Source organism: Lycorma delicatula, chromosome 6, assembly GCF_047948215.1.
Source record: "Lycorma delicatula isolate Av1 chromosome 6, ASM4794821v1, whole genome shotgun sequence".
Taxonomy (NCBI): domain Eukaryota; kingdom Metazoa; phylum Arthropoda; class Insecta; order Hemiptera; family Fulgoridae; genus Lycorma; species Lycorma delicatula.
Window position 1 is genome coordinate 37,911,854 of NC_134460.1, and position 72,089 is coordinate 37,983,942.

The following is a 72,089-nucleotide window of genomic DNA, read 5'->3' on the forward strand; positions in this document are numbered from 1 at the left end:
GAACAACGAATTATTTCAAGTTCCCTGTTATGTTAAATAAAGATCTTTTAAGGTTACAAAAAAAAAAAATACCTTAAGTATTTCACGAACACTCCATAATTAATTGTTCAATATTCTAGATCAATAAAGTGTTGTATTTTACGGGATCATTTTTTATGTACCAATATTTAAAGTTTTTATTTTGTTAAATACACAGCAGCTATTCGGTTCTTCAAGTAAAATTTTCATATAGTTTAATATTTATTAAAACTGGGCAATTCATGTTGTAAATATAAGAAAAAAAGATTTCTAATCCTACAGTATATGAACGATAGTTGAAAGCAATTTTAACGAAACTTGCTGAAATACTTTATTTTAACGAGAAGTTTTAGTTTATATTATTGAAATTTTAACCGCATCTTCTATTTCATCATTTGAAATATTTACCGCTGGACTACTTGGGAAAATATTTTTTTAATATTTATTTTTTATTTATTTTTTTATATTTTTTGGCCCTTTTCTGTTAAACGTTTTTAGTTTTCATTCTTCAAATGCATTTTAGTAAAATATAACAATTACTCGACAAAAGTAAAATTAAAAATGTGATATGGACACGTGACTTCATTGTACCCCTAATACATGTACATTGTTTTTTGCTCAGTAACAATTATAATTACAATCGGCTCTCCTGCGGAGCCATAGTAAGTTTCCTGACAAAATCACGTGATAAGAGAGTCCTTAAGGAACCCCCAAAATAAGTAATACACAATAAACAGTTGCAAGCATACATAAAGTCCAATACGAAATTTCAAGCTCAATTGTAACTCACAAAACATTAATTTCAGCACCATATAGTCCACGAGAACAAACATTAGATACGACACCACTAAACTTGACGGTGTTAGATTCTAAACTGTTACGCAACCCAAAGTCGAGTATATAGACACGTCTCAGCCGCCGGACGTCCCTGTTGTTATCGAGTAGATTAATTGCAACGTGGTTTACATGATTCTCAAGCCTTTGCAGATATCAGACGCTGCGCTGTTGTGCAATCTCACGAACCGACGGGAGCTCCAGATAATCGTGAATCTCATCATTCCGCGTGAACCATGGCACTTCAACAATTTCCACATTACTAGCACTAGTCGTTCCTCACAATACTACACCGTACGTCCAGATTGGGCTTAGGATAGCTTTATAAATTAAGATCTTGTTGAATAACTTGAGGCCTGAGTTCCTCCATACCAGGCCAGGATCTTCGTTAACGACCAGGATAGCAGTGTCATTAACGAACGTGGCGACGATGCAATATTCAGGGCCGGAATGTACTCAGCGAATATGAAAAAAACACAGGGCCTAGCACAGAGCTCTGAGGAACACCCGACTCAGTCTCAAAGAATATTGAAACTCGTCATTATATTTCACCTGAGCAAAACGGCCCTCAAGATAATTCCACAAGACTAGGAAGTAGGGTTGAAGAAGTTGTAGCTTTAACTTGTAGAGCAAGCCAGGTATCCATACCTTATCAAAGGCCTGTTGAATGTCTAAGAATGCCGCGGTAGAATTTCCGCTTCTACAGACATCCACTGACGACTCTGATGACTCTACGGGATTGTTCGATTGTGGAATGGTCATACCTGAACCCAAACTGGTGGTCCGGAATTATCCCCTTACTCTCCAACAGTGGCCGAAGCCTGTGCAGTAGTAGATTCTCAAACAATCTAGATAAGACCGGTAATAGGTTAATTGATCTGTAAGAAGAAACTTCCTGTACAGGCTTCCCTGGTTTCAAAATCATCACCACCTTCCATTCCACTGGGAAGCTAAGACGTCTGTAGAACAGGGTTAAACAGATTCCTAATGTACTCAATGCCTTTAAGGGGTAGCATGACAAGCATTTTGTGCGTCACTAAGTCAAAGCCCGGGGCCTTCCTTAGTCTTCTTCCTTGGTTGACTAATTCCAGTATTTCTCTTGCAGAGATCGGTTTAATCGGGAAGTCGGGCTCTCTAACATCCACATCACCGGACCCTTTTCATCGTGATGTCGGAACGTTACCTCTAGGTGAGGCAAACAGATCGGCTTTCTCTTTGTCAGTCCTCGCCCACGATCCAGTACGCCTCTGTAGGGCGGATATTACATATACATATTTTTTTTTAAATGAAATATTATTTCATTTCTAACTTCTGTTATTTTTTTCCTTTTTTATGGTTATTATTATTTTTTTTTTATTATCAGCATCGTAATTTTTTTTACAATCGGAGGTTAATAAACATTAACAAATAATAATATATTTATATTAAAAAAAAAGGAGATGAAGCCCGATTCGAACCAATGTGCCTTCCCCTGTAAGATCCAAATATTTCATTAATTAAAATTTTATTTGGTTATAACTCTGGAACCAATGAAAATAAGTACCACTTATGATATATGTTGAAAAGTTCTCAATGAGATCTTATTGCATTTAAGAAAAAGTTCAAAATCCAAACTTTTTTTACTTTTGGATACTTTTGGTTTCGTCAAAAGGGGAGGTGCACAACTAGATGTTGCAATAATCGTTTTTGTTATACGAGATACATATGTACGTACGTACACGTCACGCTGAAACTAGTCACAATGGATTCATGGATAATCAGAATGGATATTTCCTTTGAAATCTGCAAACCTAATTTTTCACAATCACAATACTTCCTTTACTTTGTACAAGGAAGTAAAAATGTATAAAATAAAATTCAGGAAAGGTATATTCCATCCTCCTTTCAATAGATGTTTTGTTTTTAGGATTTATAAACCGACAATGCATTTAGTTAAAACTTTTAAGCCATTGTAATTAAATAAGGGAGAATTCTTACTTTTTGTATAAACTTTAAACCGGTATTCCGCTCCTTCCTTCGGAAATAGTTTTTGTTTATTTTCTGAAGATATGGTTCAACAAAATATTTCAGGTACAAAAATTGTAATAAATACATAATCATTTTTATGTAAAATGTATTTTAATCAAGATTTCAATACCATCTGGGTACATGTTGTGAATTCTAGACTTGATTGAAAAGTTGATGAATAGCATATACCTTAAGATATTAAACAAACCAGTCTCAACATGTTTTCTTAAAGGTTACATTGAATTGTTTTTTTTTAATCTACCCGATATTTGAGGATATAAAACGACCGTAAATTTCCAAAGATGTTAAGGACTCCGGATTTTCTCACCTCGCTTCTCAAAATATTTCAAAATTTCACCCGTATAGAAAAAAGCATAATCAGTTTGCTGTACCCGTTCCACAAGGTCCCTCTCCCGTTTTAGCATCCCCTTACCATATCATTTAACAGATTTTATACCTCTTCTGCATATGAGATGACGCTGTAATCTCATATGAACGGTTTCATGACGACCGCCGATTATATCAAAAACTTGCATTTTTTTCCATGCGATGTATGCAGACTATCGATACGAAAAATGGACCGAGTATTTACGTCCTATCATTAACCTTGAATGATAGTTAAATGATACTATCGGTGGACCGATGAAGGATCATTTTCGACTGGTACCTGAAATTCGTGTTAGCTTGACATAAAAATTAACTTTTTTCAGATGTAATATAGAAATCTATCTTCAATCGATCGTATTTCGTTAATTTTAAGCTTACTTCTAATCAGAAAACTATAATACTATCGGTTTCATACTTTACAGCCATCCTTTAAACAGAGCTGGGCCCCGGTGGAACGCGGGATATGTGTACTTGGTGTTATAATAAAAATATGAAACAAGAAGCTAATTTGGTTTGTCCTATTTAGAAACATTTTAATTCCGAGGAGTATAATCATGTAGAAAGAAAATTTCAATTCTTTCATTTTTTCCTTTGAATAAATTTTTTTTTTCTTTGGGTTCCAGCCTTGCCGTATTAAATCTAGTAAAGCAATCATATCATATAACCTGAATAGAGTAAATTTTCTGTTATTTTAGTAAAGTTTACTAAATTATAGTAAAACGTTTATATTAACAATTTTGCTTGGTATTTCAAACTTTCATTACAATTAATTATTTGATAGCTTAACCTGAATTAATACACATCGAATCGAAAACTACAAAGGATCACAGCGTACATTTATTTTAAATGTAACAGATATAACTAACTTCCGGTTAAAAGAAAGAAAACTATTATGTTTAATGTAAACGTTAAATTAAATTAATTACATTCATCAATTAGTTTTTTCCCCTTTTATTTAATTTAATAAGAAAAGGTATTAAGGAACTTCCAGTGTTTGTTACTATATTACTTTTATTGCTCTTTTCATTTAAAGCTAAGGTTTTCTCTTTTTATTTGAAGAGTGCTGATACAGAAGTAATAATGATATTGCGTCTATGTATACCGTACCGTTGTAGATTTAAACTACAGAGTAACGTTGCTGTTTTTCTTTCTTAACATTACTTCCTTACATCTTCTTACTTTCTTATTTTAACTACTTTTCTTTTTAAAACTAAAGTAAGCTACTGTGCTACTATCTACTGGTATAATGGTAGCTCTAGTCGGCTGGTTAATGGAACGGCAGCTTTAGTAATTGTGGCTCCGGAAGAAAAAGTGAATAATTTACGAGAATGAAAAGAGTAGAATTCTTACCATAAAGAAACAGATAAAGAAGCACAGTTCGGTGTTGGTTTATTCGAATATCTTTTGCATACATGTTTACTTTAAAAAAAACTGTTCAATTTATTTCAAGCATAAAGATTTTTATCTTTTTTTTTTTTATATGTCCGAGTATATATATATATATATATATATATATATATATATATAATAGATTCTTCCTCAAAATTGTTATAATAGTGTTATTTTACTTTTTTTTGTTCTTTTATCTTTTATAATATAACAAAAAAAAGCCAAAAGGCGATATGTTTTATAAAAATCTTGACATAAAATATCCATCATAATTACAAAATAATTCTGTTATTTAAATAATTCAAAACTACCATCTCATAATATTCTATATGAAGCTAAGGAAGCGTTGTGGAGTTATCCTCAGCTAATATTTAATTTTTATTTTTAATTTTCCATTTAAAATAATTCTTGCAGAATTAACATAACACTACCAAAATGTGATTATTAAATCAGATTTTTTGATATGAAAAATTCATTATTTATTAAAATAGTACAACATAATCTTGGTTCGTAGATGTAATGCTTAATGAAGATTTATTTATCTTCTCTTTTTATCGTCGGCAATTTTACTTTTTATCTGTGCTATTTTTCGGTGTTGTTATCAAGTCTTACAATTTTAAAACTTCTGTGAAGAAGAGGAAAGATTATTTGTACTTTTTTATTTATATACTTATATTGTATACTAGCTCTATATTAGTGCATACAGTGTACTATAGGATGTTTTAATAAATGGTTATAGATTGCTAATCATCAAGGCAAATTGTGTGAATCTCGATGTATTTTGTAAATATTGAGGATTCATGACTTCCCTTTAACTGGAAAACATAATTTTGGCGTTGAAAAATTCGGTAAGAACGTATGTATGTCGGCCTGTTTTTTCCTTGCTATCTTCAGATAAACTAGATGAACCGATTTGGATCAAATTCATCCCGATGATTTCTGTGTATGGGACGTTGATGAGTTTAATTTTGGCATTATTTAATATTTCTGGGCACAGGATCATGGATATACGGATCTTATTAGTTCCGTTTCACAAACTTTTACCCAAAAGATAGGTAAATTTTTCAACATAATTTAAATACCCTTAGCTAAAATTTCATATGAATCAGTAGGGTAGTTTCCGATGATCACTTACATTCAAAAACTCAATAAAATGGTTATAAAATAATTTTTTTTTGACGTTTCTGGACTAAGAGACATCTTGTACTAATAAGATAATTCCATTACACTATTAATACTTAATTTTAGTTGTGTATTCGGATTATCTTTTCAGGGATGGAGAAAGTTAAAGTTTTTGTTAATTTTTTTTGGTCAGTTATGGCTTTTCTTAATATCTTCACATGAGATTTACCGATTTTTATGAAATTTTGTACAGTTACTTTTAATACGGCTAATTGATGTCGCTTACTATTTGGTTTGACCAATTATAACCAGTTACTGGTAATGGCCGTTGAATTACCACGGGTAACATCTCAGAACTTTGTAACAAAATTAAAATAAGTTTTTTAAATAAATCTAAATTGCATACGTACACATATTAATGTTTTACTTACTTTTATTCTTAAGCCTAGAACGTTATGGAACTCTTTGCCGGCTTTTTCAAATAATCTACGGTTTTACGTGGTATAATGAAAGTAAAATTTTGTAAGCATAAAAAAGTATCTAACAGAGACAGTTGTTACAAACAATAAAAGTTTTTGATATAGAAATATTTTTATTTAAAAAAAAACACTATCACCTTTTTAAGAGTTTGACTTCTTCACTAACAAGGTTAGTCTGTGTTGTCGCGTTGTTAAATATAACAAAGAATAATACTGAAATAATGATTTTGGGAGTTTGAATTTATTATACAATTTTATAAAACGTTCATTTAAAAGATGTCTGCCTAATGAATCTGTTTTTTCTTTCTTTTTTTTCAAACCAAGCTCTACATTCATCAATGTTTCTTTTTTATATATCAGAATGTGTTGTAATAAAAAAATCTGATGTGGGAATCATATGACTTCCTTGTACGCCATTAAATTACACATACATCTTTTTTTTAAGTGAAAGGTACATAAAATGTTATACAATTAATAACTACAGATATTTTTCATATTTTTTTTTTTTTTTATTGTTATATATCCTATTTTTTTTATAATCAGAAGGTAATTAAATAATTATTAATAAATCAACATATTTAAATTTATAAAAAGGAATTCTGATTTAAACCGATGTGTCTTCCCCTTGTAAGATCCAAATATTTCATTAATTAAAAATTGATTTAGCTATAATTCTGGAACCAATGAAAATAAGTACCACTTACGATATGTAGTTGAAAAGCTTTCAATGAGAGCTTATTGCTGCAGTTAAGAAAAAATCCAAATTTTGGGGATTTTGGGCTTTTGGTGACTTTTGCTTCACTCGATTGCAGTCAAAAGAGGAAATGCACAATTAGATATTACAACAGTTGTAAATCCAAAATTTCAACATCCTAAGGCTAATCGTTTTTGAGTTGTGCGAGATACATACGCACACACGTACAGACGTCACGCCGAACTAGTCAAAATGGATTTAGGGATTATCAAAATATATATTTTCGTTGAAATCTGAATAGCGAAATTTTTCGCGATTACAATACTTCCTTGTACGCCGTACAAGGAAGTAAAAATGTAAAAATAAGAATAGGTATCAAATTTGAAATGATACAAGAAAAATTTTAATACAGAAAATACAAATTTTCTGTTTAAGAATTTTCTTTTGTGAAAAAATAACGTATTATAACTTCACAATAAAAACAAAATAATTATTTTATGTTAGTGAATGCCTATCACGTAATTATAAGTTACATAAATTAATAATTGTTTAAAAAAAAGAAAAATTATGAGAAAAATATTGGGTTCACTAAAAATCTATGAACGCTGGAAAATAAGAAGTAATGAATTATATAAAAACGTGAAAAAAAAATTCCGAAAAATTGCGAAAAATAACATATTTTTCTTTGGGTACATATTTAGAATGAATTACAACAGGTTAACGACATAGATTTTCAAGTACCTTTGAGTAAATACTGGTATACCTTGATGGTTGGTATTCAATTAACCATGCTTCTCAGGAAAGAATATCTGAGTCTGTACAAGCTATAACCTCACTTACTTATCATAAACATCATCCTTATCTCATCGGGCCATGGGGTTGCTTATTGTCTAAAAGTTGAACAGATTGTAACGTACACATTATGAATAGAAAAAAATAATTATTTATGCGAGGGAAATATTCATGTTTTAATTTTTAAAAATGTGAATATAGGGTTAATATTTAAACGTATAAAAAAGGTATTAACTCTGACAGGAATTTCTACTTGAAAAAACCACCCATCCTCTTTCATTTGCCTTACAATTATGAGCTGCGGGTCATAATTGTATCGCAGCTCCCTCCGGGAAGTGGAGTGCGTTGCATCCTCCAATCACTAGGGTCCCTGAAAGGCGCATTCGTGCTAGGCCGTAAGGCTTTAGTACCGAAAGAACTTCAGGAGACCGACTGAAAGGGACCGGGAGAACGAAGGTCATAGGCAGCTCGTCTCATCAAGATCAGCTCGGCCAATAAATTTCTTCCCGGCCTAAAGTATCAGAACGCAGAAAAAAAATTTCGTATATAAATAAAAAAAATAAAAATATAACTGCCATTATATAAGTATTTACTCGCCCGATAAAAGAATGATTCGGCAGCAAGGGACTTTTTCCAGGTACTGCGATTAGAAGGGAGATACGTAAATCTTCCGCTATCCTTGAGTTATGTTTCGTTCCTTACTTGTAAAAGACGGTACCATTTCGCCACACAAGTCGAAGGTATTTGATTTAAAGTTTTTGTTCAAATTAGTAAATATTATAAACGTTTTTTACAGCTGCGCATCATTTTAAGGGAAAACTATGGTTTAGGCATCCTAATTGGGTAGATATAAACTTCAACTCTTTAGCCTAAATTACTACTGACTAAATTCTAAATAATATTTTATAAAATTATCTAACTTTAATACGGTAACCTTTCCGATAATTTATTAAATAAAATTATTATTAGTTAATTTTGCAAAATTAAATCTAACGTGAAATAAGAATATAGTGTACTTGGTTTGGTAAGAACGCAACGAATGAGAAACAAATTCAGTTTTCATTTTATTTATTTAAAGACGCGTATAGATTTATGAGCCGGCCGGCCTCTATGGCGCGACTGGTAGCGTCATGGCCTTTCGACAGGAGTTTCCGGGTTCAAATCCCGGTCAGGGATAGTATTTTCAAACGCTAAAAAAATGTTCATTTCATCTCATCCTCTGAAGTAATACTAACGGTAGTTCCAGAGAAAAAAAAAAGTTGCGAGCTGAACCCGTAATGAACAAATAGTTAACAGTTTGCATTACGCTCTTGAGTTTCTTTTTCACTACGAATCAACGGGGATCCGAGACAACGGCGAACAAGCGGGAGTTGGTATTTAGTTCTTTAATCATGATTTCATCACATGAGGAAAACTTGGCTGTGCTTGTGATGAGTGGTGCGGTCTTAGTCATACAAGTTTAAATGAGGAAAAAGACAATCTCGACGTTCGTGGTGGATGGAGTAGTTAAAAAAAAAAAAAATACTATAACTAGGATATTTATAATTATAACCTTGTATATTTTAATAAATAATAATTAAAACAATTAATCTATTATAAAACTAAATGAGAAAAACTATTAAAGGGTAATGACAAAGTTATAAGAAATGTGTAATTTTTGTTTATTTAAACAAAAGAATCGTCTTTATTTAGATCCTGGAATCACCATATAAACTGTAATAAATGTAGTGGGGACCTACAGATGTTATAAGATTTTGAAAAGATTAAATGGAAAATGTAACTCTGACAAAATGACAAAGAAATTGAAGATAAAAATGTAAGATAAAATTAATGTTTTCAATGAAATTTCTTATTAAAAAAGGTTCATTCTTTTTATCGATATAACAGGTTACTTTCTGTGCCCCATAAAGTTTTAAAACTTGTAAAAAGAATAAAGTCTTACAATTTTTTTTTTAGGGAATGGTTTTATCGATTTGAGAAAATGTTCACTATACTCGTATGTCTAGGAAACGAAATTAATATCACTAGCAACAAAAGATTTAATTTTATTGAAGTGCAAATAACCACGCGTAATCGAATGTCCCGCAATAAGTATTTTCAGTGAATTCAAGGAATAGCCTTGCAATAACTGAATACAGTTTTTTTTTTATATCGGTTTAAAACATAGGCGAAATAAATGTTTTATTTTAATCTTTAAATTAATAAATATAATAATAAAATCTGTAATTTTTTTCCATTTCTGTTTTATGATAGTATTTTAATCTCGACGTATTTCCCGTACCCCATATCTTTAACAAGTATATCCTTTGTGTATTGTGAAATATGTTCCGTTGTGGTTGTTTTAACCCTTTGTATCTTCCACTAAAAACATATTAACTGATTCGGGATCTCTTAATGCACTGTAATTCCCAGTGATCTTGAACTTCAATTACAAGTTTTGCCAGTAACTCTATCTTCTGCAGTTAATCTTTAAATATAAATATTTAGCTAACTTATTTATTGTAATAAAGTCTTAAATTTTTCTTAATTAAAAAGGTTTCTGATAATTTTTTTTATCGGTTCGATTCTTAAATAAGAGAAAAATTATAAAATTACAAATATTGAAGTGTGAAAATGCCTAATCTGTTGATTTTTGTTCACACGATTCATTGCACCAGTATAAAACAAGGAAATACGCCTATCACCCCTGATTTGACTTCCACGAATGCTGCACTTTATACCTCCCGAAAATTTAAGAGTTTGTAACACGGACTGATTTAACTGATAAATAACTTGAAAGTATGCAACAAAATTTACATTACAAGTTCTAAAAATAATTATTAAAACTTAAAAAACAAATAATAGTTTCTAAGAAAATTTCACTTATATAATAATCATATCATAAAAATACATATACATATATGTTTATGGAATGGAATGGAATGCAAAGTTGGCAGGAGTCTATTACTCCCTACTTTATCGCAGAACCTGGACAGAGTCCCTTGCTGCTGGATCTTTCTAATCGGGCTTGTTTTTAAAAGGGTTATTTTTTTTAATCTCGGATCTAATTTTTCAAGTTTTGTCTATTATTATTTTAGTGAATTTAAGACGGATTTAATTGCATTCCAATCCGTTGTTAAACCAGCGTTATCGAACCCATTTCATGGGCCGACCGCGGAAGGCTAGGCTTATAAAGCCTGTCCTCCCGACGTAATTCCCCTTCAGACCGTCCACTGAAGTCCTTTCGGTGCTAACTCTTTAATAGGCTAGCAGGAATACGCCACAACGGGGCACTAGCTATAAGGAGGGAGCAATGTGTCCCCTTTTCCGGAGGAGTCGCAATTGCTGGGTTATTTTATCTTACTGTAAGTGTAACTTACAGATGATGATACCTATTCGCGATCGCGGTTTTGGGGCGGCGATTTTCTGGAAAGAAGTAAACAGTAATTATTCTTTCCACGTAATTTATTAACCTTCAGACACGCGTGTGTCTGAGAAGGGGTTGGGGGGACCGCGTGGCTGCAGTGAAGAAACCATTTGTTTTTGTGGTGGCTGTTGGCATCTGCAACAAAAGAAGCAGAACACCTACACGAGAAAAAAAAAAAAAAAAAAAAAAAAAAAAAAATTAATTTTTACTTTCCTTTCGACTGGCAGGATGAGACGGCACGACGCGTCGTTCCACATCCACGTTTCTCCCGTTTCTGAAACTAGAGAAACAGAACAAAACACACGCGAGAAAAAGAAAAAAAAAAAAAAACCGCGTTTTTTCCCCTTTTTTTTCCTTTTTAGACCGCGTTTTTGTTTTGTGCGCGACTTACCGTATTTGAAGTCTTCAAACTATATAACTCGCGAAAAAAAAAAAAAACTATTCACTCGCGACCCCGGAAACGCGTCTGACGCACTATTCCGTTTATGGCTCATGCGATATGGAGGCCCCTAAGCCTGGTTTGTCGATTTTCGGCTACCGCACCGCACCATCACGGTGGTTCGTCCAGTACGGCGTGAGGCCGCTTCCTTACAACTGTCGGAGTTGGGTCCTCTCTGCAGATGTCCCGAAGATGACTGTGTTCGGACACAGCCGCTCTCCCGAACAGTCTGCGCGCCTGCGCCACCCCCACCTCGGACACGGATTGAAATCTCGCATCAGATCGGTGAGTGGCGTTCCTGACGAACCACGGAGCTCCAAAGATCGTCCGCAACGCGATGTTTTGGACGGCCTCGATCTTCTTTTGAAGCGAGGAGCTCAACATTGCCCCCCATGCCGGGTAAGCATATGTTAGAATCGGCAGTACGTACAGCCGAAAAATGAGAAGCTTAGTTGCCAGTGGGTATGGGCTGGCACTGTTCAGCACTGGGTATAGTGAGGCTCTGGCGGCCTTAGCCCTCCGGGTCGCATAATTTACATGTTCGCCGAAGGTAAGCCGCCTGTCCAACACCACCCCCAGGTACTTAACTGTTTTCTCAAAAGGGATTTTCTCCCCTGAGATTTCCAGCTCTCTGGTCGGTTTTCGTGTCTTGCATGTGAACATCACGGCCACCGATTTTTCACCGTTGACCCTGATTCTCCACATGTCGAGCCACGGTTCCACTAAGTCCAGCTGCCTTTGGAGCCTCCGGACCGCGTAATCCACATTTGCGGATTCGTAGAAATATGCCGTGTCGTCTGCGTAAAGGGCCGTTTTGACCCCTTCCGACAGCGGCATATCGTTCACGTACAAAGTGTACAAGAACGGGGAAAGTACTGCTCCTTGGGGAACCCCAGCGGCTATTTCTCTGGTGGAGGAAATCGTTTCCCCTACGCGCACGACAAAATGTCGGTCTAGCAGATATGACCGCATCAGTCTGACATAGCGGTAGGGGATCGCCGATCGCGCTAGCTTATAAAGCAGCCCGCTATGCCAAACTTTGTCAAAGGCCTTGGCCACATCCAGAAAAACGGCTGCAGTCACCCGTTTCCTGTTCAGGCCTCCGACAAGGTCGTCTATTATTTTTACCAGTTGGAGGGTGGTTGAGTGACCCTCCCTGAACCCAAATTGCTCGGGCCGCACTTCTCCCTCCATGTATCGCCTCAGTTTTTCAAGAAAAATCCTCTCGAACAACTTAGACAATACCGGTAACAGGGAGATTGGCCTATAATTCCGTGGGAAAAGTAAACTTTTCCCCGGTTTGGGTAAACATACGACTTTGGCCGTTTTCCAACAATTCGGGAAATATCCAACGTACAAAATGGACGTGAATATCACCGAAATTGCTGTAATCACGGAGGCCGGTATGTTCCGGAATGCACGGGCGCTGATCCCGTCGACACCCGGGGCCTTGTCGGGGCTTGTGGCCTTAATGGCTGCGGAAACTTCCGCTTCAGTGACTTGGTCAATCTCTAGAGGGGCATCCTCCACCTGTGAGAAATAATCTACAAGAAAGGATTCCACCTCGGTTGTGTGCTCGTCGTTCGGGGAGGGAGGGGGGTTTGGAGTGAACTGCTCCTCCAAGGTATCGGCGAATACCTCGGCCCTCTCCGCCTCCGAGTATGCAAGAAAACCTCGCTGCCCCACAACCGGATGGCGAGGCTTCTTCCCTTCTCGCAGTCTCCTGTTCAACCTGAACACCGAGGAGATGTCGTCAGAGACCGAGGCGAGGTATTCGTTCCACGAATCCTCTCGATGGCTTGTCAGCAGTTGTTTTACCCTGTCCGTTTGATTATAAAAGGCCCGCTTATCAGCGGGGGACAGGGTGATTCGATATCTCCTCCTCAGTCGTCGTTTCTCCGTTATGGCTTCGGAGATATGAGGAGGGAGGTCGTTTCGAACAACTGCTCGAGTTTTGGCCGATGAGCTGCCTGCCAGGGCCTCAGTCATTGACGACGTGACGCGCCCGACAGTGTCGTCGATTTCCTCCGGGGTGTTCAGGAGCTCAGGATTTACCGGCCTGTACTCCCGCTGGAGGGTCTCGTAGAACCTTTTCCAGTTGACTGACCTTCGGGGTATAGGCGGGGGATCTCGGCCACCCCCTGCCTGACCTAGTTCCAACAGGACAGGGGAATGGTCCGAGCTGAGGTCTTCTATCGTTTCAATCATGAATGGGAGGGTACCCCCCTTCATGACTGCGATATCCAGCACGTCAGGCCTAGATCTGCCTGAGCGATGCACGAACGTGGGCACCTCAGGGCCTACGACGACCAAGCGGCGGGCTCTCGCCCTTTCGTACAGCAATCTGCCATTCGGATTTGTCAGAATGCTGTTCCATGACACGTGTTTGGCATTGAGGTCGCCCATGAGTATCATGGGCCCATCCCAATTTTCCAGCACGGCATCCAGATCTGCGCCGGTTACCGCGTCGTTCGGCTTGCTATAAGCCGAAACCAGCCGATACACCGTGCCCAGATGCTCCACATGCACACACGTTTGCTCCATCACGTTTGTATGAAGAACAACGCGCGTATGCATGTGGCGTCTGTGGACTAAAACCGCAGTTCCACCAGAGGTGCGAGATCCGGGTCGAACTGGCCTATCCGTCCTATATGTAAAATAGTTCCGAAGGGTCAGTTGCTTGGTTGGGTTCAACCACGTCTCAGACAACAGTATCACGTCTATCAGTAGATCCTCGGCCAGACGGCATAGTTCCTCCGTCCGGCCTACTACTGAATTGGCGTTCCACTGCAAGAGTCTGAGGGTGGGCCTAACCATACCTGGACAGTACAGCCATGAGGCACTCTATTAAGGACTGAATACAGTCCTTGAGAGATTTTGCCTGGAGCAGGCGTGGCAAAACCATCATGATATGTGGCAGGATATCCTTCACTGTCATCTGCGACAGGAAGTCCATGCCAGTGGTCTCCAACGGGGTAGCCGGTTTCGGATTGCCGCTGGAGGTGCCTTTTGGCGCGGCCGCCCTTTTGGTGGGGCGCGGGGTCACAGGGGCCGCGGTGTTTTTAACAGCCTGCTTGGCCTTCCCAGCCGGAGCAGGCTTTGCCTTTCCCGTCGAGGAAGGCTTGGCCTTTCCCGTCGAGGAAGGCTTGGCCTTCTTCGCCGGGGCCGGCTTTGACGCCGCCTTTTGTTTCACCACCTTCTTGGTGGTCGCCGCCGGTTTTGGCTTGGCGGGTGTTGGGGAGGGTACCTCCCCTTTTTTCACTACCGCCTTGGCCACAGGTGCCGGCACCTCCGGTTTGGGGGCTGATTTTCCCCCACCGGCAACACGGGCCCAGCTGCGGCCGTCAACAGTCGCGGGCTTTTTAATGCCCTTGACCTTATTGACTTGCTCCTTATAATAGGGGCAACCCCGGTAATTAGCCGGATGAGGCCCCTTGCAGTTAACGCATGAGGCTGGTTCCTCACGCGGCTTAACGCATGTGGCAGTGTCGTGGTCCCCACCACACTTGACACATTGCTGGGCCCTCTGGCAGTAATTGGACGAGTGTCCAAATTTCTGGCATCTGTGGCACTGGGGTGGCCCCCCTCGTGACACAAACGCAGTCACTGCGACCTTGCAGTAAAAAATACTGCCAAGGTCATAAATGGTCCGGGCCGAAGGGGTCCTCTTAAGGGCCACTAGGCAGGTCGGGGTTTCCCGACCGTCCCTTGTGAGGAGCTTCTTAACCGAAACCACCTCATAGCCAAGGGAGGTCAGTTCCTCCCTTACTTCCTCCGGGGCAGCCCCATAGGGGATTCCCCGTATAACCACCTTTAGCTCCCTGTCCTTCGGGAGCTGAAAGGAGTGAAAGGCGATTCCCTTCGAGTGCAGAAAACTCTGCACCGCCCGGTAATCCGCCTCGCTGCCCAGCTGCAGCCTTATCGAGAGCCCGGTGCTTTTAGCCACCAGGCGCCCCCCGATCCGCGACTTAATGTCGCGCGCTAATGCTGGCCACTCCTTCGGGCAGTCCAGCATTATTGGCGGGATTTTCTCCCGCCTGACGGTAGCAGGCTGTGATGGGGCCCCATCATCAGCCTGCGGGTTGGCGGCTGCTGCAGCCTTGCTGCAGCCCGCTACGGGCTCCGTCTCCATAGGAGGCGCGGAGTCCCGGCGTTTCTGGCGCTTCCTAGCGCCAGACCCGCTTTCCTCTCCACCGACGGACAGTTCCGGGGTGGGAGAACGGGGCGGGGCAGGCCTTACTTTTCCTTCCATTGAGGAAAAATAAAGAATAAGATTTAAAAATTAAAATTAAACTTAATTAAACACTTCTTAATGTACACTTGCTGCAAAATAAAACCACTATATATGTTTATGAACGTTAGTGAATAGATTTCTGAAATTATTTTATTGCGATTAAAACTTTTTCTTTGACTTGAAGCGATCCGTGGGACAAACAAATTTATCGCTTTACATTTCATTTTTGGATGCCTAGTGACGGAAGCATAACAGTATGAATGGAACACTAGGACTAAGGGAAGGTTTTTGTATAATTTTATACAAGACTTGGAGGGATGGTACGTCTTGGAGTTTTTTCTAAGGGTAACGGGAGCCCAGTTGCTTAGCAACTATATTAATTTTAATCAATATCTGTTCAGATTCTTTTGGCAAATTATGAGCTTTGTGTTTGCGGAGAGGTACAGTCAAATGTGCATATATTGTACGACTATCCCACTCTTGGAGGGGACAGAACTCGGGCCACCTTGGAACTTAGAGGTCAAGGGGAAAATTGGCCACTCATAACCGGCGACTAAGTGCGGCGTGAGCCGTATTGTATGTATTGTATGTATGGGCGTACCTTGATGCAGTTGCGTTGTTCAACCGGCATCAGTAGTTAACTTATAACTCTAACCGCATTATGGGAGGAAAGCTACCTTCGAGAACCGATCGACCACCGATCTTTTCCTCCAAGCGGCTATAGAAAGTGGACAGGTACTTGCTGGCATAAAGCAACCTCGGTGTGACAGTGAATTGCTGACCTTAATTGATTAATCGACGAAATGAATTTTATATTTATGACTGATCGTATATTTTAGTTTAGGCGGGGTACACCTACCCATTTAGAAAATATATTGACATGTGAACAGCTGGACACAAAAGCACAGTCGGTGGAATAAGCCGTGCATTATACCGTTCACGTAATTAAGTTAGCTTCAGGAGCTATTAGGAACTAAGTCGCATAAACTATTTGAGATACAGTAGCCCCTAGTGCCACGGACATCCGGTCTCATGCTTTAGGGCGACCGAATGAGGTAGTGGTGGGAGAAATACCAGTAAACCCAAATTCACTTTTTGATATAGAAATAGCGGTCGATCACTTACTCGTATAAAAATGATATTTATTATAATCTAGTACCTATAGTGAAGAGATTAAAGGTGTTATATGAGGATTGAATACAATTTGAACCTCTTGATGGATCTGGCATATTTATAAGAAGCAGCTCAGTGATAAAGGCGACAAGAAACCACTTCATTTCTTATTTTCTTTAATGCCCATAGCAAAAGTATTCTTATTAATCTTAACAATGACTACGTTTCTCAGTAAATTATAATTTATTTTTTGTTATTAGCTCGCCTAAAATCAATTTGTTTAATACATCACCTAACATTAGTAACAAGAAAAAAATTAAATGGATAAAACGCAAAAAAATATTTAGAAAAAATTAGAATGTATACATGGAACTTCAACATTTAAACAAACATAATCAACAATCAGATGGAAGTTGGAAGAAACGTAAACAACATTTAAAGAAATAAATGAATATAAAATAAGTAATAATAATAATACTCGTAGTTAATTAAAAAATAAACAGGTATTACTATATTTGTTTATAAATAATATAAAAAACAATTATAAAAAGAGTTGTATAAATTTCCCGCATTCACCGGGAACTCTGGCTAAAGAGGGCTTCACTTTGACAGACTATTACTTAGGAGGAAAATTATTTGACGTGTTAACGTATGCAAGTAAAGAGAATATGTACAAAAGAAATTATTCTAATATTTCAATAAAATTTTGAGGTATTGATCCACTGTGACCGTTAACTGATTGTAACCAACATTAAATGACAGTTACCCAGTGATCATAAAAAATGTCATAAAAGTTAACCCAGGTCTGAAGATATCAAGGAAAACCGTATCTGACAAATTTATAAATAAAAAAAGTGGTTTATTGTCCCAACTCCTGAACTAGATTGCCCGATTACGTAAATAAAGCGATGTATATATATATATAAACGTAATTAAATCATTTAATTAGAACAAGAATAAAACTTTTAATCCAGAAAGCATAATAAAAATATTTACTCCCTCACTCTTTATAGAGGTTTGAATAAGATTGAACACTATCAGAAATAATCTAAACTACTTCTGAGAGCATTGAATTATTTGAAAATTTAATCTACCCTATGATTACAATTTTGAGGTATAATTGTCATAATATACTTGTCATATACAGAGTGTCCCACGAAAAAACGGAGACAGGTTCAGGAAATGTTCTACTGGTAAAAATAACGAAAAATGTTTATATAAATATAGGTCTGGCAACGCTTTGTTTCGGCTAGCGAAAGATTTCTCCCAGATTTCAGCTCTTCTAATACAAAAAAATCCTACTGTAATTTTTGGGACCCAAATTAAGAAGTAAAATTGGTGGTTTTTTTTATGTAATTTAAAATGGAAAATAGGGTAGAGATGGTCCCAGAAATGTAACTCCAGTAGTTTTTAAGATATCCGACATAAAACACAAAATTCGGTGTCTGAAAACAATTTTTTTTTAGGTTTGTGGTACAACAGCTAGTTAAATGACTAATAAATGTAAAACATTTAATAAAAAACTTGTAGAGAATTTAATTGTGAGAAAATTAATGTAAATACAACCAATAATAAGTAACAAAAACCTTCAAAAATCAGTTTTTAATCATGAAACTCGCCTTGTACTAGTGCCTGGGCTACGCTGAATATGCGAATTATCATTAACCGGATGATTTATTTACTTGGCCTTCAAGAGAAAACGAAGTTATTGGAAATGACGCTTTCGCTCCTAAATGTTGATACGCCGAATAATGTTTAAAAAGAATCTTTATGAGGTACAGACAGAATTATACGATTTTCTGTCTATTTTTCGTGTGTTGCTTCGATTCAAAACTGATTTTTAAAACTTTTTCTTTACTTTTTATTGGTTTTTCTTAATTAATTTTCTCAGAATTTAATTTTATACAAAGTTTTTTACTTAATTTTTCGTATTTGTTAGTCAGTTAACAAAACTATTTTCCTACAAGCCTAAAAAAACGTATCTTTGGACGCAGAATTTTGTGTTTTATGTCGGGTATCTTAATAACTACTAGAGATACAGTTCTGGGACCTATTTTCCACCTCAAATTACATAAGAAACCGCCAACTTTACTGTTTAGGTTTGGTCCCAAAAATTACAGTAGGGATTCTTTTTATTAGATGAGCTGAAACTCGAGCAAAATCTTTCGTTTGCCGTAACTCGAAAACAAAACGTTTCCAGACCTATGTTTATATGAACGTTTTTCATTATTTTCACCAGTAGAATGTTCTGATTGTTTCTCAGTTTCTTCGTTGTACACCCTGATAATACAGGAATTTTTTAATGAAAAGTTTTTTTTTTGTAAGTCTTGAAACGTAAAAGCTGTAAAAACTTCGAAGTAAAAAATTTTACTTGATTAGCATATTGTCTCTTGTATGGGATTCCGTATATAATTATATAACTGGAAAAGTAAAAGAAAAACAGTTTTAAAAATTAATTAAATAATTGCACTTTATTAATTAAATCGAAAGAAACGTTAGCTTGATTAGAATAAATTACACTTAAAATCCGCACTTGGACTTATCCTTAATTTTAAAAATACTTACTTTTTTCAGGCTAATTTGTCGCTTTCGACTTAATCTACAAAGAGTATATATTTTTTAGTTAAAAATTGTTTTTATTTTTTATGAACATAAGTTGAAATAGCTTACTCTTTTTGTAAAAATTCTTAAATGTTTCTTTCTTTTTTTATTTAGATTATTATTCTACTTGTAAATTTATTTTTTATTTACTTTGTTAATTTCTAAATATCTATGATTATTTAACAATCTAAATGGGTAACTAGTTTAATTTACGTTTTTTATGAGACTAAATTTTTATCTATTTCAATAATAGCTCATTATTTTTATTCAAGAATAATATTAGAATTAGAATTTTTAAGAATGTAATATCTTATTATTTAATTTTTATTATCGTTAATTAACTTTTTATTACTTATTCATTAAAACTAGTCTTAATTATGAATTTATATATATAATTAATATAAGAAGAGATAAGAAGAGATTCTTATCTCTGTAAGAGATTAATATAAGAAGAGATTCTTTAATTAATATAAGAAGACGTAAAATCGTAGTAGTTATTTTTTAATTTGTTTTCTAACTAATAGGTGGCTTTTTTCTATTTATTTTCTTGTATTTTTACATTAGCATTTATTTCATTATCTATTCTTTGCCCAAACCTTTTTTTTTTTGTTTTCTTTTAGGTCATGTATAATTTTTGCCCGTTTCCATTTTCTTTCTTTTCTCTTTTAATAAAATATATTCGTCCTCCACCACCAAATATACCTCCCTTTTTGCTTTCCCGTGAGGAGGCTTTTCCTCTCTTCTCACGCATCCTGACCGGTATTACGTCATTTCTTATCCTGTCAGCACGCCATGTTTCCTCCTTTCTATTCTTCATTCGTTTTTCGAACGGCTTAAACCTTTATTTATCTTTCTTTATCAACGTCCTTGTTTTCTTATTTGTAAACTTTTATTCTTTTAAGGTAGTATTTTGTTGGCGGTTCAATAAAATTAATGTAATATAATTAATAATAATTTTACTAAGAAGAGGTAATTTATACAACAGATCGTTTCAAACAATATATCTTACTTTATACTATTTATCGTCTTATTCTTTGTAATTCTTTGACGCGTGTAAATCACTCGAGAAAGGCTCGAGTGAAACAGCTCATTTTTGATGGTAGCCTAGTAAAATCCTTTTTTGAAATTTTTGGAGAAGTTTTCTCTTTTCAGGAATTTTTAAAGAATAAACTCGAGTGTAATGAGACCTTACAATAAGTTTTTTTACTCGTAATGAAAATTATTGAAATCATTTCGGTAAATATTTTTAAAGTTCGAATTAAAAATAAAAAACAGTCTGTTTAATTTTTTTAGATAGCTTTCGCTTTGCGTTAACTTATTTTAGAGATTGCCGTTGGGAACGCAGATTATTGAATGACAATCGAGGGTGACATCCAATAGCTTCCAATTTTAGTCGGGTTTGAAAAATCTATTTTTATGTGTTCAAAGAATATTCTTGATTTAAATTATGTTTTTTCTTTTGTTTAAAATGTTTATTTTTATCCATCTACATTTTGAGTTGCTTAAGTGTAACTATTTTCCATCCTTTATTGTTTATACGTAAGCTTTTTTATGCCTGTTGATATTTGTTCACAAAAATCAACATTAGTTACATAAATAAAGAACGAAGATTCTTTATTTGTGTAATTACTCTTGAGTAATATATTTGCTAAAATATAAAATTTTTCACTAAAATTATTTATTAAATTTCACACATTCTTCATATACACATCCTAAAAACAAGAATCTCTCAAAAGTCAAGAGTTCCTAGTGGCAGTATCTGATGATTAACATAAAACGGTACTGGATCATGCACGGGTAAATATTTTATAACTTAATTTTAAAGTATAGTATTGTATAATGAATTTTTTAACAACTATTCAATTATTAATACGTCGTAAAAATATCAAAACGTTGAAAAAATATTGTTTTTTTATTTTTGCATTTTCTTTCTATATATCTGCATAGATTTATGAAGCATTAAAAATAGTACTTGTATTGTACTTTAAATGCTGTATAAATCAATTTTTTTTGAACATATGAAGGAGTGTATTTTGGATGAGAGATCTATGAAGATGCCTAAAGATACAAATTATACATTTTCGAAGCAAAGTAGCACTTTAGACCTAAAATGATTTTGAAACCTGTACAATCGGTCAGACTGAACTATACACACACTGTCAGACTGAACAATGCAACTCACCGGGTTGCCGGCCTCCGTAGCGCAAGTGGTAGCATTTCGGCCTTTCATCCGGTGGTCCCAGGTTTGAATCACGATCAGACAAGGCGTTTTCACACGCTACAAAAATTGCCATTCATCTCATCCTCTGAAGTAATACCTATCGGTGGCCTCGGAGGTAAAAAAAAAAAACATTGGGTTGATGTAATGGTGAACTCGTCATCACAAATCTGCTGATTTCGAAAGTTCTAAGGTTCAGTCCTAGTAAAGGCAGTTACTTTTATATGAATTTCAATACTAGATCGTGGATACTGGTCATCTTTGGTAGTTGGATTTCAATTAACCTCACATCACAGGAATGGTTGACCTGAGACTGTACAAGACTACCTTTCATTTACATTCATATTTATAATCCTCATTCATCCTCTGAAGTAATACCTTACGGCGGTTCTGGAGACTAACCAGAAAAAGAGAGACTGTATAATGTATTAGTAAGATGAAAGATTGTCAAAAAATTTTATGTACAGATCGGCCAACTTGTAAATACAACCAACAACCATTTTCTGATAATTTCCAATAATGGTATAAAAGACATTAATTAAAAATAATTCTGCTTGAATGTACTCTTATTTTGTTTAATTTTTCAAAGACTATCCACAGTACCTTTATTCTTTATTATGAATTACAGTTAACAATAAACGTGACAAATTATTACATGACTTTCCCGATTACGCCAGCTGTACAATACCTTGCACAGCTTTTTCATCGCAACGTCGTACCGATGTTGGAAAGATTTCAAATAATAAGGGTCTGATTTTGTTTTTATAATAAAATAATTTTATCTTTTTATAAATAGGTAATAAATATTTACTAACACAATCAAAAAACCTTTTTAATGGTTTCAATAAGACGCAATACTTAATATAAAATTTTACAATTTAAAACAAGAATAAACTAGGATAAAAATCACATAAGTAATTGTTTATTACTTTATTAAAAAATATTTTTTTAATCAGTTATAAAATTAAAACCTTAAAATAAAATGTATACTCTTATTACTATTTTCATGAAGTCTAGAGATTAAAACTTTGTTACTTATTTAAATTTACGACAATAAATAAAAATTTATGAAGATTAAATTTTGTATTATAATGTAGTACTAAATATAATAAAGATCATGTAATTGTAAAGAAATTTTTACACATATAATAAAAAATCTGACCACATGACTTCCTTGTACGCCTATTAAATTATATGTACACATTTTTTTAAAACAAAAAGTACATAGAATTTATTTCATTAATAACTTCTGATATTTTTGCATATTTTTTTTACTGTTGTTATTGAATTATTATTTATTATAATCAGAGATTAATAATAATTATTCATTCAATAAATCAATATAATATTAATTTAATATAAATCAATATACTTAAATTTAAAAAAAGGTAAAAAAAAAGCAGATGAAGTCTGATTCTAACCGATGTGCCATCCTCGTAATAAGATCCAATTATTTCATTAATTAAAATTTCATTTGGCTACAGCTCTGGAACCAATAAAAATAAGTACCAATTATGATATATCGTTGAAAAGCTCTCGATGAGATCTTATTACGTTTAAGAAGAAGTCCAAAATCCAAATTTTTTTTGATATTGGGTTTTTTTGGACCCTTTTGGTTCAGTCGATTGCAAACAAAAGGGAAGGTGCGCAATTATTTGTTACAACAGTCCTAAATCCAAAATTTCAACGGCCTACGACTAATCGTTTTTTAATTATGTGAGATACATACGTACGTACAGACGTCACGCCGAAACTAGTCAAAATGGATTCAAGAATGGGAAAAATAGATATTTCCGTTGAAATCTGGAAACCGAAATTTTTCGCGATCACAATATTTCCTTTACTTCGTACAAGGAAGTAAAAATACATGAAAATTTAATGAATATAATAAAAGCATAATGTATTTTAAAGAGATTTAAATGAATACAATTTTTTATTCTTTTACATTTTATATAAATTTGCTCTCATTACTTATTACATATTTTTCATTTTCTGGTTTCCTACCGAATCAAATAGAGGTTAAAAATGCTATGGCAAATATTCCACAGCTTTATGGGTCTTTTTGATATTAAACTTTGTGAAATTTTATTTCTATATTACCATCATACAATACCGACAAATATTCTTTGCTTAATTTCTTTAATTTGAAAATATTGAGGCTGTCATGTAAGTGAACTTGCTGTCCATCTTAATACGAATTTATCCACTGTTTCACACTTGATGATATACTCGTAGAATCTGCTTCAAATAATATTTGTACATCCGGTTTCCCATTTTCTTCAGGTTGAATATTCTTTGGTATTTAAAGAAGGTATGTTTCGACTGGTAGGAAATCAGTATATTTTTTAGTGATATTGTGGAATATAACCATATTCCACATGTTGGTTGTTGTCTTATGAATATTCCGGAAGTCGCCAGATATCCCGTGAAGTTTTCTGGATTCGGGGCCCAAAGGCAGCGGCGTTCCTTGTTCGTGACGTGTGAGTGAGTTCTGGTCTTATACAGACTGAGGGCGATCATACCTGAGACGTGTGGTTAATTGAAACTCAAATGGTGTGCCACCGATTGACCTGCAGGCCAAGATGGGACATTCTATTGCTTCGGGAAGCGAGAGGAAAGTGGCTGTCGACGAGATGTTTGATACGACAGGTGGAATGCGGCGGAAAGGGGACGGTGGACACACCGGCTTATCAGTGACGTTAGGATCTGAGTAGAGTGGAAGCACGGTGATACCAATTACAAGCTCACCCGGTTTCTATCAGAGCAAGGATGCTTTCAACATTATCTGTACCGAATGAATAGGAGTACCACGAGATGGTGTTATGACTGTGGGGAGCAGGATACGGCGGAACACGTAGTGCTTTTTTGCATGAAGTGGAGAGACTTGAGGGCCGCCATGATGGACCACGGCGCAGTAAATGTGGATAATCTCATAAGTGTGATGTTGGGTGACAGAGATGCTTGGACTATAGTAACGACTGCGATGTCAGCCGTAATTCGAAACAAGGCAGTGGCGGAAAGGGGCTGGGGGCTACCCTTTAATATAGCTAAAGTTATTCTAGGTATATTTGCTGGAGCCCGCCGGGTTGGTCTAGTGGTGAATACGTCTTCCCAAATCGGCTGATTTGAAAGTCGAGAGTTCCAGCGTTCAAGCCCTAGTAAAGTCAGTTATTTTTACACAGATTCGAATTCTAGGTCGTGGATACCGGTGTTCTTTGGGTTTCAATTAACCACACATCTCACGATCGGTCGAACTGAGACTGTACAAGACTACACTTAATTTACACTCATATATATCCTCATTCATCCTCTGAAGTATTATCTGAACGATAATTACCGGAGGCTAAACGGGAAAAAGAAAGGTATATTCGCTGGAAAAATAAATTGTGTTTATAATCGGATGTATCTCTTTCATGAGCAACTGTAAATTTTTTGAATGATGAAATAGAGAAATAAATAAAAAAAATAAAAAATAAAAAATAAAGGTTAATATAATCGGTGCATAAAGACATTATAAATTCTCAAAGATGAGATAGTAATATTAAAACCAAACTTTAATTTTTGTTACGTAATACAAGTATTGATAAATTTTATTAATTGATCGTATTTTATTATTTACATTCGTAAACTTTTGTTTGATAATGATTACAGTTTACAGTTACTCAACTAACTTTTTAACATTTAAGTTTGATGTTGAACGAGTTTTTCTTTATTTATAACAAGCAATAATTTCTTTATCTACGTCCATACGTACCCTACGTTTTCGTTCAATTAATCAATGTATGTTCATTACAGAAAAGAGATGCTGTTCGAATATTTGCATACTGATTTTATCTTTTAATGTCTTATCCAGAAGTTAACCTTAGTGAAATATCAATAGAGAGATAATGAATACCCCCATTACCTTGACAGCTATTTTAAAATAAATTTCCATATTTTTCACGTAATGTTAAAAAAAAAAAAATCAGAATAATTATTCATTAACCGATGCCAACAGTTTTCTAACTATTATATAATATTTTATTTTCTGGTTCGTTATGCTGTAAAATTCTACTTTATGTAAATTATATCAAATAGCATTTTACAGAATATCTCTTTGTTAATAAAATAGCCATTAAAAAAAAAAAAAAAAAAAAAAAAAAAAAAACTATGAGTGTTCTGAAAACTGATTAATATAAGCTTTATTGAACTCTTTTATTCTTTTTCTATCTCGTTTGTTGTTAAACGTCGAGTTCACGTGAACTTTTTCAAGTACAATTTTCTGTTCTGAATAACTTTCAAACACTTATAAAATTTCTCCTCTTTCTGAAGATTCCATCAGCGTACTTATCTCTCTTTTTGTCTTCGTCTATCTTTTTCTCTTCTTTCTTCATACGTTTTTGTAACTAGAATCTATGATACTTTGTTCTTATCTGGTAATCTCTAGAAATGTAGACTCCGTCACATAATCCCATATTAGTTTTCTTGACAAGCTTCTCTTTTCCTACTGCAAAAAAAAAATCGAACTAGCATCAACCATTTTATTTCATATATATATATATATATATATATATATATATTATATATATAGTTCTAAAATAGCATCAAATATATATATATATATATATATATATATATATTTGATGCTATTTTGGAACTCTGACGATTATATGATCAAACATATTCTTGTTTTAAAACAGTTAAAAAAACTGGTAAAATTAATAAAATAAAAATAATAATCAAAATTATAAGAGTAAAGTTTCAAATCTGTTCTTAAACAAACAAAAACCTTTTTTTAATGTAATATTATTTCTACTCCTGTAGTGAGATGCATAAGATTTGTTCACCTAGATAACGCCTAATTTAGAAAAAAAAAAATGATAAAAAGGATTCAAGAGTTTGAAACAGCAAAAAGTTAAAATCTTTTGCTCAGTTCTGCGCAAGAAGACCGACTTTTCGTTTCCGACGCTCTCACAATTTCGCAGTCAGAAACGCACTGATTTTCAGAGTCTAACACACTACGTACATTCGATTAACTAGTTTCAGGTTTCAGCTCGCCCGTAACTGTGTCCCACTGAATAAGCGTGAATGAAAAATACATCAATACACAGTCAACATAACATCAAAATCTTTTTTAATATTTAAATTGAGCGTAAATAACGACTCAACCGATTTTCATCAAATTTTCACATCTTTAATTTCAAATAGACTACTATTGCTTATGTAAATTTAAATAAAATTGATTCATTAGTTTTGGAGGTTTTTGAACTACAAAATGTTACGCCATACATACATACATATATATATATTCGTATATAAATAAATTAACAATTAATATAATCTACCTTACCAGCACGGTGAAATGTTCTCTAGATCTTTTGGCTTACTTGGAAGCCATCATCAGGAGTAAAAATTAATGTATTAGAGTCAAAAGTTTAAAAATCATAGTTAAAATTTAATGACAATAATGACTATCCGGTCCTTCTTGTATACACTGTTTCATTCAGTATATAGTCATGTTGAGAAATATTTAAGATTCTACATCCCGAAGGGCTTTGTACTATGCTTATTTTTTTAAATATGTAAAGCATTATACCAAATATGCAAATGAATATAACTGAAAAAAAAACTTTTATGAAATTATCCTTATTACTAAAAATTATGAATTTTAAACATTTTTAAAATTCACCAGTTTTAGAAATTAACATATATATAAAAGGAAACTTCAGTTTAAGTGAATGGTATTTTCGTACTCTTCAAACTACAAAACTTGAAGAAACTCTATTTTCATTTTCCACTTCCACCATGCGATTGAAAATAATACCGTAATTTTTTTCGAAAAGTCATTAAAAAAAGGATGTTTAAAATTCAAAATTTTTATTAATAAAGATAATTTCATAAAAGATTTTTTTCAGTTATATTTACTTGCATATTTGGTATAATGCTTCAGATATCTAAAAACATAAACATAGTACAAAGTCCTTAAATATTTCCCCATCCTCCATCGGATTTTGTTTTAAATTTAAAAAAAAATGAATGTCCTTGATATGCAAGATTTAACGGTAAATTTCAAAATTATCTCAATTAGTAACTTTACTGCTACGAAATCACATAGGGAATGTCACCTAATTTTAGTAACAACCCTTATGAAAAAATATAATGTTCCCAACTTGTTACTATACGTTTTCAGCGATACTAACTCAATATTTTACGTAGTTTTTATGATCTTAATAAAGTAATATAATTGATTTTTATGACCCTAAGATGTAAGACCCCACATAAGATCTCTTGGTCTCCCAAATACTTTTTCTTACTATATTTCATAAAGCAGGCATAAAGTATATATACGTATATATAAAATAGGATATAAATTGCCCATGCGTCTTTTTGATTAGGTTAATTTATATCTTTTTTTAGCCTCTGGGACCACCGTTAAGTATTGTTTCAGAGTATGATATGAAATGATAATTTTGTAGTGCCTAACCGGGATTCGAACCCGAAACTACGGATGAAAAGCTGAGACGCAACCACTCAAGCCACGGAGGCCGACACATGACGTTTTACTTAAAATTGGTTACAATTTACCCTTTGCTATGAGATTTCTTTCCGGTTGGTTGCTAAGTTGTTTATTTTTATTTATATTTACACCGATTCTTGCTACATGAAATATGTAACTGCTCAGTTTTTACAAAGAAATAAAGCACTTTCATAAAAACCGAGTAACCTATATTGGCTAATTACTATTTAGTGGAAAAAAATACTGTCAAATTATAATAGTCTTATAAAATTTAAAAAAAAATATTGTACATGAAAAATATAAGAAGAAAATTAAAATGCGTGAAAAATATAGATTGTTTAGATTTAATTTACCAAGCATTTGTCACCGTTGGTATTAATTTTTTTTTTGTCTTCAGTCATTTGACTAGTTTGATGCAGCTCTCCAAGATTCCCTATCTAGTGCTAGTCGTTTCATTTCAGTATACCCTCTACATCCTACATCCCTAACAATTTGTTTTACATATTCCAAACGTGGCCTGCCTACACAATTTTTCCCTTCTACCTGTCCTTCCAATATTAAAACGACTATTCCAGGATGCCTTAGTATGTGGCCTATAAGTCTGTCTCTTCTTTTAACTATATTTTTCCAAATGCTTCTTTCTTCATCTATTTGCCGCAATACCTCTTCATTTGTCACTTTATCCACCCATCTGATTTTTAACATTCTCCTGTATTAATACAATTGTATAAATTAAATTTTCACTTACCGACAATATAAAAAGTTCAAATTTAAAAAGTGTAAAGTGTTAGTGTAAAAGTGTAATTTTCGGAGCTGTTATTCCATCTTCATGGATTTTCAAGGTTTATAATTTAAATTCAAATCAATAATCGTTTTTAAAATTAAACTGTAATGTTTATAATAGTCGGTCGTCAAGAATAAATCTTACAAATATGACATTACTATCTTATTGACGTACGAATTATATTATTCTTTAAATTAACATATTATTAATTTAATTTAACATATCCGAAAATCCCCAAAGATGGAAAAACAGCTCCGAAAGTACTAGTACACTTTTAAAATTTTTGGTAAGTGGAAATTTAATTTATACAATATCAATTGTATTGAGATAGACTGAAAAATAATTACCGCAGACTAATAAATATAACTAAAAAAAGTATATTTTTTAATTTATGTTCCCTAAAAAGACAATTTTGACCTAAAGAAGACTGACAGCCTTCTAGTGTCAAAACTGTTTGTTTTGTGTATGTAACTTACATACTAAGCAATTAATATGCAATCTTGGAATGTTGCTGAGCAAACCTTTTTCCAAATTTGTCGATACATTGTAAGAGATGCAATAATGCTCATAACATGCAATAACACTAAAAGGTACTCTTTTAGAGTTATAATAATAAATAATAAAAAATCAAATTTAACCATTAAAACCTATATTTACTTCCTACAAATTAAAAAAAAAAAAATAACATAATTAAAACTTATCAGCATGCTAATTATATAAATTAAGACAGTGCTGAACACATGTACATAGAAAAACAGCCAAAACGATGCACTACACGGAGCCTTCGTGTCCTATAAAATAACTTTGTGTGCGATTTCAAATTGGATCTCTCATAACCAGTTAAAAAGGGTTTGAAAAATGCAGTCAAGTTGTTAAACTACTTATGATATATACAACCACATACATGTGGTATATATGTGGTTATATATATATATATATATATATGTATGTGGTTGTATATTATGTGAGTGTGTGTGTGTGTGTGTATGTGTGTGCACACACACACACACACACACTCATACACAATTTTTAATCAAGATTTTAGTAGTAGTTTCATGTCAGGATATCTCAAACTACAAAAAAAATCAGAAATATCTGAAAAATACAAAAGTTCTGGGCTATGATCCATTTCTGGACTCCCTTTTAATTAGGTTATAGCAGCAATCATAGTAATGATGTTAAGACAGGATTATGCGTATACAGTCACAGCTGTTTTGACCGAAGCGTTTATCGAATTGATAATTGAGTCAATATATCAATCGATTGCTGGGCAATAAAACGAAATGATTGACGCGTTTACCAAGACAAACAAGCGGTGACCGCCGCCTAGTGGTTTTCTAATTGACTCGGTGGGTGGAGAAAATAACTGCCCCAGTCGGTTGTCACCGAACGATTCAGGATAGTATTGTTATAAGTTTGTCCCGTCAGACGCAGCGGTTTGTTTTGGTTGTTTTTATCATTTAGATTTATTTTTTTATATTATATTTTTTTCATATTATTTTTCATTAATTCATTTTCAAAAATATTTTTAAACTTAATTCAATCGTACTTTTTTAAATGCGATAAATTACAAATGATTAAAATTGTTGAAAATTGGAAACAATTTTCGTGAGATAGTTAATTATTGATGTATCTTTAATAATTATGAGTAATTCGGGAAAAGTAGCTACTAATACCGGAGTAAATTTTTACAATACTTCTTTGTCGCTCTTATTTCAGAGAATAAATTATAAAATTGACTTTTTTCTCATCCTATCTCCATAATTTTATGTACCCGCATTTTTCATTCTTTTGTCTTTCTTTTCCAATTATAATACAGTAATATGAAATAAAGTATTTTCGCTTCAGTGTTATTGTATGTTTTTATATTTCATCCCAAAATTGAACATCTTTTACGATCAAAATATTGTTGTAAAAATATTTATTAAAAATAATTATAAACATAGATGTGTCACTGCTATTAAAGAAATACGCGATAAAAGTTTTGGTCAAAACAGAATTTGATCTGATTTCATTTATATCAATAGTAAAAAAGCCTTAAAAAAATAAATGAACCAGGAATAAATTACTAAATAATTCAAACAGTTTATGGCTTTGCATGAGATTTTTGTTCGTTTTAGAGCGAAAAATCATCTTGCTATTATGCCGCATACGTAGTATTTTTCCAGTGTAGAGTTCGGATTTTTCAAAAATGTATAAGTTCGTTTTTGATCGTGGCATCTAGAATTGATAAAAAAAAATGTCGTGAATATTAATCTTCGATTTGCCTTTCCCTACTTGTAATTTTTTAATTATAAGTTACTTAAATATTTTCCATAGATCTTAACATTTAATACCGGTTAAAATTAAGTAAAAAATTAGTCTTGCCTCCTTAAATACCTTCCAAAATTAATATGTGAAATTAGCGTTTGTTTTTATCTTACAGTTTTAACATTTTGTTTTTAAATTATTATACGAATAAAAAATATAAATTACTTTAACTGAAGGAGAAATTGATCGACTAACTGGATGAATTAATTCTCCACAGAAGCTTACGAAGAAGCTTGTGCGTGGGATTATCAGTATGGAAATTTGTAGCGTTTGAAAAATGTCAAGCCTGACCGGAATTCGAATCCGGAAAATCCGGATGAAAAGCCTAGAAGCTACCACCACGCCACGGAAATCGGCAATATAAGTTGTAAGTTTTTATGAAAAACTTTGAAATCTACACAACAAAATACCTCTGAATAGCCGTGTATATTGACACTTTGATTGCCAGTCATTTAATTAAAGGACCTTCCCACCTCTCTTTTTTTGTTTAGCTAAACAATATAACAGTACATTCAAGTTGAATTATTTTAAATTAATGTGTTTTATACCTTTATTGGAAATTACCAGAAAATAGTTGTTGGTTGTATTTGCAAGTAGGCCGGACTGTACATAACATTTTTTGACAATTTTTTATCTTACTAATGCATTCTATAGTCTCTCTTTTTCTGTTTATACTCCGGAATTACCGTAAGGTATTACTTCAGAGGATGATCTATATGGAGGTAAATAAAATGTAGTCTTGTACAGTCACAGGTCAACCATTCCTGTGAAGTGAGGTTAATTGAAACCTAACCATCAAAAACACCGGTATCCACGATCTAGTATTCCAATACGTATAAGAGTAATTTTTTTTACTAGGTCTTGAAACTTAGAACTCTGGACTTCGAACTCAGGTTATGTTTTATAATTAATGTTTTTTATTATATTTTGTACTGCATTATAATACAAAATTTAATCTTCATAAATTTTTATTTGTTGTCGTAAATTTAAATAAGTAACAAAGTTTTAATCTCTAGACTTCATGAAAATAGTAATAAGAGTATACATTTTATTTTAATTAATGACTGATAAAAAAATATTTTTTAATGAAGTATTAAAAATTACTTATGTAATTTTTATCCTAGTTTATTCTCATTTTATATTTAATATTATGTCTTACGACCATTAAACATTTTGGCTACCAATAAGGATTTCTAATCGTGTTAGTACATTTTTGTTAATGATTTATAAAAAGATGAAATTATTTTATTACAAAAATAAAAATCAGACCCTTAATATTTGAAATCTTTCCAACATCGGTACGAAGTTGCGATAATAAAGCTGTGATATAATTGATTGGCGTAATCGAGAAAGTCATGTAATAATTTGTTACGTTTATTTTTAACTGTAAATTCATAATAAACAATAAAGGTATTGCGGATAGTCTTTGAAAAATTAAACAATACAAGAGACAAGTTGAATTATTTTAAATAAATGTATTTTATACCTTTATTGGAAATGTTAGACCTTTCAGAAAATGGTATTTACAAGTAGGCAGGTCTGTACATAAGATTTTCTGACAATCTTTCATCTTACTAATACAATGCACAGTCTTTCATTAGCCTTCGGAACCACCGTAAGGTATTACTTCAGAGGATGAATGAGGATGATATGTATGAATGTAAATGTACAGTCCCAGGCCGCCCGTTCCTGAGATGTGTGATTTATTGAGACGCAACCACCAAACACCGGTATCCACGATCTGGTATTCAAATACGTATAAAAGTAACTGTTTTTACTAGAATTTGAAACTTAGAAATCTCGACTTCAAAGTCAGCTGATTTGCGATCACAATATAGTTAGAAGCCTGAATTTTTATATAAATAAACTCAGCAACTTTTACTTTCCCTTGTATAGCATTCAAACTTAAAAGTATAGCGGTCTGCCAAAACTTCATTTATCGAAGTTTTTGGAAAAGTCAACTTCTCAAGATAGACCAAAAAATAAAATAATTTATAGAAATTTCCGGAAGATGTATTATGTACGTGTGTGTAAATCTGTATTTTGATTAATATTACCGAACTATCGCGGAAGTATTAATTCCAAATTTGAGTTTAAAAGTATTATTTTAATCAGTTTTTTAATTTGACAATTTTTTGAGTTAGTTCTTGAAAATACTGAAAAAATCTTTATAAATGAAACATTGATTGTATTAAATTTTGGCAGAACTAATAAAGGGTCGGGTAGTTTTCACCATTTTAAATTTTTTTGGTATAGTGATTGTACAAAGTTAAGCTTTAGTTCGAAAAAAGTACTCATTTAGTTACTTAAAATTTCAAAACATGTCGGTCAATGTGTAAGAGGGATATTCAACATTATTTCTAAACAGTTTTTGTCTCATTTCGAATACCCGTTGAATATACGTTGACTAAAAAGTTGAACAATTAGAACAAATATTTGGCTCTATATATCCCAACATTTTTTTATTTATTTTCGACCCCTATCGATCAAATGGTCTTACGATATCCACATATTTTTTAGTAAACCGTAATTTTTTTGTTTAGAATAACATTGTAAAAAATTTGATGTGGACACCACATAACTTCCTTGTACGCCTATAAAATTACATATAAACATTTTTTTACAATCAGAGGTTAATAATTATTAATAAATCAATATATATGTAAATTAAAAAAATATATAAAAATAAAAGGAAATTAAGTCGAATTCGAACGAATTTGCCTTCCCCTTGTACGATCCAAATATTTCATTAATTAAAATTTCATTTATCTATAACTCTGGAACGAATGAAAATAAGCTCAAAGTAATCAGCCTTTGAGAGGCTGATTACTGAGCTGTAGTAATCAGCCTCTCAATGGAGGCTGATTACTACAATTCAGAAAAAAACCAAAATCCATTTTTTTTCGATTTTGGGCTTTTTGGACACTTCTGGTCCAGTCGATTGCAATCAAAAGGGGAGGTGCACATCTAGATGTTATAACAGTCCTAATTCCAAAATTTCAACATTCGGCTAATCGTTTTTGAATTATGCGGGATACATACGTACCGAAACTAGTCAAAATGGATGTTTCCGTTGAAATCTGAAAACCGAGATTTTTCCTGATGACAATACTTTTTCTTGTACGAAGTACAAAGTACAAGGAAGTAAAAGTCAGGCCGACTTAGTGAAATAAATAAAGGGCAGTGTGAACTAATAAATGGCAGGAGTAGTTTTCACCATTTTTATTTTTTAACTTTTTATAGTGGTTGTACAAAATTAATCTTTCGTACGATTAAAACATGTACTCATTTAGTTATTTAAAATTTTAAAATATTAAAGTTTAAATAAATACATTTTTAAACCCACAAAACAAGATGTTATATGGACTCGTACTTAAAATAATTATTTTCTAAATTTTACCGATTTAATGATTTAAAAAGCTTTTTGAGATTTTTATAACTTTTATCTGTTTTTTTGAGTTGTGACTTTTAAATATGTTATTAGATGTATTTATCGAGGAAGGAGTCAAACGGAAAAACAACTTTTTACAAATTATTTTTTTTGCAGTTGCACTCTAAATACAGCCCAATTTGATAATAAAAATGTCATTTGTTTAAAGAGACAAATTTGACCCAGTGTTTTTTTTTTTTACTAAATATTTTGATTTTCTCGCGAGAAAAACAACATAACTTATATTGTTGTGTGCATATTGTTATAAATATTGTACAATTAAATATAGCTAAATTAATTTGCATATTTGATAGATTTATGCTCATTTGAAAAAAAGCTCTTCCAAGGACAAAGCCGAGAAAGTTATGAAATTCTTTGCCACATTTTTTTTAATTTATGCTAGTCATCATGCGGTAGCCAAAGTTATATATTTATAAGAAAGAAATAAAAATTACTTCGGTAGTATTTAAATAGGCCAAACTTTTTTATAAAGTTTTAATTAAATTCACCCGTTATTGAATGAGAAAAAATCACTTATTTAATGGGTTATATTAGAGTTTAGTTAGGCTAACTTTAATAAAGTATCACTTTTTGTATTCTTCCGTTCCGTTTTGGTTTCGTTTTTCTTAATACTATCATTAACTACTTTTTTCCTCTTTCCGTAAAATTCAAGAGGGTTTTTTCTAGTGCAATCCATTATTATGAAATATTTTATTAAAATTATGATTTTATTCAATTTTCGTTGGAACTATTTAATTATTTAAATATTTATTGCAGTATGTAGTTGTTAATATAAATAATTTTTAATTAATTCTTAACAATTTTAAAAAGAAATACAAAATATTTTTGATGAAAAATTAATATGTAATTACCAGTCTACAAAAAGAAGGAGATGCATATGACTATCTTCTTTGTACGCGATTGTTTGTGCTCTTGTAATTCTAGAACGTTGCAGTATTTTTCACAAAATAGGTATCGTACGATTCGTTTTATTCGGTTGCAAAAATGATAATACCTACCGTTTGTTAAGGAAAAACATTCAAGAAATGAGTAAAATCAGGCTTTACTACCAATTTTGATAACATGCAAGTTATATTTAAAATGTACTAATTGTACAAAAAATAAACTTATACGTCTGATTTGCGATGTATATTTTTTGTTGAAAATTTATAAAAAATTCGATTTTATTATAAATCCGATTTTTTTTTAACATGCGATTGAAGTAACAAGAAGGATCTTTTTTATTATTCTGATTATTAATATTCAGGAAGACGTAAAAGTTCCATGTCGAGAAATTTTTTCAGTTGTAAAATATTGTTGTGTGGAATTTGGTAAAAATATCACTTTTTTTCTGTTAAATAAATAAAATTGAAGTTCAAATCATAAACTGAGAGGTTATAAATGTTGGCGTTGAAAAATTGACATCGCTGTTGTGAGATACTACCTCTACGGCAAAGTGTAGAATATTAGTCTTTCAGCCGACAGGTCCCGGGTTCGAATCCCCATCTCGGGATGAAAATTTTCTTACACTAAAAATTCCCAATCCGCGTCCCTACACACACGCTTTAAGTGAGTGACTTAATGTTGTTATAAAAAAAAAATATTTTTTTTTAATCGGATGATACGTATGTATTAGGTTGTCTAAAAAGTATTGAGTCTTTAGAGGTCAAAATTGAAAATTTAATTATGGTTATTGGAAAATAAAATTATGAGACCACATATGCATCATTTTTTCGATGACTTTCTGCCATTTTTCTGGCAACACATAATTCGCTGTAGAACTACTGTGGTTTCCGGTCAAATAATTGTGATACTTGGTTGTCACAGGCCCATTTTGAAACTAACTTTATTCAGGGAATTCTGCAGAGACCGGAACTAATGATAATCTGACGGTGCCAGGTCCGGGCTATACGGTGGATGCATTAAAACCTATCAGTCAAGTTCTTTCAGTCTCTAACGGATCGTTAAGTATGTATGCCACCGCGGTATACACCACCCTTTCTGTTGACCAGTTCAGGCCATTTCTTTTAAATTGTTAGGTGCAATCCCACTAATCGTCGACAGTAAACGTCTGAGTTTATCGTTTTGCCTGGCGGCAGCAGCTCGTGATGCACAATGCCCTTCCAATCCCACCAAACGCACTGCATAACCTTCTTTGGCGTCAGCGCGGCCTTTGCCGTAGCCGGTGGAAATTCTCCTCGCTTCGACCACGATCTTTTTCGCACATTGTTGTCGTTGGTTATCCACTTTTGATCACTCGTGACCACTTTTGATCACTTGTGATCAATTACATCAGAAATGGCCCGTTTTCGATACGTTTCAGTAGAGATATGCAGAAAGAAATTCGATCGAGTAAATTTTTCTGATTCTGATCATGCGGCACCCAAACGTCAAGATTCGTTTTTTATCCGGCTTTCTCAAAACGGTTTAACGCTGTTTTTTATGGATTTTTATGTCATTAGCGATGTCATGGCTGCTTACATGCCGGCTTTCCTCAATTTTTGACAAAATACACTGACGCTATCTCGTACGCAAAAGGCTCACTACTTTTTAGATTACTATTATTTATCCTATTTTCATTTTCTTATGATATTTTGTTTATTATTACTTAACTTCGTAAAGTGATATAACTCGTGTCATATCGTCAAAAAACCATATTTATGAAATATTCACTTAAAAACCCTAATTTACTATCAATTTGAATATGAGTCAGATAGCATCATGAAACTCATGTTACAATTTCATCAGGAAAATGCCTACTATAATCCAATTATTTTGATTTGTATGATTATTTTTTTTACTTTTAATTTGTATTTATTTCATTTAGTTAGTGATTCAGTAGGGCAATAAAAAATTAAATTATATATTTATTAAAATGATTTTCTAGTAATTTAATGACAAATTTATTTCCGGAAACTTAGTGGTTAATCTCATCTCCATTCATTCTAACAGATGTATTGTATGGTGTGTGTGTGTGTGTGTGTGTGTGTGGGTGGGTGGGTGGGTGTGGGTGTGTGTATGTGTGAGCACCCCCCGCGCGCGCGCGCGCGCGCGCGTGTGTTTTACTTAACACTTCTTTACTGTATATTTTACATATATTATTTTGTTATACGAGTATTTTCATAAGTATTTTAATATTTTTGTTTTGTTTAAAAAAAAAATAAAGCCGTTAATTCATTGTAATACAGTTACGTATCTTTAAAGAAATAATTGAATTTAGAGCTGCTTTCCTAAGAACGGATTTTTACTTGTTTAAGATGAGTAAGAAGAGTTCCTTCTTGGAACCGACTGAAAATAAACGAATCATCGTATCATTTGCTAATGACACAGCGATCCCGGTTTTTGATGAAGACCCTTCTTTGGCCTCGGGGAAGCTGCAGTAGTCGTTAGACCTGATCAGCGAGTGCTAGCAAAGTGAAGAATGAAAGAAAATTACAATATATAGAGTCAAGTCACGTTTGCGATGATGAGGGGTGACTATCCCCGGGTAAACCTAGACGGCGTTTACGTCCCATAGTCTGACCGAGTACGGCAACTCCAGTTCCGCCTTGATCGTTCTTTTCATGGAAGAACAATTTGAAAGAAAACAGAAAATAACTAAACATCAGGTTTAAGGAGCTTTCTTGGTTACTAATGCAGGAATTCGCATTTGTCGCTGTCGAAGTCCAACAGACTTTTAATTTATAAGGTCATTATGAAATCCGTTTGGATGTATGGTGTACAGCTATGGAGTAGGTTGCACAAAAGCAACATAGATATTATACAACGCTTACAGAATAAGTTAGCGAGAATCACTACAGAGGGGCTGTGGTTTGCACGGAGTGATGAAATTGATAACTATCTGGAATTGGCTTATGTCGGCGAGGAAATCAAGCGATTCGGTTTACATTACAAACAACGGCTAGTTGATCATGTAAATTATCTACCGCTGAATTTCCTAGACAATATTGAGGATGTCCGGCTACTCAAACGACTTCACTTGCTGGATCTGGGGGAGTTGACTCGAGGGCCAGGACGATATTTCGTTAAGGGTTGAGCATCTTCTTTCTGTATGCCTTACGAAGGGCCTAAATTCCTTTCATACGCAAATTATATTACTGTTTTGTTTTTCTTTTCTTTTGTCTTGTAATATTATTGTAATCAGTAGTAAATAAAATAAAATTACGAATACGTATATCCTCCTTTGATTTGATAATTTTTAACAAGTAATTAACTCTTACTACTAAATTTCTTAAATTACGCCTACTTAGGTTTAAAAAATATGAAGTTAAAATTAAATAACTTTATCTGTTTTTTTTGTATTTTTTTCTTTTTATTATAAAATCGAATGTCTAAAAATAATTAGAACAATTTTTTTTTTAATAAACATACAAAAAGCCATTTATAAAATAATAATAAAAAGTTTGCTAATTCGACTAGGAGTTTCAGTGACTTACACTCTATTTAAGCTAACCTTATTTACAGACCTAGATTCGGTCTGTATAAAGCAATTTTGTATTAATTTTTAGTTTTTGTTTTCTTTTTATAAATTTGAATTTTGTATTTCGTATTAACATTTCATTGCTAAAATGTATTTATTTTATAAACGTTGTTTTATTTAATTTTCTATTCCAGGATGTATTTTGTTTGGGTTGGACTTTTTCTTTATGATCGCTAATTTTTGTTTTAATGACTGGAATGTTATCAAAAATGATTATTTCGTTATGCCCCAGTTGAAAAAGATGTACTAACATTTTTATTATACATAATGTAAAAAGATCTCGCAAAAATAACCATTTTTTCTCCTATTTCCGTAGATATCTCTATAACTGTTCATTTTAGAGAAAAGATCGAGATAAAAAAAGTTTTGTTATTAATTTTTTCACGCAATATCACTGATTTTAATCGAAAACTGCGTTATATTGATGCAAAAATAGTAATAATTATTTTTAAAAAAATGGAAAAAAAACAAGATTGTTGTCATTTATTTTTAATAATTATACGTAATACCTTGAGACTTTTGTCTCGAATAACTTTTTTATAACAAAGCAACACCAAATTTAAAAAAAAATCTGTCTAACAGTTTTTGCACAATAATTTTGCAATGCAGATTTAAAAAAAAAATTCGATATTTCCAGATTATGTAGCGCCTGAAATAATGTCTGTAGATACTTAAAATTTAAATCGCATATAAAAGAGCACTCAAACTTTCAAATGCATTTTGAAGAGTTTAAATCGGATTTAAACTTTCAAATGGATGGATAGTCCAAGGGATTTTTCAAACATACTTGCAATTTTAACAAACAAAATTATTGTTTGTTTTTTTTTTAATCGATGTCTTGTAAGTTAAAAAGTTCAAATATCATATTAGCAACCGCAAATTATTACTAAATATCGGTTTTTTAATTTAGCGATAATAATTTATTCTAAAAGTTGCACAATGGTGGTCAACTTTGATCGGTTATATCTCTAGAGATAATTAACAAATCGAAACTTTTGTTTTTGTTTAAAGAAGCGTCTTTCCTATTATTTTTAAGCTGTGCTTTTTAAAATTAATTTAGAAAAAATTTGTTAACATATTCAATTTGTTTAAAAGCAAAAAAATTGATATGTGTATAAAATTTAATAACAAACCGTTTTTCTATCTTGTTCATGTTCTCTAAAATGAACAGCCTCCTCTATGAATCATGAGACCTTGCCGTTGGTGAGGGGGCTTGAGTGCTCAGGGATACAGAGTAGCTGGACTGAAGGTGCAACCATATCGGAGAGGTATCTGTTGAGAGCCAGACTAAGGAATGATTCCTGAAAGAGGGCAGCAGCTCTTTCAGTAGTTGTTAGGGGCGTGAGTCAGGACGACTTAAACGGCCGTATCAACATCACTCAGTCCTCTGAGTACTGCGCAGCTGAAAGCAATGGAAAACTACAGCTGTTTTTTTTTCCAAGAAAATGTGGCTCTGCATTTTCAAAAGCAATAATGGAGGCGCCTTCCTTGGTAAAATATTCCGGAGGTAAAATAGTCCCCCGTTCGGATCTCCGGGTGGGGACTACTAAGGAAGGGGTCACCAGAAAAGTAAAAAATAACATTCTACGAGTCGGAGCGTGGAATGTTAGAAGCTTAAAAAAGGTTGGTAGGCTAGAGAATTTAAAAAGGGAAATGGATAGGGTAAACGTGGATATAGTAGGAATTAGTGAGGTTCGGTGGGAAGAGGAAGGCGACTTTTGGTCGGGTGACTTTAGAGTAATTAACTCAGCGTCAAATAATGGGCAGGCAGGAGTAGGTTTCGTGATGAACAAGAAAATAGGGAGGAGAGTGGAGTATTTCAAGACGCATAGCGATAGAGTCATTGTAATAAGGATAAATTCAAAACCTAAACCGACAACGATTGTTAACGTCTATATGCCTACAAGCGCCCATGATGATGATGAGGTAGAATGTGTATACGAAGAGATTGATGAAGCAATTAAACACGTAAAAGGAGATGAAAATTTAATTATAGTTGGAGATTGGAATGCAAGCATTGGAAAAGGCAAGGAAGGAAATATAGTGGGTGAATACGGGCTGGGCAAAAGGAATGAAAGAGGGGACCGACTTATAGAGTTTTGCACGAAGTATAATTTAGTAATTGCCAACACCCAATTTAAAAATCATAATAGAAGGATATACACTTGGAAAAAGCCAGGCGATACTGCAAGGTATCAGATAGATTATATCATGGTTAAGCAAAGATTTAGAAATCAACTCGTGGACTGCAAAACTTACCCTGGAGCAGACATTGATAGCGACCATAATTTGGTGATAATGAAATGTAGATTGGGGTTTAAAAACCTGAAGAAAAGGTGTCATGAATCGGTGGAATTTAGAGAAGCTTGAGGAAGAGGAGGTAAAGAAGATTTTTGAGGAGGACATCGCAAGAGATCTGAGTAAAAAAGATAAGGTAGAAAATGTAGAAGAAGAATGGGAGAATGTTAAAAAGGAAATTCTTAAATCAGCAGAAGCAAACTTAGGCGGAATAAAGAGAACTGGTAGAAAACCTTGGGTTTCAGACGATATATTGCAGCTGATGGATGAACGTAGAAAATATAAGAATGCTAGTGATGAAGAAAGTAAAAGGAACTATCGGCAATTAAGAAATGCTATAAACAGGAAGTGCAAACTGGCGAAAGAAGAGTGGATTAAAGAAAAGTGTTCAGAAGTGGAAAGAGAAATGAACATTGGTAAAATAGACGGAGCATACAGGAAAGTTAAGGAAACTTTTGGGGTACATAAATTAAAATCTAATAATGTGTTAAACAAAGATGGTACACCTATATATAATACGAAAGGTAAAGTCGATAGATGGGTGGAATATATTGAAGAGTTATACGGAGGAAATGAATTAGAAAATGGTTTTATAGAGGAAGAAAAGGAAGTTGAGGAGGATGAAATGGGAGAAACAATACTAAGATCTGAATTTAAGAGAGCATTAAAAGATTTAAATGGCAGAAAGGCTCCTGGAATAGATGGAATACCTGTAGAATTACTGCGCAGTGCAGGGGAGGAGGCGATTGATAGATTATACAAACTGGTGTGTAATATTTATGAAAAAGGGGAATTTCCGTCAGACTTCAAAAAAAGTGTTATGGTAATGATACCAAAGAAATCAGGGGCAGATAAATGTGAAGAATACAGAACAATTAGTTTAACTAGTCATGCATCAAAAATCTTAACTAGAATTCTATACAGAAGAATTGAGAGGAGAGTGGAGGAAGTGTTAGGAGAAGACCAATTTGGTTTCAGGAAAAGTATAGGGACAAGGGAAGCAATTTTAGGCCTCAGATTAATAGTAGAAGGAAGATTAAAGAAAAACAAACCAACATACTTGGCGTTTATAGGCCTAGAAAAGGCATTCGATAACGTAGACTGGAATAAAATGTTCAGCATTTAAAAAAAATTAGGGTTCAAATACAGAGATAGAAGAACAATTGCTAACATGTACAGGAACCAAACAGCAACAGTAGCAATTGAAGAACATAAGAAAGAAGCCATAATAAGAAAGGGAGTCCGACAAGGATGTTCTCTATCTCCGTTACTTTTTAATCTTTACATGGAACTAGCAGTTAATGATGTTAAAGAACAATTTAGATTCGGTGTAACAGTACAAGGTGAAAAGATAAAGATGCTACGATTTGCTGATGATATAGTAATTCTAGCCGAGAATAAAAAGGATTTAGAAGAAACAATGAACGGCATAGATGAAGTCCTACGCAAGAACTATCGCATGAAAATAAACAAGAACAAAACAAAAGTAATGAAATGTAGTAGAAATAACAAAGATGGACCACTGAATGTGAAAATAGGAGGAGAAAAGATTATGGAGGTAGAAGAATTTTGTTATTTGGGAAGTAGAATTACTAAAGATGGACGAAGCAGGAGCGATATAAAATGCCGAATAATCAAGCTAAACGAGCCTTCAGTAAGAAATATAAGTTGTTTACATCAAAAATTAATTTAAATGTCAGGAAAAGATTTTTGAAAGTGTATGTTTGGAGTGTTGCTTTATATGGAAGTGAAACTTGGACAATTGGAGTATCTGAGAAGAAAAGGTTAGAAGCTTTCGAAATGTGGTGCTATAGGAGAATGTTAAAAATCAGATGGGTGGATAAAGTGACAAATGAGGAGGTATTGCGGCAAATAGATGAAGAAAGAAGCATTTGGAAAAATATAGTTAAAAGAAGAGACAGACTTATAGGCCACATACTAAGGCATCCTGGAATAGTCGCTTTAATTTTGGAAGGACAGGTAGAAGGGAAAAATTGTGTAGGCAGGCCACGTTTGGAATATGTAAAACAAATTGTTAGGGATGTAGGATGTAAAGGGTATACTGAAATGAAACGACTAGCACTAGATAGGGAATCTTGGAGAGCTGCATCAAACCAGTCAAATGACTGAAGACAAAAAAAAAAAAAAAAATGAACAGTTATCGAGTTATCTAGGAAAATAACAGAAAAATGGATAGTTTTGCGATTTTTATACATTTTGTTTAATAAAAATTTAAGCACACCATTTTCAATTGGCGCAAAACAAAATAATCATTTCTAAAACATCGTCATTCTGGAAGCATTAAAGCAAAAGTTAGCGATCATATAGAAAAAGTCGAAGAATGTCCATTTAAAACAAATATATTCATCTGGTTTGGTTTTTATTCAACAATCGATAGCCACATGTAAGTTTAAATTTTTACATAAACGGCATTTTCTTTTAAATTTTATTTCATTACGGACTAATATACCTCTTTTTTTCTACTTATTAGGGTTTAATAATAATTACTATTTTCAATTATCAATATTGTGTTATAAAAAAAGTAAAAATTCAATTAAATGTTTAATATAAAAAATATTAAAAATAATTTTTTTTTATACTCTAATACTTATTAACAAAAACGTTTATATATAGTTAAATGAAATTTAATAAAATAATTCTACAAAAAAATTCAGGTTATTTAAAAAAAAAGTGTTATTCTAATAAGCAATTTAATGTACGGTCTATAATGCGTTTATGTATCTTGACTTAAAAAGGGCTTAATAAAATTTAAGTACAAAATAAAAGTAAATGCTTCATGTTCGTGTGTGGGTAGAATAAAAAAAATAATAATTAGATTGATGTAGAGAAAAGAAAAGAAAAGTAAAAGGAGTGAGTAAAAAGAGGGCAAAGTAAAATAAAAACCAAATAATAAAGCACTGCCTTAGGAAAAATTGACACGGTTCCAGGTTTTTTTTTAACCTCTATAATACCCCTCTTCAGCTTTCAGATGAAATGAGGTAATATAAAATAATGAAATTTAAAGTAGATAATATTGCAAAAAATCAATTAATTTCATTTTTAAAATAATCATAATAAATAATTTATTTCATACTTAAAATTGAATTTTTTTATTTTTATGAAAAAATTTGATTTTATAAATCTTTGTAATATTTAAGAAATTTATCACTAATAAATAAAATCTGATCTGGACACTACATAACTTCCTTCTACGCCTATTAAATTACATATACACATTTTTTGCTGCAATTCGTTTAAACTTATTTAATTTGAAAGTTAGATACGATCCTCCAATTCTTTAATAAAGTGGACAGTTACACAATTTCATTGTGGTGAAAAATACAATGGATCACATTTTTTATGGTCTCCGTATCGGGATTTTATATTAGTTTATTTATTAATTTCGTTTCACGTCGTTCAAGTGTTTATTTGGTATAAGTGACAACGTATCGGATCCTTAACCCTGCACACGTCGGTTCGAATCCGACTTGATATACATATTATTTTTTTTTTTTTAATTTAAATATATTGATTTATTAATAATTAATAATTAACCTCTGTAAACAATGTTGGATTAGAATGAGAAGTACATAAAATATTATTTCACTAATAAATTCTGATTTTTTTTCATATTTTTTTTTATTATTATTAATTGTAAACATTTTTTTACAATCAGATCTTTTAATAATTATTAATAGATCACTATATTTAAATAAAAAAAGTTAAAAAAAATAATAAATGTATATGAAGTCGGATTCAAAGCGATGTGACTTACCCTGGTAAGATCCAAATATTTCATTAATTAAAATTTCATTTGGCTATAACTCTGGAACCAATGAGAATATGTAACATTTACGAGATATCGTTGAAAAGCTCTCAATGAGGGCTGATTAATGCAGTTAAGAAACAGTCCAAAATCCAATTTTGTTTTTGGATTTTGGGCTTTTTTGGACACTTTTGGTACAGTATTGCAACCAAATGGGGAGGTGCACAACTAGATGTTACAACAGTCCTAAATCCAAAATTTCAACATTCTACGGTTAATAGTTTTTGAGTTATGCGAGATACATACATACGTACGGACGTACAGTCGTCACGCCGAAACTGGTCAAAATGGATTCGGGGATAGTCAAAATGGATATTTACGGTAAAATATGAAAACCGAAATTCTTATTGATCATAATACTTTCTTTGCTTCGTGCAACGAAGTAAAATGTAATGTAAATATTCTGCCGAAAATCCTGCCTCAACTTATTTATTTTAAAGTAAAATGAGAAACAGAAGTATTTATTTTGATTATTATTTAGAATATTTCATAAACGAAAAAATTTTAGAACGTGTTTTTCATGTGAAAATAAAGAAATAAATTAAATCATACAAATATGGATCTGAGCTTACAAAAAATATTACCTGATATCTGCTCCAAGGGTAAAAGTAAGTCGTAATGAATTAATTAGAACTTCAATTAAAGAGTAAATTTTCATATGATTTTGAAGAAACAAACACGTGAAAACTGAATAAAAGTTCCAGAACTGCATCTCGTATATTCTGAGAAAATTATTGTAAAACACAGAAAACCGAAGTTGAAACACAAATTTTTAGGTTTGATGTACGGTAACTTCGTTAATTAGTCAGCGAACAAATAAATTGTTTGCTAAAAAATACGTCGAGAATTAATTCTGAGAAAATCTATGATTACAGGTGTTGCAAAAAATTTGACGCAAGCTGCCCGATAGATATTATCATATATAAACCATTCTAAAACATTTCTGATTTCACAAAACAGAATTCTGTTAAATTATGTAAAAATAATTATTTTTAATAATCCTTTGAAGAAATTATTTCCCCGAACAATAAGTGAAATGTTAATTACAATACTACTAGTATTATTACTGTTCAAGATTGCTAAATTACCCTTGTACCAAAAATTTCAATTTCTTGGAAAATAATATATTAGTATTATTAATCTTTATTATAAACTTTATTAACCATTATTAAAAAATAACAATCGCTGCAAATGTAGAAAAACCAATTATTTTATGAAATAATAAACTTGCAGACGGTAAGTAATGACATGTAATTTGAGAACGTTTCCTGTCGAGTGAAACAATTACTCATAACAAATAGACCACCCTCTCTTTAAATAATCTTACAAACTGTTTGTTGCTGCTGTCAATTTATTGACATTATTATAATCTACTGACATTTTAAAAATAAATTATCTTAGATTAAATATAAGTTTACGGCTACAAAATAATAACTTTCAGTTCCTGGTGCGTGTATTTTCGCTGGTCCCGCTTTTTTCTTTTCTCGGTTTATGATAGCGTGTCGTGTATAGCACAAGTTATAGTAAGAGTTTATTTTTCTGTAAATACGTACATGGTGCAACATAAGCCGTTAAATCGGCAAGCTCAGAAAATAATCAATAATGCTTATTATTTCATAAAAAGAAGCAGATAGATATGGAAAATCGGAAAAAAAAACAGTTGTCATACAATTTCGATTCAGAATTGTGGAGAACACTGCATATAAATTAAACCGATCGCGATTTTATAGAGTAAGGAAACATGGAAAGAATTCCTTTTATTAAAGAATTTGCGTTTAAAACTGTCGGAGGTTTCTTCTTTTTATTAGTACACTCAAGAAAGTACAGGAATCGTTGAAAACACAGGGGTAAATTATTTCAACATGGGTGCATTGCGGACTGCAATTTAATCATAAAATGCAAAAAATAATAAATATATTTTAAAATATGTTTTTATAAGTATGTGTAAAATGAGGGAACATATATTATGCTAAAAGGGTAGTAGAATGTCGGCTGGAGTTGACTCTATTGGCCGACTAGCAAGCATCAAATTTCGAGGAGGTACGTATAACAGCTGTGTCCGAAAGATTAAATATTTTTATAACTTGCAACAGTATCAGTTATTAATGAAAATATGTGTCGAGGCAATGGAACTTTTATTTATTTTATTTTTTTCAACGTGTAATCAATAAAGATCCAATTTATCACAAAAAAATGGATTTGAAAATTGAATTAGATGAAAAATTTAACAATTTTCTTAATCTTTTTCAGAAAGCCTTCTTTTTTTTAAATACCATTTTGTTATAATAAAGAGTTTAACTATAAAATAAACGCGTGGATTACTAAAGAATTTTATAGCGTACAGCTGTGAAATTTTAAAATTTGTTTGATAGCTCTCAAAATTATTTTAAAAATTGCAAAAAAATTTACGATAGAGTTATTTATATTGCTAAAAGTTTATATTATGATAATTTAATATCTAATTCAAATGAAGAATTTAAAATTATGTGGGCATTTATCTTAAGTGAAACCGGATTTGGAAATAAAACGGGTCATACAACTAAACCAAGAATTCCAAAGGATTTAATTTCTGTCATCTCATCCTCTATTCATGTAGCAGAGGAATTTAATAAATTCTTTTTCAGTATTTCAAATAACAGTACTATTGATTTATTTGAAACCAAACCATTCGCTTTGAATGGTTTTTTGATAGTCATAATGTATATCATGATCTAAATTACATATATCTATGTACTGATCAGAATAAAAAATGTATTTATTTATTTCACTCATTTCTTTATTATTGTGAAGCGTGTTTATTTATATTTACAATACATTTTAAAAGGCTTAGCATGATCCTTATGCCTAGCATTAAATTTATGATAAAAAGTATTTCAACATCGAATAGTAAAGATCATTTAACTGTTAAAAATATCGTGGTTAAAAATCCCTTCTCTTTTTTTTTTCTGTAAAATATATTCAAAAATTTTACATTTTTACTTGATAGATGCACTGCAGCGCCGCTTCTCTTAATTTTAAGAAAACAAATAATAATGTAAATTTTGAAAACAAATCCTGCAACATTGTTAGACCCCTAACAATGCTATACCGGGCTGATTGAAAACGCCCAGCGAACTTGTCTTGTGGCAAACTCGACATTACAAATCATTTTTAACAGCTGATTTTCAAAGTCGAATAGTTTCAGGTTCAAATCTTAGTAAAGGTTGACTGCTTTTATACGGATATGAATACCAGACAGTGTATACCGGTGTACATTGGTGGTTGGGTTCAATTAACCACATATCTCAGGAATGATCGGTCTGATTCTGTATAAGACTACACTTCATTTATATATCATACATATCACCCTCATCACTTGAGGGGGGGAGGGTTGCTTATCTTTTACTAGTTAAATAGATTGCAACGTACACATTAGTAATAAAAAATTGTTAGACCTTTTTTTAGTATTTTTTTTTTTTTTAATTTTGTAATATAATTTTAATTATAGATGAAAAAACAAAACTAATTTATTTATTGAATTTTGAGAAATCACAAAAGATTGTTGAAGATTGTTGTCATCTATATTGTTTATTAAAGACCTATTTTGTTTTCTTAAAATACCTAGTAACTTAATTTCGTTTTGAAAAATTATGATCAAATATGAAAAAACAAAAAATTCACCACGTATTTATAAATAGATATTTGAAACAGAAATATATTCAGTTTGAATATTCTTTTTTCATTTACGTAAAGAAGAAGATTTTCGTTTTGTGTTTCCTACTTTTAAAGTGTATTAAATTTCTTTGCTTAGTCATCATAGCTTTTTCTTTAAAGTTTTTATAATACGTTCAGTATTTTCGCTGATTCTTTCATTCTACTTTGCAATGTAGATTTATAAAACCCTTTTCTATTTTTTTTTTAAATTGGTTTTTAAGTTATTTATTTATATAACATAAATATTTGTTTATTGTAATATGTTTCCAATGTTTAATTTTTTTTTTACTTAAATCATTCATCACTAACATCATTATAGACTTTTTTATTTTATGTTATTCAGAAAATAATCTTTTATTTTATAATTCCATCTTTGTATAATTTAATTTTCAATATATTTCAACGGTTTCTTATGTAACTTCTATATTTTATGAATTTAAAAAAAATCATTCCTTCCATTTTTATCCTGTATTAAATATTTACACAATTGACCAATGAACTGATGTGTTTCAGTAAAAAAGAGAGCACGATTCACATACAAAAACAGACCAACCGGCAATGAACCTTCATTAAAGTTTATCATCGTTTTATTTAAAATTTTTGATGGATACTATGAATGATTTGACATGAATGTAATATTTTGAATTTTATGAACGAGTTAATTTTTATCTCTACACAGTATCCTTTGGATTAGCTTCTAAAAAATTTGTTGTAGATTTTTCACATTTTTTTTGTCATCTCCGGGATCAACGTTAGGTATCGCTTCAGAGGATGAGGTAAATGATTTGTAGTGTGTGAAAATGCCATGCTTGACAGGGATTCCAACCCGGGGCCTCCAGATGAAAGGCCGAGACGCTTCCACTCGCGCCACAGAGACCGGCCATCATTATTATTTGAACTTAGTTAATTTTAATTGCTATTAAAATTAATTAGCTATTTCGATTTCGAGAAATATTTTTAAGTGGTTAGATCATATTTTATCCAGGCTTCATCTTTAATAATTGAATAAATTTTATTTATTTACAGCAGTTTAAAAAGAAAAAAAGAAAATAGTAGAATCTTTCGAACCGAGAGAAATTACATAATTTTTTTATTGTTGAACTCTTTTGATCAAAAAGTCGTTTTAATTTTTGTTTAAGATTATTCCATGAATATAAAATTATTTTAACAATTTGTTTCAATTAATTTTGACTGTTTTTAAAAACTTAAAAGTAAATCTAATCTTTATGTAATTTAAATTAAAAAGTTAGTTGCCATTATTGATAATGCTATCTTTGTCTATTAAAAATGCTATCTTGTCTAACCATTTCAGGTTTTATCACTGGTTTTTTTATTCGGCTAGGAATTATATTTGTTTGTTTTTTTTTTTTGTTTTACTCAGATTGATGCATTTCTATTTTTATGTTTTTTTTGTTAAATTATATTTTTTGGTTTTAGATAATTAATTTGTATAATAGGAATTGTAAATCATACCATTTTTTGTATTTATTTTTCTTATTGTTTTTAGTGAAAACTCTTTGTAGCTTCCTAAACTCGATATAATCAAAATAATTGTCATATTCACTCTGTAAAGACTCAAGTTTCATTTCCTCTTTTTTTATTTGTAAAATTAAAAATTTCACTTTTTTCTTACTCTTTATAAATTCTCACTTTTTCTTACTCTTATTAAAAGAATTCGTCTAATGCTCTATACTATTAGTCAATCTTGTTTCATCCTTCAAAGACTAAACATGTGTTTATTACGAAAGTATAATTAATTAATAAAATAATGATTTATTTTATTAATTAATTCTTTGAACTTATAAATGAATTACAAGTTCAAAGATTATAATAAAAATAATTTATATTATTAATGAAATAAGGATTTTTATTTATTTTAATGAACCAGTGAATAATAAATATTTAGAATAATTAAACCTAACCGAGGTATTGAATCAAGGAGGCATATTATTTGACACACTGTATACCACAATCATAACTATAAGATCTTACCGTAATATATCTATGTATATATATAGATATCTATATAGATACTTTCGAATTCACGCTGAACTTTCGGTTGAACGTAAAGAAAATTCAATTATACATATATGAGGGCCTACGTATAACATTATTTTTAGCGTGAAAATTTCCAAAACCACTAGATCAATTTCAATGAATCTTAGTTATACTGTAGTAGTAGATCTGACGTTTGGCGTGGGAAAATGTTTTGAAGATTGATTGAGTGGTTCTTCAGTTATGCTCAATTTAAAATCAAAAAATATTTTGGGGTTATGTTTGACTGTGTAGTGGCGTATTTTTCATACGCGCTTATGCAGTGAGACACAGCAGTGAACGAGATCAAACTTGATGCTTGTGTTTAGACTAGACGTTATTTGTAATTACGTCATCAAATTGCGGTTATAATAATTTAATTTTCATTAAACAGAAAATATATATTAATATTAAATAAATAAAACATTATACCTGTTTTAGTTTTCTCATTTAATTTGTTTGTTGTATATTTCTTTCATTATTCAAAATAATTTTTAAAAAAATATTATGCAAAATAAAATAACAAAAAATCGGTCTTCTTGCATAGAAATGCGTAAAAATTATTTTTATTTCAGACTTTTCAACCAAGTGTTTTTCTTTTTTTTTAAACTAACATTTAAGTATAAGTGCTGTAGAATTTATCTGAAGTGAAAGCAATGCCTAAAGAAATTTTTTTATTAAGAAGTAATTTAATTGTCCGCATTTATTTACAATTTCAGCTGTTTTATTACTGTATTTGCTTTCAATAGATTTATAGTGTTCTAACTGTAACCAAAAGAGCAAATTCAAAATGCAAATTGCAAATCGAAAATTGGGAACTAATTGATTTTAATTTTTTTTGTCTTCAACCATTTGACTGGTTTGATGCAGCTTTCCAAGATTCCCTATCTAGTGCTAGTCGTTTCACTTCGGTATACCTCCTACATCCTACATCCCTAACAATTTGTTTTAAGTATTCCAAACGTTGCCTGCCTGCACAATTTTTTCCTTCTACCTGTCCATCCAATATTAAAGCGACTATTCCAGGATGCCTTAATATGTGACCTATAAGTTTGTCTCTTCTTTTAACTAATTTTTCCAAACGCTTCTTTCTTCATCGATGTGCCGCAACACCTCTTCATTTGTCACTTTTATCCATCCGTCTGATTTTTAACATTATCCTATAGTACCGCATTTCAAAAGCTTCTTATCTTTTCTTCTCAGGTACTCCGATCGTCCAAGTTTCACTTCCACGTAAAGCGACGCTCCAGATATATACTTTCAAATATCTTTTCCTAACATTTAAATTAATTTTTGATGTAAACAAATTATATTTCTGACTGCAAGCTCGTTTTGCCTGTTCTATTCAGCATTTTATGTTTTCCCTTTTCGTTCATATTTAGTAATTCTACTTCCCAAGTAACAGAATTCTTCTACCTCTGTAATCTTTTCTCTTCCTATTTTTATATTCAGTGGTCCATCTTCATTATTTCTACTACATTTTATTACTTTCGTTTTGTTCTTGTTTATTTTCATGCGGTAGTTCTTGCATAGGACTTCATTCATGCTTAATATTAATGTTATAAAACTTAGTTCGTATATATTTTTAAGAATACGCTTGATTAATGATTTATTCAGAAGTAATAAAAAATTAACCAAACTTTATTCAAAATAACTAAAACGCATTATTTTTTTATTAATTTTATTCAATTCTTTTTTCAATTTTGATTTTTAGCAACCAGCTCCGAATTAAAACCAACTAACCTTTAAAAATCTACATAATTATTTATTTTAAATTAAATAATTTAATTATCTTTCTTATTTCAAAATAACAAAAGCATTTAGTTAATTTTGATGCCCTAAATAAATTTACAATTAACATTACAAAAGTTTCACAGTAAACCAAAAAGTGTTGCCGTCTTTCCGGGCTTAAAAAAAGCGAACGATACAGCTCCCCATTATAAATTACTAATTAAACTCGTACGGTACGAAATACAAGGATTGGCTTTACAACTTTTCAACAGTTGTACAAAAAGCCGCTTTCTAATAATAGGAGCCGGCACCATAAGGTCGACTGACTTTTTGGCCTGCCCAAGAGGCGGTGCTCTCACCTTAGTTATTCCTACAATACGTCTATGACATGATAAAACTAAAATTAGGTAATTTAAAAAATAATTTTTTACGGTATAACATTTCTAATATTCAATAATGATTGGAATTAATTATTTCCTTATGCAGAGAATACATTGCTACAGTGATTAAATGTAAATAAATTAAGCCTTAATTAAAAAATAAATAAATTTATATTGTTCTCATCGAACTTACACGATCAACAGTCCTTAAAACCTAAAACTTAAAATTACACACAAAATTACATATCATCAACATATGACCGATGTACTTGTGCCATTATCGATAATTAAGTAACTTTGTGTCATAGTAGACGAAGATTTACGAATGGGGGACCGAAAAAATTAGTTAAGCTTTTTTAAAATAATTTTTATAAAGTACTTATATAACATTCTTCAGCTAAATAAACTTTATCTTACCTTTATTGAATTATTTTTCGATATGGATCAATCAGTATGGGGTGAAACTTTTGACTGCAATACGGATATCTTACTCATGATGGAAAAAATATTATTATACAAATAATAATTAATTAACAAAGTTTTACCCTAGTATACAATTTTACGAAGTTTCTATGTTGTTTTATAAAATTATTGCACTTTTAAAATAATTATTCATTAATTGTGAAACCAAAAGCTAATATTAAAATTAATTTAAATGATGAATTGTATAAATTCAGATCCATTGCTGCTAAAAAGATTTCACATAAATTACTTAAAACCGACAGTTCAAATACAATAGTTTTATTAGTTTTATCCAAAATTTTATTATAATTTTATTTTATATCCAAATCTATTTTATTTATTATGGAAAAAATTGGTGAGGGTCATAACAGAGGCGCCGTGGTTAGCGATAGAGAAATTCATGACTATCTAGGATTACCTTCTGTTTACGAAGAGATCCAAAAGAATTGGCCCGTGGTAGAAACAGAGGTTACATAAACATGTAAATTATGTGGTAGTAAATCTATTGGATAGTAGCGATGACATTTGGCGACTGAAACGCTACCATGTGCTAGAATCGGGAGGACCTGGAGAAGGAACTTACGAGTGGGAACACAGGATGAACCTGTCATAGTTTAGTGAATGTCAGTTGGATACTCTACGAATTACAGCTATTTGTATTTACCGGTTAATATCTGTTTTATCTGTACTATTGTTTTCATATATTGGAATTGATTACATTGATTTTTTTTTCTTCCTATGACTTATTTGTAGTGTTAAGTATTACACTATACTAGTTCAACTTTACTTGGACCAGTTATACAATATACAATTGCTTTTCCTACATATGAGGTGTTGAACGTTTGCGTGGTTTAAGGAGAGGTTTTGTCGGAAACCTCTCTTGACGTGATTATCATGACTTAAATTTACTTATGGATCCCTATGAGATACCAACTGTAAATTCTAACAGAAATACAAAAAAAATGTTTAATTAATAAACTTGATCCCAACATAGTTAATAGAAAATCGTTTAAACCCTCGTTTTGTTAGTACTTAACTGTAAATAGAAATCTATTTTTTAACATAGAATTTCTAAATGTAATAATTACACTTTATTTATTCAAATGTTACGATATGACCATTTTTATTTATCAAGTTATAAGGAAATCTTGGATACTTTTAAAACACATTGATGTTGAGTTAATATTATACTATGTAATCTTTTAAATACTTAGAAATTTATACGAAAATATTAAAATAACTTGTAATATTACTAATGTGTTGGTGGAGAGTGACGTAAGGATTTTTATTTTATAGTCTGATATATGCTCACTGATATTAAGGTGTTAAGAGCGTCTGCTTGTTAAAATCCGATATTTACAATGTCCTAAGTGATCTTGAATTTTGTTTCATATTTTTCCTAGAATTCTAAATGTATTAAAAACAATCTGAAATTGTAATACGTTGCAATAAATTCATAACGTTACTATTTCTCACTATTAGTATTATTAATAAGTCTTATTCTTCCGTTTGCTTTTTTTATTAAATTTCCGAACCATTTGAAAACTTTTCCCACAATCTGTTTAAAAAACAATAAAAAACGTTTGTTTTACTGAAACAATAAAATCTATAAATGAATTTTTAAATAATACTAATTGAAGAAAAATAAAAATAACATTTACTTGCATTCTCATGCAAGGCTACAGAGATATAATTTTCAATAGTTACTTTTGAATTATCAATAATTTAAGTACTAAACATGGACTTTAAACTCATCTACTTTTTCAACTTGTAACTTATTTTTATATTTATCTTATATTGACGTGATATATATACTCGTATATAACGGATTTTTATGTTCCGACCAAAATTAAGATATATTGATTTGTACACTGTGGCATATAATTATATACAGAATGTCCCATATAAAACGCAACCCGTCAATCACTCATCCATGAAATTTCAAAAGTCAAGCTTACTCCCCTACTCGTTACTGAAATGGACTCGTCCAACATCCGAACATCGCGGCGACGCAGTAGAACACTACCGATAGTAACAATAATGCAATCATAACGTTCAGTTTATTGCTAGAGACAAGATTGTGTTTTCACTAGATGAACGTGTTTAAATCGTCGAGTCGTACTTCATACGAAATCAGTGGTTGCAGTGCAAGAGTTGTTTCGCGGTAAGTACCCAGATAAACCACCTCCTCACAAAACATCAGTATTAAGGTCAGTCGCAAAATTTAGAGAGACGGGTTCTGTTAATAACAAGGAACACAAAAGATCTGCGTCGGTGTTGAATGCAGATACAGTCACTGAAATCAAAGACCGATTACTCGCCTCGCCAAATAAATTGATCAGACGTTTGTCTGCTGAAATTAATTTGTCTAAATCAACTGTTCATCAGGCGACCAAACAATTACAATTACGACCTTATCGCATTCAAACGGTTCATCGACTTCTTGAGCCCGACAAAGAAAAACGGCTACAATAATGTCAACGGTTCCATCGATTTCTGCGCGAGGGAATTAATGTTATGGATTCGTTATTTTTCACAGATGAAGCACGGTTTCATTTGGATGGCTACGTAAACAGCCAAAATTGTAGAATTTTGAGTGCTGAAAATCCCCACATTTATCACGAAAATCAATTACACCAGCAGACGTTGGGCGTGTGGTGCGCGATATCGCGGAAGAAAATAATCGGTCCTATTTTTTTCGTGTACACCATTAATGCAGAACGATATCAGGATATTATATTTCAGTTCATCGCACTCTTGGAAGAGGAAGACAGACACTGCTGGCTACAACATGACGGTGCGACATCGTACTACGCAGGTTAAACTTATGATTTCGTCGAGGAATTCTTTGGTAATCGTGTTATCGGTCGAGGCTTGTGGCCACCAAGATCTCCAGATTTGACTGCGGCGGATTTTTTAATCCGCCGCAGTTCTTAGATATCGCCGCAGTTACGGAGGTAACCCCGTAGCAGTCGCTACGGGGTTACCTCAAAGAAAAAGCCTACGGCAACAATCCACGAACACTTGAACGATTGAAAGTCAGTATTGAACAAGCTGTATTAAATATCCAGCCATAAACTTTGAAAAAAGTTGCAAGAAACGCTGTAAAACGAATTGAAGCTTGTATTCAAGAAGATGGCGTCCATTTCCAACATTTACTCTAAATGTAAGGTAATGGATGGTAATAATAAAAATTACATTTACATTACACATGCCTTTTTATTATTTCAATACCTACCAATATAAGGTAATATGGGTTGCGGTTTATATGGGACAACCTGTACATCCTGTATCACTCAGGTCCTCTAAAAAGAACTGTGATTCCTTATCAAAAGTTGATTCATGTGCAAATTTATTCACTACAAAGTGTCATGAAATACTCGATGAAATTATACAGTGAATATTTTTTACATAAAAAATATAAATTACTTTTGTGTATATATATATATAATGATTCAGGAGGAAGGAAAAATAATTTGGGACTTAATTCCACAGCTTAAAATAAGAAAAATGTTCATACTAAATTAATGTAGTGGCTTCTAGGTCAGCCGGTCTTAGTTTTAATTGTTGACAAGGGTTCGATATATTTACAACAATCATTTTAAACATTTTATCAAAGTACATAAAATATATATCGTGAATTGGCAAGCCACGGCGTAGCCTATTGTTATTTTTATTATTTTCATCTTAGGCTTGTCACCCATTGACAAGCAAAATGTTACCAGTTGAGCGCCCGAACGAGCTGTTGCTTCCCGATGGGGTGATCGGCGGAATATAAAAATCCGTTGCTTAGCTTGTCAGGGCACCTAACTGGAAACATCCTGCTTGTCACCCAATGGCTCAAAGAGCCCAGTGTCTCAACTGATGCCCAGCCACCCATTGGCGGCCATGGAACCATGGCACAAACCACCCATCGACAAGCTCTAAGAACTAAATATGAAATTTATTTTAGGTACGCGTTTTGAACTGTTGCTATGAAACAGAATTTTTAATAATTTTATTGTTACTTTAAGTATATTTTTATGAACTTCGAATTATTATTTAATTATTTTCATATATTGATTTTCTTTTTTTTTATTTGATTTAATATTTTGTATGGTTATTTTTATACATAAAGAGTGTTTCTGAAATGTTGGACTGGCTATAATTTTTTGGATTTTACTTGTAAAACTAAACAAAATATATCCTTAGGAAAAATGACAATTTCTCCTCCTGTCCACCAGTTTCTTATTTTTATATACAAATTTACCTCTCAAGTTCGGTTAGAGAAATTACATTAATAACTGGTAAGCGTTTCGGGAATAAAGTCTTAAAAGTAGCTTAAAATCAGGACTTTAACTTCTTCGGAAATACAAGTTGGCGGTCATTTTTATTTTCCAAACCGTTGTATTTCCACAAATATTAGTTTTATGAAAATTTATGTTATTTCCTAAATTATTAAGCCTTTTATTTTGAATAAAATGAAATTTAATTTTTTTAAATCGGTTAACAAATAGCCTAGTTATGGGAGAAAATTAATGTAATTTTGTGTAGACTTTCATGTCCTCCATTTTACGTTTTATTTATTAATTCTAGTCTTGTAAATTAGTATCAAATTAATTAATAATTTCTCAAAAAAATAGACCTAGTAGTTATACAAACAAACACACACATACATATATATATATATATATATATATATAGCTAGATAGATAGATAGATTAGCATCTACTACGTTGCGCTGCATCTTATACGATTAGTTTAAAACTACATTATAAAAAAACCGTGGTGCTCTCTTTTAAAAAAAGAGAGCACGCTCTTTGTTAAATTACATAAATCATTTCATTTTCTTGAAAATAATAGAAAAGAACAATGGTGGCTCGTACCTAAAATTAGTGGGAGTGCGGCTCCATGAAATTTGTTTCTGGGCCTTTTCAAGGCCATGGTTAAAGTTTTCTGTAATATAAAACATCCGAAAAAAATACGTTCAAAAATACGGAACACGGTTTTTAAGCAAATTGTGCATAAAATCGTACTCGGTTTCATCGAATAAATAATAAAATGTCGATACAGATAATATTTTTTAGTATTATTAGATAATAACATAATAAAATGTCCGCGTAAAAACACTATACGAGGTGCGACAACAAAGTAATGAGACTGATTTTTCTTTGCAAGATTTGGCAACCCTGCAGCTTCCGTAGGCACACCATCTTTTTTGACCTTGGTGTATAAGCTACTTCTAGTCCAAGCGGTACATTGGTGCAACTGCTCAGTCGTGAGTTGTGCTGTAATAAGTGAACACGTGTTTGTGTCTCTCGTCACAGAAATGAAACCGCAAAATATTGCGCAACGGTATGCCATTTCTTTTTGCGTTAAATCGGGTGAAAACGCGACGACAACTTACGGTAAGCTTCAGAAGGCTTTTGGAGAGAAGGTTATGTCAAGAGCTTAAGTTTTTCGGTGGCATAAAATTTTTAGTGAAGAATGTTGAAGATGAAGACCGCACTGGACGACCATCAACCTCACGGACAGATGTCAACTTGACCAGTGTGGGTGAAATCGTACTATCTGAACGAAGATTATCCGTGAAAATGATCGCAGAAGAACTCAACATCGATCGAGAAACGGTTCGTTTAATATTAACTGAAGATCTTGGTATGAGAAAGATTTGTGCAAAAATGGTCCCCAAAAATCTCACACAACAACAACACACGGAAAAATGTGGCAGCCGATCTGTTAGAGCAAACGGAAATCAATCCAGATTTCATCACCTTGTTATCACCGGTGATGAAGGTTGATTTCTTCAATACGATCCAGAGACAAAACGCCAAAGTTTGCAACGGTGCTCAAAGGGATCACCCAGACCAAAAAGAGCTCGCATGTCAAAGTCAAAAGTGAAACGCCTGCTTGTGTGCTTCTTTGATTCCAAGGGAATTGTTCATAAAGAGTGGGTGCCCCTGGACAAACAGTTAACCGATATTTCTACAAACAAATTTTAGAAAGACTTCGTAAACGAGTTCTTCGTGTCCGTGCCAACGTTGCTGATAATTGGATTCTGCATCTCCATAATGCGCCATCCCATACTGCTCTGTCAGTATAGCAATTTTTAACCTCAAAACAAATTTCAGTACTACCACAGCCACCTTATTCACCAGATATCGCTCCATGCGACTTTTTTCTATTTCCAAGAGTCAAAATGGCGGCCAAACAACACATTTTGAAACAATTTTCAAACAACACAGGATGTCCAAAAAGCTGTGACGAGGGTCTTAGAGGATATTATAGAAAATGAGTTTCTGAAATGTTACCAACGATGGTAGAAGCCCTGGAATAAGTGTGTGCAATCATAGAGGAACTACTTTGAAGAAGATAACACTAAACATGACTAAAACGGTAAGCAACATTTTTTTTCACATCAGTCTCATTACTTTATTGTCGCACCTCGTAGTCCAACGGTACTTAATTTAAATTTCTAAGTACACAGAAATTAGTTTTTACTAATTACATTTAATTAATTAAATAGTTTAATGATATTAAAAGGCGCTAATAAAATGTGAATATGCAGTCTTGTAATTTTCTGCCTCTCTTTAACGCGTAATTTTTTTGATCCATTTAAACAGTTTCAGTTATATCTCTTCTATTTATAAACAGATTTAAATAAATGAGTTTCATTTTGTTCACAATGTAAGGCTTAACATAAAAACCAAACATATAAAATAAAATTATTATTCACGAAACTTTTAATGATAAAAAAATCTTAAAAGCGACTGTTAACAATTTTGAAGGTAAAATTTCAAATTTATTTATTTTGTAGAAGATGTAGTGTTTTACAAATACAAAAAAAGTCATTAGAATCTCAATCGCTTTTAAGATGAAAACTGTTATTTGAAAAAAATACAAAATGGTGGAGAGACGGAAAATAAAGCAAGATAAGGAATTTTTTTGTTTATGTTTTGATATTCTGAATTAGTCCCTCCTGGATCATTCAAAAAAAATAGAAAAAAGAAAAATAAGTAAATTAAAAAAAGTGAAGTATGCCTTAATGGTTGCAGAAGAAAACTCTATTGTAAGTTAGATTTATAGCCTACTAATTTTGATTTAAAACGACCGCTAAAAATTAATTTGTCATTTTATATTCCATATACAACCAACGTTTTTTGTAAATATAAAATTACAATTTTCTTTTAAAATTTATCAGCCATTAAAAGTATTATTTTAATTTTAACGTGTATGTAGATAATTTTATTCAGTAAAACATTTTACTTATTACTAAAATTTACCGAACATATTTTTGGACGCGTTTAAAAATTGATGATTAAATATTGTTTTTATAGATATATATTTTATTATAATACTAGCCGATCAGGGGTCTGACCGTCTAGTAGGGGGTGAAGTCCCTACACCTCCGGGGCCGACCCAGTGGTTTCAATTTCTCCTGGAGCCCCGCAGCCGGCAATAGTTCTCCCCGGGGCATTCTAGGGCCCCCCGAGCCGTTCGGGCCTCGCTTCATTACATTCTAGCCAGGGGGGGTTACATTCTAGCCATTCTAGTCCATCCAGGAGTCACCGGGCTGAATGCAGGGCGCAAAACTCGTTTTGATTGCCATTCTCGTCTGTAACCTGGACCCCCACACAATTTGCATTGCTCGCCATTCTCTTATAGCTAGGGGCTTCTTCCCCTCAATCTATCCAGTGTTCGTTTACCCTCTTGGTTGTGAGAACAATACTGATAAATGATAATTAAACTATTCAGACTTTATAGAAACCTGAAAAAAAGAAAATAAATTACAGAAAACAGAATAATAGTAACTATGGTACCTATAGTACATACACCTTTAGCTAGGAAAACTTCACATCTTATTTCTGTGGCCCTGGTGACAGAAATGTAACAATGAAGTAAAAAGATTAATTTTTTTATTTAATTAATCTTTAACTGAAAATTTCACCGCCAAGGGGGCTAGGTCCTCGTTCTATGGTTTAAAATCTTCCCTAGGATAAGATGAATGCGGTTTCCATGTTTAGTACTTCTTACCTTTCTTAGCTTTATTCTTTATCTCTTGTTGACGCGTTTCAAAACTTATTTTGTTGTCAAAACTTATTGCACTCACGTACAATAAGTTTTGACGATTGAGTGGTTCCGAAACGCGTCAACAAGAGATAAAAGAATAAAGCTAATAAAGGTAAGTACTAAACATAGAAACTATAGTGATCTTAGCAGAAATGATAATAGCAAATATTATCTTAGCAATAACGAGATGAATCTATCCGGCAAATTTGAAATTAATCGGTCGGTTGGTTCTCCCTTTATGAGAGAACATACAAACAAACTTTCGGCTTCACATAAACGATTTAAAATATGTTTCCAGTACATGATTTACTGTCGTCGTCTTTTCTTTGTAGTAAAAAAAAACATTGTAAACTGTAAAAATGTCTAATTTGTCTTTTTATATAATTTATTCGTCATTTGTCAAAAAAAGTTTCATAAATTTTTTAAAATATCGTTTTTTTTAAAAATAAACAACATCTGCGACTTCTTTTCAACTACACTCCTGAAATAACAAACTTATTTCAACAACCTTAACTTTATAATTTACTTTTGTTAAAATTTCTTCAAGATATAAAATACAGTTGAACCCTGTCATTTAATCAGAATAATATTAGCTGATCCGTTTGCGAAAATTATGAAAAATAATAATTCCTGACAGAGTCTTGTGTTATATATAAATATTTATTATTAAATATTTTTAAAAATGCACGATCATAAAAGTAATTAAAAATATTAGCCGGTACATAAAATAACAAAAATTTATATTTTACATTTGGAACTTAACGTAGTTTATTTCTTTTGCATCAATAATCAGTCATGATTACATTATAAAAAAAATCGATCAGAGTGGATTTCGTCTAGCGAAATTTGTTCTAAAAGTGAAATCCCTTTTTTTCTGTACAAACGAAATCATACTTCATTCAATTACTATATTCAGCCGTATTCATTGGTCAACGGGAAGCACTTTTAACGGGCTATACAACATATAAAAGCTCTTCAAACTAACATTAAGTCAACATTTTCTTTTTTTCTAATCACCCACCAACAAATTAAAAAAATTAAAACCCACCAACGTTTCAAACATGTTTATATTCTACATATATAAAGAAACAAGTCGCATTTATTATTCATGATATAAAGAAATATTTTATACTAGCGCTATAAAACTTGGTGGTTGACTTTGTCATATTACTTTCGTCGAAAGAATTCGTAGAAAAGATTTAATCGCATTATAATCATCAATACTTTCTGCGTAAAAAATATGAAATAAAGATTTTATCACTTTCCGTTTTATCTTTACTTGCGTAAAAATGGAAAAACATGTTTTTTAAAAGGTTTTTGGAAAAGTAAATTTAGACAGGCATAAAAAATCAATGGGACAAAACTCTGATATTCTAATATGTTGTTCATTTAACTTATCCATCACACTCTGCCGAGTAACAGTTCGAATTGATGCTTTTTAAAACGTCCATATTGTTTTTGTTTTTTTTTACAAAGAAAAGGTATTTTGGGATATTTACAGGTGTTTTACAATAAATTTGTTATCTCTGTTGCCAAAAGTGCAATAATAATTGGATTGTAACAATTTGAAATGAAAAGCAATAAACAAATAATAAAATCTTATTGAAATGTAACTTGCAGTTCTCCAGCCACATCCTTTTACGTAGACCAATTTTTGTCCTACACATAGAAATTTTATTGCATCGTCAACGATCGGACCGTGCGCTTAATGACATAACCATTTCTTGGCCATTAGGAATCATTGTTTTCCAATTGTAGGATTGCGCATTGCTGAAAATACCATACTGCATTCTCTTTCGAGTTAACTTTCTCTGCAAGTTGAAACTTTCTAGGCACTGAACATCCACGGCGCCTCTACAACAACTAAATGAAGCAAAGTTATGTTAAAAGAAATTAATTAGAAACAATTACATTTGGATATGAAGGGTAAAACTTTAATATACTCTATAACAGAAGAAGATTTGTATAAGAATCCAATCGCTTTCTTATATAAATTTAAGTACAATCATGACTTTTGTATCTTTCTTATGCAATTTCATTACAGTTATAATTACTATAAGATAAAACTTATCTTGAAGTACAAGTTGTAATGGATATTATAAAAATCACCCAGAAAGTTGTATAATACAATTTGTTTGGTAATACTTTACGTAAGTTTATTCAGAATTAATATAATTGTCGATCATCATGGATAAGAAGATAAGAAATGAAAAAATATTGCTATTTATTATTTTGACGGATGGTTGAAATGAAGTGTCGAAAAGACAGATTAATTAAAAATTTATTAAAACTTTCTGTGAAACTTTATGCATTTTTAGCTTACTCGTGAAAGGGAGTACAATTAATTGCCGATGATAAAAATAATAACCATTTTAATATTCATTTTGGCCTTTTACAGTTTATTTTGTATCATAAATTATGTCAAGGATAGGTGCATTATTAATTTTTTTTTAGCGTATTGAATGAAATATTAAGATGTACTTTTTAAAACGTTCGTTTGGATCAACAATATGCTTTTTAAAAGCTTGTATTGACACGTAAAAGCACGTAACTGACAATTGGCATAGAACTCTCACGCTTATACTTAATAGTGGTCCGCAGTTAACGTGGTCGTGGACTGTACTTCTCTCCCTCGTGCTAAAGACTGTTAGAATTTTAAAAAAAATTCATATATACATTTTGAAATTTTTTTATTAAATATAATTCTACTTTTATAAACTTTAAAATTCTGCCATAAAACATCATATTCTTGTATGTAAATATCATTTTGATACGATTACTGGAAACGCTTTTTTTAACCAACCACTCTATCGTAAAATTATTTTTACTGGTCTGAAATCTTATGAGATCAAATATACAAGTCCATATTATAACATAATGTTAACGATATATTTTATCTATCTGTTTTATTAAAGTCAGAATACTCAGAAATTAAAAATAGGAAAAAAGAAATAACTGTTTACTCCCATGGATTTCTGCAATTGTAATTGATAAAATTAACAGGGATTTATTTTAGAGATATTTTTTATATGTGGATATAGTGTTTTTTTTGTATTGGTTTGACTTTAAAATGGTGTTTAAACTGCTTTAAAAAAAGTAAAAGCGAACAAGTTTTAATTTAGTAGTTTTTTCTTTTAAAATTATTTCAGCTCAAATTGAGGTGCCTTCTTTCCTTATTAAAATTATCGAGTATTCTCCTTCAAAACCTAATTCTCAAACATCGATCTACATCTGGTGTTAAAATAAAATATGATGATTGATTCCACTATGGCCAAACCGAACCATATTCAAAATAATCGAATTTAATTCCGTTTAATGGGTGAAAATCCACACCCCTCCGTTTTATTTTATATATTTTAAATAAAAAATTTCGCTACTGTATGTTAAATCTTAATAATTTTTTAATTAGTCGGGAAGCTCAATTAGTTTCATAGGCTTTTTCGGGATATTATTATTATTACTTTTTTTTGCTTGAAAGATGATTTAAATGAGCGGATCTCTATTTTGCACGTTTTCGTTTTAAAAAATTTTGGAATTGATACTTCTGCCTATTCAAGTTTTTCAATCACTCCATACCTCTCTCTCTCTCTCTTTCCTGTTTAGCTTCCGGTAACTACCGTTTAGATAATACTTCAGAGGATGAATGAGGATGATACGAATGAGTGTAAATGAAGTGTAGTCTTGTACATACTCCATACCTACGTAACTATTAATTACCAGGTTGTGGTTAAAGGGTGACATCAGTATTTTACCCGTATTTAAATTAATAAAAATATTTAATATTAACAGATAGAATATAAATTTAAGAAATAAGCATTAATATGATTAAGAAATAATCATTAAAAATTTAATCAACTTTTTTATTTAAGTTTATTCAAGATTATATTACTCTCCTCGAATCGTGGCTTACGTGTTTGAAAATAAAAATAATCTAAACAAAATCAAAGCACGTCACGTTCACCCTTCGTAGGAAACACTGTTCTCCTGTTTCTGTCTTCACTCTTCCGATTCCGAAATCTCAGGACTGTAAATATTTGACTTTTTATCTTGACCGGCGACTTACTTGGGCGAAACATATTAAATCTAAGCGGAAACAGTTGGATCTCAAATTTAAAAGCATGTACTGGCTGATAGGACATAGATCTGGGCTTTCAGTAGACACTAAATTATTGATTTATAAATCAGTTTTGAAGCCAATTCGGGCTTGAATTGTGAGGTACAGCGTGCAACTTCAGTATTGACATACTTGACGTTACGAGAGAAAAACATTGCGAAAAATGCTAAACATATCTTGGTACATAAGAAACAGCCTCATGTATAATGATCTTAAGTTGCGAACCGTTCGGCAGTAAATCTCTCTGGTCAGCCTACGTTATCAAAATCGTTTGGACGGCACCCGAATTATTTGGCGGTCAATTTATTAGATAACACGATCAGTGATTTTTCAAGATTGCTGAGGAACATTATTCTTGGTTTGCCTTATCGTTTCAATTAGGTGACTTTATGGTCTGGTCGTACAGAGCCAGACCTTTATGGTCTGGCTCTTCGATTTCATTATTAAGTCACAAGCCGCTGGGTCTGTGGTAACTTAATGTTAGTTCAAATACATCTTATTTACTTATTGTTCAATTATTTTGCTGAACAGATTGTAAAGTTGCTGTGTCGTTATAATAAAAAACACATTATATTACTGTAATACTTCAACAACTGATAGATAAGTATAATAATAAATTGATAAGTAAGGGAAGAAGTATAGGGTAGAATTTAGCTGTTCTTTTCTCCGGCGGAGCTCAGTTGTGTAAATCACATTTATCAAATGTTTACTACATGTAATTAAATACTTTCTTGTTAAAAATGTAAAGCGACAACTCGATAGTATTTATATTTTTAAATAGCTCGTTTTACTAACAGTAAAATGTAAATATACCCAAATTTTTGAAACATCAAAACTCAAACGATTTAAAGCTTTTTTCTGCTGTACAAACCGATATCAATATTTGCAAAAGCAGAACTAAACTACAATTTCGGTAATTTTGTCACCTTAGAATTTTTACAAAAAAAAAGTGACAAATAATATGATTTTTTTTAAATTCGCCACATCGTTAATGCCAAAACGCAACGCAAACAAAATATTTCATTGTACGGATACTGAAATAAATAACGTTTAGTTAGATGCATTCCTTGTAATCTCGTGACTCTAAAAGTTAGGAATGTTATCTATAAATTAGATAAAGTCTGCATAAGTCGGCTAAGCTGATATTACAACCTTACGTTTTATATCTTTATTAATGATTATCTCCAACATCCCTATATTGTTGTTTTACCGTCCTAAGCCCGAAGCTGTTTCTGCTGTGATTCAAGATGGTAGTTACAACTTAACTAAAAAGATAAAGAGAACACTTTAAACACGTGTATTCGGCAATTTACTTTCAGTAAATAAATAATATAGGTGTCATAATTTTACTCTCGGGTAAAAAGTATAACGGTATTTCAAAAGTATTTTAATTATATTAGGCCTTTCGTCCGGAGGTCCTGGGTTCGAATCTCGGTCAGGAATTGCATTTTTACACGCTACAAATCATTCATATCCCATTTTCTGAAGCAATATCTAACGGTGGTCTTGGAGGTTAAAAAATAAATAAATAAAAAAAATAAAATTTTTTTCACTATAGAATTTTAGGTACACAGATTTTTTAAATACATTTTAGGGCCGGTGACTATTCCCAGGATTTATACCTAGATAACATGGGGGATAACCATAGATAACAAAAATTATAATTACTTTTTTTAACTGCATTTAAAACTTCGTTTGAGATGGATTGATTCTATTACTTAAATAAAAAATAATAAAAAAGGGATTACTTCTATGCTGGTAAAAAATGTGAAAACTTTTCAAGATGTCTCGTTTAAAGAATATTCTACTTGTGGATGTTGTTTATCTAAAAATAAATCCTGGTGGTTTGTTTTTAAATGCTCTAAAAGTTTAATTTTTGTTAATTTATTTACTTTTGGACGTTTCACTCAATTTTTCTTTAAATGAAATAATTTTTAACCTTATCCAGCAATAGGGGTAATAAAAATCTTTCTAACTGCTTACAGTTTAAATATAAGTTCTAAATATGTAATTTTTTTTCTAAATAAAAAATTATAGAAGTTTACTGCTTTCCTTATAAAGTAAGGATGTAAATTGAAAATGCTTTAAAAATTACATTTTGTTAAAATATTAAAAATATGATATAATTTACGTGTTTTAAACAAGATTTTATTACTTACGACAAAGTTTAAAGTTACTTTGACGTTACGCTTAGGCGTATGATTCAATTTGTGTTTATGATATTTTTTTTTATCGATTTGACAATTCAATTTACAACATATTGTATTATTTTTCATTGATCAAACAAAATAACACTAATTCCATTGGTCTAAAAAAAAAAGTATTTTTCTGTTACATGCATTAATTAGTGTATTTCAGTATTTCTTGCGTTGATTACAAATATGTAAACCAAAATTGAATTCACTGAAAGTATTTTCAGTAATATGGAATTAAAGAAAACCTGAATTTTTAAGAAATTATGTCAGTTATGATGTGATAATTATTACTATGATGTGATAATCTTACCTAATATCTAATTTTCTGGAATTTTCTATTGTATTTAGCCTCTGGAATGTCCATTTTCAGTCTCCAGTAAGCAAATTAGGGATTCATTTTTACCTGGTATGGTGTTTCCATTATTTATACAGTCTAGTGAAAACGCTCACCATTGATAAAAAAGGACTCATTTACATCACCAAGGTTACGTAGAAAAAAGTTAAAATTGAATGCAACGGGTATTTTTAGAGAAATATTGCATCCCAGTTTTTTATAGTTTTCAAGTTTACTCACCAGTTTAATCCTTTATTTTACACCAATTTTACACCTAATTTTACACCAGTTTCCATCCTATTTCTACACAGTTTACATCCTTAATTTATAACCAGGAATGATTTAACAATATTTTGATATAATATACTTCCTGCTTTTTCAAAATCATTCCTCTCAACTTCTCTTAAAGTCCGAATCCTTCATTAGCTTACTGGTCCGACAAATATTCCTTCTTTGATCTTTGCCTCACTGATATTGGAAAACTTGCTCTGAAATTATAAAAGCTTGACCATTACTATCAAGGGATCGTAACTTTGTCAAAGCAATGGCTTTGACAAAACATTTAATCAAACTAACTTTTACGTGTAATGGTGGAAATCACACATTCTTCAGAGATAAAGAATGCTGCTTGTCTCTTCCGCTACTATTTTAATATATAGTGGTTTTTCCAGTATCTATTCGCACAAGAAACAACAGTATTACCTTTCTAGCCTAAAGGCCAAAATTCTTTTCGTACTGTATCATCATCAGTAAAAATTTCATATTGATATACGTCTTCTTCATTTGTGCTGTCAAATTACCACAGCCTTTTTCATTGTCAACATTTTCTTCTAAACTTCATGTTTTGGAGGTACCGAAACGTTAACTCTTCACGTGTGGAATGAAGGAAGACTAAAGAATGCAACAAATTTCTGGATTTTTCTTGTGATGTTTTTTATTTTTGTGGTACAAAATTAATGTCTGTCAAATTGTCCGTACGATTTCTCCATATCATAGAAACAGCAAAAGGCATTTATCACGTCTTTTCACTTAGCTAACTGCTTAATTAAGATATACAAGAATTACAGTAGATATAAGGGGCTCATGGATTGTCCTGCTCTCCTATTTTACACCCAAAATAGAGTTCATGTGAATTAGTAGAAAGTAGTAATATCTATTCTTTAAGTTTTAAATGTTAATTCAGCACACACATAGCAAAAATTACTAGAATGATTTATGCAACTACGAGGGATTTTTTTTTAAATTACTAACAATTCATAAAAAAACAATCTGTATGAAATGCAACAGAAACAATACGCATCTGTATTACAAAGTGTAGGAATAATACAAAAGACTAGGATCACGTTGGTATTCACATGAAAGCCAAAACAAAACCGATTCTCTGGTCTGGGTCATTTCATAGCAAAAATAGTGATTGAAATGACTATGTAATTATGATGTCATTAATAAAGGCTATTAATTAAATCGTTTTGCTGCGATAAATTTATTTTTCCTGGAAGAAACGAGTCACAGTACACAGTTAGTTGCATCATTCTATGATGCAATTGCTTATTATCTGCACTGGTCACTCCTCCAAATTTTCCCACCCTAAGCGATTCAATATAATACATTGATTGGCATAGGATGGTTTGTTAAATGCATTATTTAATCTTACGATTATAATATTATTTAATAAAAATTGGTTAAGTAACTTAACGCCACGTTTTTGCCCTTATTAATGTCTGGATAAATATATCCAGACACTAATGTTTCATGAATAATATAAATAACAATTCCCGACAAATTTTTACAGATGTTTATAAACAAAATATCATTTTAGCAATTTTCATTTTTTCGACTGAGAATTTCGTAAAAATGAAACTTTTAGGACAAATTTTGAGGTGATATTTAGATTCAGTTTCAAAAAATACATTAGAATAAGCCAAAACTATCTATGTAATAAATTTTTATAGACCAGTATAATTAAAGACCTACAGTAAATGAAATTTTCAATTTTATTATTGAGGAAAGGCTTAAGGCATAGGGTTTTTCAGCCATGTGCAAATACTGTGAACGATTAGTGGCATCGTCGCTATTTTTTCATCTTTATTTTAAGATTATTTATCTCACTACAAACTAACCAAAATGGAGAAAAATATATTTTAACCGAACGACTTGAGAATGCCGTCGCATTTTTATTCGAATTTAGAACGGTTACAAGACTATTAGCAAAATCCATTAGCATTAGAGAAAATTGTGATGGTAGCAGCTTTAATAATGATGTCAACCGGTTACCTAAACGTTGGGTTATTTGGGCTATTCAGTAGTTAGGAAATTAATTAAAATTACTCTCTCGGGACTTTTGACTTACGCAATAAAACTGTTATATCATTTGCTAATTAGGATTATAGAATATAATCCTAATATAATCCTAATTAGCATATTAATACGTACAAAATTTACTGTAGTAATATGTATATATATAGACTGGTAGTAAAAAGAAGATTCCTTGCGACTGCGAGAACTTAAAATTTTAATCGGACCATACAATTAAATTTGAAAATAATAATTATTACTATTACTACGATAGTGTTTAATATCTTTTTTCACTGTATTATTTTCTTATCAAAAGACAAGTAATAAAATGACGTTTCAAAATGTTAAACCGTAATTATTTACAAAGATTCAGCTCTGCATTAAACTCTATCTGTTCTGAGGGAGATACATTGGTTCACGACAGTCTGTGTTTTCTTCTTCTGCCTTCAGATAAACTTTAGTTCCTAATAGCTTCCATTTCCTTTTTGATCATCTACAACTTTTACTCTTTTCCAGTCTCTCTTTTTCACACCTTCTACTCATCCTTTAGCGATTGTTCCTTCTCCCCTCATGACATTTCCCAGCCAGTAACTTTTTCCAATCTGAATTTTTCCGATTAAGCTTCTGTTCTTGTTGAATTTTCTCGTTACTTGATTTTTAGGTTTGTCCTCTTAATCTTCTTCTTTCCCGAATTTCTAATACCTCCAACTCTTTTCCTCTCGTTTTCTAAATGCCATTGTTTCCCATTCGCACGCTCAAAACTTAACACTCTCACAATATGCTTCCTTCAACTCGACTACATATTAATAGTTCAAAAATTTTTCTTTCTATTAATCAATCAACTGACGGTTTTATTTTAATTTTTATTTCATCTCTTTAATTTTATTTTAACATATCTTAGTACCTACTCAGTTTTACTTGTTTAATTCTTCCTTCTTTTGTGCAAACATTTATCGGGTATTATTTTAATCTTCATAATATTCATTTTTGTATTAAATTCTATTTATTATTGTGCGTATAATTTTGAAATTATCAGCCGAATATATTACATTCGTATTTAGGTATATACCAAAATTATCGCAAACTATTGCTCTTAAGATTTCCAAGATTAGATATCTTTCCTAATGAAGTATAAAAGGTCATACCGTATTAGGTAGATATCACATACACCTAAAAATTTAGTAAGACTACGTTTTATAAGTTTAGATTTCGCGCAGGTTCAAAGGATTAATTTAGATGCTATTTAGATAGGAAACTACGCACCAGCATCCAAGTGGGGCGTCTACTTGAGTGTGTTGTGCGTATATTTTTCTGCAGGTAGCATAAGCATAACTCACCGGGTTGGTCTAGTGGTCAACGCGTCTTCCCAAATCAGCTGATTTGGTAGTCGAGAGTTCCAGCATTAAGTCCTAGTAAAGTCAGTTATTTTTACTCGGTTTTAAATA